Consider the following 71521-nt stretch of genomic DNA (forward strand, 5'->3'; position numbering starts at 1 on the left):
GAATAGACAAGATCGGAGCGCTGGTCAATCTCTTCTTCAGCTCAATGAAACTAGCCTCACACTGTTCGGACCAAACAAACGGTGCATTCTTCTGGGTCAACTGAGTAATCGGCTTTGCAATGGAAGAGAATCCCTCGATAAAATCAAAGTTCAAGAGATCGAAGCAAAACTTACGTCTAAACGGAGCCCTCGTTGCGGTGATCGTGAATCTCAACTCGGAAATAAAATCTAACGGTCGGATCGAGCGAATCGGACGGAAAAAAAATCTTGGAAATCACCTCTCATGGCTTCCGGGGAGAGAGAAATCGAGAGAGAGAGGGTAGGGGAGGAAGGAGAGGTATGGGGGAAGACTTGTCAACCAAGTTGATGATATAAAATATATAAATTCCAACTTTTGCATTTCAGTCCTTTATTTCTCCAATCTTGCAAAGTAACCCCCTGCTAAATATCAAGACAATCCTCAATTACTGAAAACTTTGATTATCTCGATTAAACTCAATTAATATAAAATCGGGGCATTACAGTGGGCCCTAAGGAGTTAGTGTCCTAATAAAATTATAACTTAATTCAGTCTAGAAATTATATATAAATACATGTGTAGGGTTCGAAAATATCACTTTTTCTCATCTTGGATTTTCGAAAACACATTATTTGAAGGGGAATTTTCGAATTCTCCTACTCCTTTTTGAGAAAATTCAGTCTGTGATTTTTCCGAAAAATCACTTTCTGAATTGACAGATCAAATCTGTTTATTCTCTACGATAAACATCTGATTGATTTATAGTGCAATCAATCAGAGGGTTTCTGTTTTCTATTCGTGGACCTGATTCCGGAGATTGATCGAGCAAGTCATCTGTTCCCGGGATTTACAAGAAGAGCAGATTAAATTCTTTTGGAGTCCATAATCAAGCCATTGCTTGAAGAGGTAAAAATATTTAATTGTGATTTTTTATTTTTACTTGCAAGATTTTAATCGTTTGGATTTGATACCCACGATATGGAATCGTTCCATATCAAAAAATAAAATTTTAAACTTTCGCTGCTCCGGGTATCACATCCGTGTGATCAGAGAACGCGTGTTCCAACACCAAGCAGCCAGAAAAAAATAAAACTCTGTTGCTGTCAAATAATGTCCATGCTTCATTAAATCAGCTCAACTCATTGCAAGAAACATTATTCAAGTTCCAAAAAGCATGAAACAAGGTAAGTGAAGTCTTTAGTAAAATCATAACATACAATACAACATCTCAAGGCAATAGCTACACCACTAGTTCAAGTAGCAAACACCCTAGACATAAGTTCATATCTATCAATTATACAACTCCAACTCTAAACATAAGATCAACTTATATAGTGAAGTAGACAAGATTCAAGTCTAATAACTATACAACCATAACTCTTGATCTTATCATAAAAGTGACAGCAACTCGACTTCTATATCGGATCATCACTCTAATCTCTCAAGTCTCGATTTGTCAAGCCCGCCTTTGCCCTGTTCCTGAACCACCTGTTGTCATGCACACATACAAACACGACAACAGCCAGATAACTCCGGTGAGAAACATATTTTTCTAGTAAAAGCAACTAACATGCATAGCAAATTATAATTATCAAACTCATGATAAGAAATAAAATACAATGCATGATTTAAAACAGGCTTTTCTCAAGAAATCTCTCATTTCGTCGGTTGGGATCCCGAGAAGAAGATATCGTAACTAAACCACAGACACTCCCGATCGAGGTGGGGCTACTTATCTTGCTTCTCTAGACTTTGAAGCCACCATACATGTAAATCAGACGCTGGCTATCTCAACCACCCAGGCCATACACATATAGTTCCTCAAATCGTCTATTCGAACGTTTCCGTTCATTTCAAAATCAAAGAACAAGTATCACAAGATGAATGCAACATATAACATCGATATAGCATTCATTCACATCATAGCCTCATTCAAGAATTCATATAAGAGCAAGTAATCAAATAAGTATGTGATTTAGGAAACTCGATACAAACCATCTCGAGTTTTAATCCCATTCAAGTAGTAGTCCACTTTTACCTTTCGATTGTGAGGTTTCAAGGTGTCTTCTAGCTGTCCAATCTGTACAAGAACATAACTAAATCTGTATCAAAATCTGCCCTCAAGTTCAATCCAATTCTATTGGCAAAATAGACTCCAAACCTTGTTCTTTCTTCTAACGGTTTCAAAATCAAGCTTCTCGAGTTGATGTCCCCTATTTATGAACTGAAATCACAGCGTATAAACCAAGTAAATATCAGCTAAAACTCAGCAACATCTTAGTCCAAGATACAATAGCAAAACAGTTCACAATCACAAGTCCAGCGGCGTAACGGCATAAAGTCGGCAATCGAAACTTAACTACAACAATTCTAACAATCATATATATCTCATATCCACCAAAACCAGCAATAATTCCTCAACATATCAGCAGGTATACTATCGAATAATCAGCTGGAATCATAAGAACATAATTGATAGTCATTCTTCAGCCCGACTTCAACATAACAAAGAATACAAGCTCATCAACCTCAATACAAAACAAATCTGATGACTGCCATTTTTGAATTCTCAAACCATGATGAACTAAAATAAAAATTACATCAAATCGAAGGTTTCGTTGCGAGGATTCCAAAACAATTTTCGGAATCGAATTCGGATAATCGGAACTCAAGATACGACAATTGGAAGATGATGAAGAAACTTGAGGTTCTTTGTTCTTCTCTCTCGGTTCTTCTCTGAATTTTCTGATGAGATATAGAAGCATACACGTGAATACATATTTTCATAACAAGTGTCCACCAAATTTCAAGTATTTGCACTTTGGCCCCTCAATTCTTCAAAATTTGCAATTCAGTCCTCAATCAATCATTTAACTCAATTTCAATCCTAAATAATTTAAGAATATTAGAATTTAACTCAAAACTTCAAATATTCCCAAAATTAAATATTCTCGGATTAAAATTAAATAATTCCGGGCGTTACAATTATCAATGTACATGTGTTTGAATCTCGATCCATTGCATTGAGCAGTCTATGCTACCCTACTCGGGCAGTGCCCGAGTGGGGTAGCAATGGTCCGGATCACCCGGGAGATCAAATGATTTGATCTCCCGGGTGATCCGGACCGTTGATGCTGACAGATCAGGCAGTGTCCGTTTGCCAGCATAGGCTGAGCTCCATTGCAGATGTGTTCGCATGAAAATACTTAGATGGTTGCATTTACGGTTTTTGGACTAAAAGAGTCTTGATTTGTTGGTTTTTTTGGCATGAAAATTGAAGAGATTAGTTAAGAATCATAGACTCCTTTTTTTAAAATATATATATATATATATATATATATATATATATTAGAAAGCCCTCTCTTCAAAAACAGCCTAAAATAGGAAGGATAAATATATGCCAATCGTAGAACATCTATAGTTCAACATCCTCGATCTTGGCCTCACCTGCTCCCCTTCCTGATATGATTGGTAATGCTAGATATGTATCGGTTAATAAGATCTTACCCTTTATATAGTATTTAAATCAGAGGGTTTATGTCTCAACATATATGCATAATTAATATTATTAGTAAACAGCACGTGCGATGCACGTGATGACATTTTGTTTATATAATATATATATTTATTATTTTTTATAATTATTGAGATTTTCACGGCTTTATAATAAAAATCATATAAATTTTAATTATTTATAATGAAAATCAACTAAAATAATACAATGATCATTTTTTTTTTATTTTTAGTCATGTTAATGGTGAATTTGTATTTTTAATCATGTAACGTGAATGTTTTCATTTTTAGTCATATTACTATGCATTTTTTATTTTTAATCATGTCACTTTTATATTGTTTTTATTTTGTTCATTTAACTCGCATGTTTTTTTTTGTTCTCTTTTGGTATATAAATTTTTATTTATAGTCATGTAACTTGCATATTATTTTTATTATTTTTCATTTAACTTGTATTATATTCCTATATATTTTTATATGACCTTGTGTAAATAAAATTGCAAATTTCTTATTTCACAATGATAAAACTTTACCCTTTTATTCACACTTTTAGATAGGTAATAGATAATAGATAGATAGATTTCACAATGATAAAATTTTACCTTTTTTATTCACATTTTAAAGTAGGTAATAGATTTAATTTATACTCCTACATTAATTTCGTAAATATATGTTTTAAACTCTAACTTTTAATATTATTACCGTAAATTTTAGTTTTTAGTTTTGTTCTTTTCAAGATTTATATTTTTATATTTTTTTAATTCTAATTTTTTATATTAATACAGTAAGTTTTAATATTTTTCCTTCTGTTCTTTTAAAAATTTATTTATCTATTTGATTAATTGCAACTCAATTAAGCCACAAACTAAAATTTAGCTTATTCTTATATATTTTTATATTGCCTAACATTACATAAGGTGTAAAATAAATAAAAACAAATTGTGAAAAATGAAAAAATACTTCTTTTTAGAAAATAATAATTAAAAAATGAATTATTTAATCGTATTAATGGACGCATTAGTTGCAATTTAATGAAAGTGTATAATATATTTATGGATATTAATATTTACATATAATATAATAAAAATATTTATTTACTTTTATGTTCTAACTAAAATGTTATTTTTATTTTTATATCTCTATATATTTTTATATGACCTTACTTATAGTGTAAATAAAACAGCAAAAATGTTATTTCACAATGGTAAAATTTTATCCTTTCATTCACACTTTTAAATAGGTAAAGTAATAGATTATTACATATACATGAATTTTTTTTAATAATTTTGGTGAAAATATTTTTTATTTTTCAAACAAATATATATATATATAGATATTCAATTTATATATAATTTTTTTATATTTTTAAAGCATTATGTAGAAAATTTTAATACAATTAATCGAAATAATACACAATCTAAGGACAAAATAGAAAATTTAGAGTGGAAATATTTATTATGTTAATTGTTTTAGATTGAAATAATAAACACTTTAATAAAATAAATATTTATTATCTTTAATAATTTTAATAAATAGATATTTTTATTTTCCATCATCTAATAATTTTTATGTTATCGAAATAATACACAATCTAATAAAATAAATATTTATTATCTTTAATAATTTTAATGAATAGATATTTTTTTTCCAACATCTAATCATTTTTATTTTAATTTTTTTAGATTTTTCTAAGAATTATGTACCATAAAATCTTATTTCTCTAATTTATTTTTATTATCAAATTTTTATTCAATTTTGATGTATTGCTGTTTTCAAATTTTCTTAAAAGTATGTTGTAACCAAATTTTATTTTTCTTTTATATATTTGTTTTAAAAAAAACCACTTTGATGTTCACGTGCTTTAAATTTTGTTTTCTTAAATTTATAGAAAATAATTCAAACCAATTCACTTAAGGTGAAGTTTTATAATTAAATAAGATGTGAATTAACATAATGTATTTTTAATAACAAATAAATTATATAAAAATAATTTATTCTTTGATTGCATTTATATTCTAATAGTATATGATTAACTTTATAAATGTAGTATGATATTTAGAAAATCAATTAACACGTGTCTCGTACGTTAGACACGTGAAAATGTATTAGATATAACATAAGACAAATCATAAATTTAAATTTATTCACCTTTTAAAAAAATTAAAATAAGTAATAATTAAAATTTCGAATAATATTAATTTGTTTTATTTTTTTTAAAGATATAGTAAATTTCTAATATTTGATAAAATCTTATGTTTGAGTCTCAAATTTATTTAGATAAATTTTCATCGATTACATTTTGACATTTATTTTTGGAAAAATTGTTTTTTTGATTCTATAAATTTCTTTGTTTGTAATTCTGATACTCTGTGTTATCAGATTTCAAAGTCTATTGTATTTGTTTTGTTTTGTTTTATTTTTTATTTTTTACGATTTTAAAGTCTTTTTTCGATGTGATATTTTTGTAGCGTAGACGTTTATAGTATTGCATCAGCATTTTTCATGAAAAATAACTAAAATTACCAAAAATCAAAATACGCAAGACGAACTGAAACTGAGATTTCGATATCGCTAAAAACCATCTATATCTGTTAAGTTCTTGTGTTTCAAATTTTGGATATAAATGCCTACAAAAACACGTATAGATAAGAGGATGTGCTTAAACTTGAAAACATGGGGATATAAGTGCTCAAGATTTGAAAACACAAAGAGTTAATAGATAATTCATTTTTCATCCATGTCTTTAAGAATCTTGAGAGTTCATAGGGGTAATTATCTGATATAAAAATATAGACCAAAAATCATAATCTGCAAATATTACCGGACCAAAATTACAAATTTTTCTTTATTTTTCCATAATTATATTTGATTTATTAATATTTATGAATGAAATTTATACTATTTATTTTTATTTAAATTCCAAATTATCCATAAATTTTATATTATATTTTTCTTTAATTTTTTACATTCATTTTTCACGAAATGTTCATCCAATTATCTATCGAAAAATTCTCTAATGAAATTTTTTATTTCTATTCATAATTTTAAAGTTAAAATTATTAAATATACATGATTTTTAAAAAATAATTTCAATTAAAATATATTTTATTTTTCAAACATATATTCACTTTATACATCATTTTTTATATTTTTAAAAAACTGTATAGAAAAGCTCATATCAATACAATTAATCGAATTAATATACAATCTAAAGGCAAAATAAAAAATCCACAGTGAAAAACTTAATCATTCTATTTACACTTTTAAAGTCATAATAAAATAAATATATATTGTCTTTAATAATTTTAAATAATTCATGCATGTTTTTATTTTCCAACATCTGAATCATTTTTATGTTAATTGTTTTTAGATTTTTCTAAGAATTATGTTTCAATAAAATTTTATTTCTCTAATTTATTTTTATGATCATATATCTATTGAATCATGACGTAACATTATTTTCAAATATTTTTATAAGTATGTCGTAACTAAATTTTATTTTTTTTATTAAATTGTTTTTAAAAAATGTGTTTTAAATTTTGTATTCTTAAATTGATATAAAATAATTCAAACCACTTCATTGAAGGCGATTTATTTGTAATAACAAAGAAACTATATGAAATAATTTATTTTTTGTTTCACTTATATTGTTATAGTATATGATTAACTTTACAAATGCAATATGATATTTTAAAAACCAATTAAAATGTAGTGTCTAAAGAGTTCAAAAAAATTTATATTATTTTTTATTTTCTTTCTAATATAGCATGCTTTTATTAACAGACTGTCACATTATGAAACTTATTTTTCATAAAATTTATGGTGATGTTATATATCTATATATTATATTAAACACAAATTTTATAGAAGTGTAAATATTGTTTAAATATTTTAAATGATCAGTTATTTTATTGTCATAGTACAAAAAGTATGTGAATTCTTCTATTACTATATTTGTTACAATCTTTATGTAATTCATTATCTATTTCAATATGATTAATTCATCATTTTTATTAGTATCTTACTATTTTAAAACACTGTGTAGAAAATCTAATATCAATAAAATTAATCGAATGAGTATATACAATCTAAAGGCAAAATAAAAAATCCATAATGAAAAACTTAGTCATTCTATTTACACTTTTATAGTCATAATAAAATAAATATATATTATCTTTAATAATTTTAAAGAATTCATGCATATTTTTATTTTCCAACATCTGAATCATTTTTATGTTAATTGTTTTTTTAGATTTTCCTAAGAATTAGGTTTCCATAAAAATAAAATCTCTAATTTATTTTTATGATCATATATCTATTGAATTATGACGTATCATTATTTTCAAATATTTTTATAAGTATGTCGTAACCAAATTTTATTTTTTTTTTTAAAAAAATGTGTTTTAAATTTTGTATTTTTAAATTGATAAAAAATAATTCAAATCAATTCATTGAAGGTGAATTTTTATAATTAAATAAGAGGTGAATAAACACAATTTATTTGTAATAACAAAGAAACTATATGTATTTTTTTATTTCACTTATATTGCTATAGTATATGATTAACTTTACAAATGTAATATGATATTTTAAAAATCAATTAAAATGTTGTGTTTAAAGAGTTCAAAAATAATTTATATTATTTTTTATTTTCTTTCTAATATATCATGCTTTTATTAACAAATTATCACATTATGAAACTTATTCTTCATAAAATTTATGGTGATATTATATGATCTATATATTATATTAAACACAAATTTTGTAAAATTGTAAATATTGCTTAAATATTTTAAATGATCAGTTATTTTATTGTCATAGTACAAAACATATGCATGTGAATTCTTCTATTACTATATTTGTTACAATCCTTATGTAATTCATTATCTATTTCAATATGATTAATTCATCATTTTTATTAGTATCTTACTATTATATTATTATTATTATAATAACAATTTTTTCATCTTAATTTATATCATAATTCTATATTTTTCAATATAAAAAATCATTATTACCCATAAATATTAATATTAAAAATAAAATTAAAAATGATTCACTTAAAACATAATCCACAAGAACTGACCAATTAAAACCCAGAAAAACTCACTAAAAACTCAGATATTAAGAGTCAATTAAAAACCCAATAAAAATAAGACGCAATAAAACAAACAAACTCAATATTTAGACCCAATTAAAAAACCTCAAAAAATTACACTCACTAAAAAAATCAGATATTTAAAGTCAATTAATAACCAATAAAAATAAGATGCAATAAAAACAAACTCAATTATTAACAATAAATACAAACTCAATTATTACCCATTAATCTATGTAGAGAGAGAGAGAAATTATCGTACTTCCTCAAATGTCCTTATAAATTTCATGCAGTTCTCAAAAATACCCCTTGCATTTAACACTTCAATGAACAAAATTTGGGCAATTATGACAATACACAGTAAAAAACTTTGCCCTTCATTCACCATTTTATAGTCATAGTACAAAAAGTATGTGAATTAGGGGTGTGCAAAATATCGGTTTGACCGTAATAACCGATCGAACCGAATTAAATCGGAAATTCGGTTCGGTTTAATCGGTCGATCGGTTTTTTTTTTTTTTTACAAAATTCGGTCAATTCGGTTTAGTCGGTTCGGTTTCGGTTTTGAATTTTAAAACATCGGTTTAACCGATTAAACCGATTTAATATAATATTTTTTATAAAAAAATTATTATTGAGCCTAATTTTACATTTGAATGATAGTTATTTATGCTGGGCTAATGGGCTTTAAACATTATATATTATAAACCAAAAAAAAATAACTCACCCTACAGCCCAACCCCAAACCATGGCGTTTTCTTCTTCTCTCATTATGTCTCGTTCCAGCCTCCAGAATTCTAGCCCCTTTTTCACAAAAACACACAAGATTTGGTCCTGGTCGTCACACATCGTCTTCCCAAGATTCGACCACTTCCAACTCCGCTTCGTTCAAATATAGCAGAATCCTGACCAGCACCCCGGATTTGCAAATTCTGGCTCAACCGAACCGAATCTGAACACTAACTCGGTCATAGTCAGAGTGTTCATCCAACTTTTTCCTCTTTGAAGGTTAGAGGTAGATCGATTTTTGTTTTTCGAAAATAGGTGAGATTTATTTTTCCGAAAAGATGTAAACGTTCTCCATCTTCAAACTGTTTCTTATTGATTTTGTTCATGATATGGCTTACCCAGTGGCATTATTGATATGTGGTGCACTCTTAATTTTTAATTGTGGGGAAGTTGAAGCAATTGCGATGAATGAATTCGAGGATTACTTCGAATTTTCGAAGTGTTCAATTTTTTAAAAAAAACATCGGTTTTTCCGGTAACCGACCGAAATAGCCGATGTTTTATCGATTCGGTTGATTCGGTTTCATGCTAAATATCGGTCGGTTCGATTGTTCGAAAAAGAATTTCGATCGGTTAGGTTTTGTAGATTTCGATTCGGTTGATTCGGTTTTGACCGATTGCACACCCCTAATGTGAATTTTTTGCTATATTTGTTACAATCCTTATATAATTCATTATCTATTTCAATATGATTAATTCATCATTTTTATTAGTATCTTTATATTTTAAAACATTGTGTAGAAAATCTAATATCATACAATTAATCGAATGAGTATACAATCTAAAAGCAAAATAAAAAATCCATAATGAAAAACTTAGTCATTCTATTTACACTTTTATAGTCATAATAAAATAAATATATATTATCTTTAATAATTTTAAAGAATTCATGCATATTTTTATTTTCCAACATCTGAATCATTTTTATGTTAATTGTTTTTTAGATTTTCTTAAGAATTAGGTTTCGATAAAAAAAAAATTCTCTAATTTATTTTTATGATCATATATCTATTGAATTATGATGTATCATTATTTTCAAATATTTTTATAAGTATGTCGTAACCAAATTTTATTTTTTATTAGATTTTTTTTTTAAAAAAAATGTGTTTTAAATTTTGTATTCTTAAATTGATAAAAAATAATTCAAATCAATTCATTGAAGGTGAATTTTTATAATTAAATAAGAGGTGAATAGACACAATTTATTTGTAATAACAAAGAAACTATATGTATTTTTTTATTTCACGTATATTGCTATAGTATATGATTAACTTTACAAATGTAATATGATATTTTAAAAATCAATTAAAATGTTGTGTTTAAAGAGTTCAAAAATAATTTATATTATTTTTTATTTTCTTTCTAATATAGCATGCTTTTATTAACAGATTATCACATTATGAAACTTATTCTTCATGAAATTTATGGTGATGTTATATGATCTATATATTATATTAAACACAAATTTTGTAAAATTGTAAATATTGCTTAAATATTTTAAATGATCAGTTATTTTATTGTCATAGTACAAAAAATATGCATGTGAATTCTTCTATTACTATATTTGTCACAATCCTTATGTAATTCATTATCTATTTTAATATGATTAATTCATCATTTTTATTAGTATCTTACTATTATATTATTATTATAATAGTAATTTTTTCATCTTAATTTATATCATAATTCTATATTTTTCAAGATAAAAAATCATTATTACCCATAAATATTAATATTAAAAATAAAATTAAAAATGATTCATTTAAAACATAATCCACAAGAACTGACCCAATTAAAACCCAAAAAAACTCACTAAAAAAAACTCAGATATTTAATAGTCAATTAAAAACCCAATAAAAATAAGACGCAATAAAACAAACAAACTCAATATTTAGACCCAATTAAAAAACCCCAAAAAATTACACTCACTAAAAAAATCAGATATTTAAAGTCAATTAAAACCCAATAAAAATAAGATGCAATAAAAACAAACTCAATTATTAACAATAAATACAAACTCAATTATTACTCATTAATCTATGTAGGGAGAGAGAGAAATTATCGTGCTTCCTTAAATGTCCTTATAAATTTCATGCAGTTTTAAAAAATACCCCTTTCATTTAACACTCCAATGAACAAAATTTGGGCAATTATGATAATACACAATAAAAAACTTTGCCCTCCATTCACCCTTTTATAGTAGAAATAGATAGTGCTGACATGACTAGGGGTGGTTTGGTACGGTATACTGTGGTATTCAACGAATACCGCATACCGTATCGAAATTTTCGATACCTATACCGTACCGAAAATTTCGGTATACCAAAATGTTGGTATATCGAAATTTCGGTATGACATGAAAACATACCGTTCTTACCGAAAAATTTCGGTATATACCGAAATTCGATACGATATCGGTATGATAGCGTGTATATCTACATTTTAAATATTTTTTTAAACTATTTTTTTCACCGAAATTTTCTGTATATACGGTTTTTTTTCGGTACGGTATAGGCGGTATGACAACATTTCGGTATTTTTTTCCAACTCTAGACATGACAAATCATGGTTTGTTAGATTTTTTATTAGGGTAATACTCTTTAAGGTTGGTTGAACCAAACCGGATGTACATCTTAGTGTACACCTTGGTTTATCTATTTCTTTTAGGGGTGGCGTTCCGATACCCGACCGGATCGGGTTTACCCGATCGGGTCGGTTACTTTTTTAAAAAATGGGGTTCGGGTTCTATATTGCGATTTTCGGGTTGGTGTCGGGTAGTATAATTACTACCCGATCGGGTTCGGGTACCCGACAAAACCCAAATTGTTTTTTGAAAATTTAATATATATTAGTATGTATTATCCAAATACATATCCTCTTTATTTTCATTTTATTGCTCTCAACTAAAATGACCGTTGTTTTTCTTGGATTGGGTATACCGTATACATACATCACTTGAGAAATTATTATTATTATTTCAAAAATTTCGATTATTTAGTTGTTTGATAATGTTGAGAATTTTTTTTTTCAAAACTTGTGAAAAATAAGTAAATATCTGAGGGTAAAAGTAGCTCACAACCACAAATATATGGATTGCTTTTAATTTTTATATTCATCGAATTTGCAAAAAAAAAAAAAAAAAAAAACACACGGGTACCCGCAGTCGTGTACCCAACTTTACCGTACTCGATTTTTTTGGATCGGGTTCGGGTAGTCAATGACTATCCGACCCGACGAAACCCGACCCGAGGCCCACCCCTAATTTTTTTTATTAATTACAAAAATTTATTTGACGAACAAGATATTTATTTCTTATCATGGGTAATTTTATATTTAATGAGGAAAATTGTAATTTGGTGCAAGTCAACGTATACACTACAAGAATAATATCTAGCATTTTTCTTTTATTATAGATCTTTCATTTTAAAAAAATATAACTTATTATGTAAAAAAAAATTATTTTTATGATAACAAATAAAAAAAGAGTTCACACGTGTCACACATATCAGCCGACAAAATTCAAAGTCCCAGTCAAGGGACTTCTCCTATTGATATTTTTTTTTTGACAAAAGATAATAATTTAATTGAAGTTGCGAAGATATATGAAAATTGAAGGGGACGATGTGTGTATAGCCATGTGGGGGGAGTGTGGGGGATGAACACAATATGAATGCGCGAGATAAGCTAAAAAATTCAAAATTCAAAATCTTTTATAATCGTTTCCGTTGGAAATATATGATTCTAAGTTTTGCCAGAAAAGGAAGTGTTTCTGCCAGATCTAATTATTGGCTTTGAATTTTTTTTTCCTTTCTTTTTTAATATATAGCTAATTGCCTAAAATTCTTTCATTTACATTATTGGCATTTGGCAATTTTTTTTACCCCAAGTCCTGTTTCTTTAAAGTTGAAAAAGAATTTGTAAGTTTCAAATTTCTAATCTTAACTCATACAAACAAGTCGCATACATAAATTTTGTAAATCGAATATTTTATTCGACTGAATGAATAAAAAATATTAATTTTTATTTAAAAAACGATCAGATCTATTTGAATCATAACCACTATAAATCAATGAGTCAATCTCATACCCGCTCGGATCCCACAAGTGTATCGAAATGATGGATACTGAGCAAAATCTTCCCAGATGAAATCTGAAATTGTGGTGATTGTATATTGTGAAAAGGTGATTGCTCTGACAGAAGCACTTTCTCATCTGGCATTATCAAAAACAATTCGAGAAAGAGAGAGAGAGGTGGCACATGGCGGGACCCCCGATCTCTCTCGATCTCTCTCCTCCATGATCAACACTATAAAAAAAAAACCTCCACACTAATATCTTCGCACCTCGAATTCACTGATGGCTATGGCATGGTTTCATCTCGGATTCATGGCGATTTTCGCTTTGCTTTCCGGCAATGTCGTTCCGTTTTCTCGAGCGCAGGATTTGGCTCCTGCTCCGACCCCTTCCAGCGACGGTACGCAGCATTCTCTCCCCATTTCTGGCTGCCAAAATTCATTCATAACAGTGTTTTTTGTTTTTTGTTCTGTGATTGAATTTGCAGGCAGTGCGATTGATCAAGGGATAGCATGTGTACTGATGTTGGTGGCACTGGTGCTCACGTATCTCATCCACCTCGTGGATGCATGAGTTAAGAGTTCTTGTACATAAGATTTCTATGCATTTGTTTTGTTTTTGTTCACTGTAACTCTTCTGCTGCTGCTACCCATTTCCTACCACTTTTTTCTCGTATATTTTTCTTCCTTTTATATTTCACTCTGAATTGGGATCTAAACTCGATTTTGGACCCACTTGTAAATTTAGTTTCGATTTTGTTATACAATAAGAAGAGCGACTTGAGAAATTAAAGGAATGCGAGCAGAAAGGAAAGATTGTAACTTTATATTATCCGCCAAATAACAAACATACAACACTGCATTGTATGCAACTGTAAATACACTTCACATCTTCAACAAGATTTGAGATAAAGGTAATGCAACGACAATGATCCAACTGCCAATCCATAAATCAAGCTAACTTCCCATGTGCTCATTTATATTCAGCTAACTCCCAAAAGGAAGCTTAAATTTGGCTTGAAACAAGTACCAACAAATGTTCAGATAAATGAATCAGCTGAGTATGTGCAACCAATAGTATCTTATTCCTTTGTCGATGTCGTAAATTCCTGTTCAGATGTTAGCATTCTCTTTTCCATAACTACTCTGTCATCTGTCTTTGATGCAAGGCATGCTTGACAACTTCATAAAAAGATACCACAATCCCCACTGAAGGACCGGCTCGAGCAACTCGAGCCCCAGCCCCCGTAAAAAATCCCTTTATACCTCCATCCCTACACAACATGCCAAGGGAGAATTCAGAATAGTCGAGGCTTTAAGCAGTAAGACGTGATAACTCTAGCAAAATTCAAACGAGAGACTGTCCTTTGAATCATTGGAATACCAATAAAAGTATTTTTGTTATGTTGTTGCGACTGGTCATTATAATTAAGAAACAGTTGGATGAAATTTTTGCAAGGAATGGTTTCTAGGAACATCTGTTATTCAGTCTGAATCCAGCTTATGAAAATGTGATGCCTCAAAATAGATTTCATTAATGCCCAAGAACTTTCATCGGGTACCAAACTCTATGATCTCATGATGTTATGGAAGAGTATTGAAGTAATAGAAAGTCTGATAAGTACCTCCAGATCTCAACCAAAGTCTGCCTCGTGGTCATCGTCAATGCTCGTGTGGGATCTTTCTGAAAAGCCAGAGCATAAATAATCACAGTCGAGAAATGGAGAAAATCACAAAAGAGATCATATTCAAGTAGATATGGTCTAATGATACGATTAACTTTTGTCTACAGATCTATTCTACTGCCCCTGCATTTTATACTATCCATTAACTTAGATTCATGTCTCAGATTTTCTCATGCAAAAACAATCATGAGGTGGAGAAGAGCAGTACACAGATATCACCCAAAAAAGAAAGAAAAACTTTTAACTTATTGCAAAATCAGGACTATTGATAACCACAGATATCACCCAAAAAAGAAAGAAAAACTTTAACTTATTGCAAAATCAGGACTATTGATAACCACACATTAGCCAAATCTTGCTTTGAGTAAGTACTGAGTGTGTGCTATCTGATTTCAATCATGTACCCACTTTATCAATCAACTATTAAAAATTTATCAACCTCTATTTGTCGTCTCGTGCGAGCAACGTCTAGAGGACATGTGCTAGCAGCTGCTATGCTTCCTGCCAACAAACCAGCGCAGAAGTTTACCCCAAGGACACTGGGTAAACTGGCTTCATTACCTAACCCACTCAGAATTCTCCTTCGGAGCTGCATGAAAATGAGTGAACATGAGATATCATGGCATCATAATTACTCACGGAGCAGAAAAAAAGCTCTTACTGGCTCGAGCAATGACCAGCAAACAGCAGAAAATGGAACATCACGAGCTAGTTGTGCGCCAAGGCCAGTCCATAGGATACGGTAGCTTTGAACTGATTCAATTTAACCACAATCACACCAGTTCAGATGGAAGAAAAATTTGAACTTCTCTTCCAAACACAATCATGAAACATATAATAGATACAAACATTAAAATATAAGTTCCAAATGATATCCTACTAGCTTGAGGATTCTTAGAACTCTTGATGTCAGAGACAGCATCTATCAAAGTTTTCCACACTCCTGGAGGTTTCACACTAGCTTGGTTGTGTTTGAATGCCTGTGACCAAAAAGATCACCATAAATACATTTAAAAGAATGTCCATGCCAAGACAAGTTTCTGATACAACAAATAAATTATTGGGAAATTAGGAGAATATTTAGCATGAAAAGACGTGTTCATTTTTTTCCCTGTGATGAAATATAAAATACCTGCATACGTGTTCTAGCAAGCTCAACGGGGTAACAACTTATGCATGCTACAGAGCGTGCTAAGGAACCAGCAACTAGAGGAACATAGGGAGTCACGGTTGGGGCATTTTGTGACGTAAGCTCTTCCATGTAGTTGCGGAAAATATCATACAGAGGCATATAAATTCCCACCTACAAATAATACACAAAAGGACTTCAACATGAAGTCGTAACTAAATAATTTGCCCACCACAATGATTAAGAAAGAAACTTACAGAAGGGACTGCAAGTGCTAAACTGGCATTAGTTCCTGTCCACAATCGTGAGAATCCTTCCTGGATGATTTCACAAGGTTAGGGTCATTTAACCAAATGAAGATAAAGTTGGAAAAAGCGTGCAAAATGCTTTAAAGCCTCTAGATAAAACCAACATATATTTTAGTGCTTTGATAAGTTATATACGTGATATGGTCATAGTTCTGTATCCGTTTTTCGCTTAAAATGTGGTATTTAAAGAATAAAATTAAGAGAACCTCATAATAGCAAGCTTCAGAATTTATACTGATTTTAACTTGATTAAATTTCCAATTAGTTAAGATAATTACTTATTTCAAACCAAAACAATACTTCTGAGCATGATGTATCGAAGTCAGATGAAGATGAATTAAGTGAAAAAACAATAGCTTCACCAACCTGCCGCACCACTTTGTAGAATACATCCAAAGTTCCTTTGTAACGGGTGCACTCGGGGGAGCATGTTGGTTGGGTGCAAGCAGATGACGGCATATACTTCACGTCTTGCAACATCTGAATCCAAGAATGTGGGCAAAAGCACTATCAAAACATAGCTTGTGATGAAGGGAAGGAAAGAACTAATATAAGTGACCAATGCAGTGGAATAACATAGGAATGCAACTAATAAAGAGCACTGATGAGAAAGCCTAGCGTGCTACAAACATAAGCCAAGACCATGTTTACAAACTCTGGACTAGGAAGCCCTTTGCAACGTGAATGGTTCGATGAATATATACAAAAAATACAGATTCGCTTACCGTGCTTGACTCAAAGCATGCCATTCGATGGAAGCCATCATAGGGCACCCCAGCTGCCTGAGCTTGCAACCTAACCTGGAAAATTAGCAGATATCAACTAAGCCCCAAACAGATCGGGTAACATATGTCTAATGAACAAGAAAGCTTCCTCTGTTAAAGCAAAAGGAATTCCACTACGCAAATGCCACGTTAAAAAATCCGAAAAAAGGGGCAAACTACCACATTGAAGCACACCCAACAAACCCATGAGAATTTGATAATCTGATGTACAGGGGCACTGTTAGGTATCGTAGACTAAGAAGAGGTTAAATGAGTCCAAATAGGCAATCTAAAACAGGGAAGATCAGGGAATATGTCCAAGCACAAGAAAACTCCACATGGAATGTTTTGAACCTCCGGCTAAATGGGGATCTTTATGGCCATTCACTAACATGAAGTATCTATAAAAAAAAAATCAAACAATCAAGCAAAATGTATCAAATCATTTAGCTCGTAAATTAAACCCCATGGCATACTCAGAGCTAATAAAACTGCACACATTCTCCCAAATAAAAAAATTCGAGAAATGCGTCATTTCGACAAACACCTTGGCAACATCAAGAGGGTTGACGATGATAGAAGATATCACGGCGGCGCCAGCAGCAGAGAACGCCCTCTCCCCAAAACTTAATTCCGCATCAGAAATCTTCGGATTCGATGATCTTTTGCATAAAGATTCCTCTTTCACCATATTATTATCTATTTCCATTTTTCTTGTTACTGTCGCCGCTCCAATCCATGAAGGCAGACCTTGTCTTGCTGAACCCACCATTAAAAATCAAAATACCTTCCCCCAGTTTTGCAAGAATTGAAAAAGGGAAATTATGAGCTACTAATATCAAACTAAGTAATCGATTTTCTTTTTATAGATTTGGGAGAGTTGGATTTTTTCCAAAAGAATATTGCATGGAGAGGAAGAAAGAGGTGTGATTCGTGGCGTGGAAACAAGGGCGCCAAACACTATGAGACGTGTCTAAGGTTTCCACTTGTCCAAGCCTATTTATTCAATTCCAAGTGCATTTTGGGTATTTCAGATATCCCCAAATTAATGGAATTCAAGTTTTGGATTAAAAATATGGAGTTTAACTGATCCAAACCAATTGCATTATTATACAAAAATTGTGTAATAATTTTTTTTTTTACTGATTTAATGTTATTTTTCTTGAATTTTGAAATATTTTATTTGACTTTTAGTTGTACGCGAACTTTATAATTACATTTTGAGAATTTATTTATTGCAAATTTAAAACCAACTTTAAACATAACCATGACCCTAAATATTCAGGGTTTTTAATGAGCTGAAATTTTTTGTAAATTGCACAAAATTTTAATATATCGTATTTTACTTATAATCATTTTATCCTACGATAAAATAAAATATACACTCAACGTCAGTTATCATGCACGTATTATCCTAAGTTCCTAACCAAGCCGAATTCATGGTTTGGTTATAAAATAATCATATGGTTTGAAAGTCTATAAAAACCAATAAAATATAGCTTGATCCAAATTTTTATCTAAATTCGAACCAAACAACACCGTTACTCAGAATGATTACAATGTGATCTACCTCAATAACGTGATCTCCTTGGATGAGCTGATGAAACTCCTCCAACAAAAGACGAACTGCTGCTGACCTGAAACCACTAATCAAGAATGTTAAGGGGGGGCCAAAAGGTGTTCCGGCGTATCCCCTCCGACGCTCAAGTCAGATGCTAGGATAGCGAAATATAGAGAGTGGTGTGTGCACACAAGTGAAAAATTAGGATCCAAATAATGAAAGTGAACCTGGTATTTATAGGAAAGAACTCCGGATTTAGCGCCTACCATCCTTATCAAGAATTCGCGAATCCCAGGATCACAATCCCGAATATTTAGGATGAGATCTCGCCCGAATCTTGTCTGACAAAGGAAATAATAATACACTTAATCTGAGCTGAACTGTCATCATGGGGACGCTATACTGCTGCTCTCCCTGGGGTCATATGGAAAAGGGATGAGTGAGTTATTGCTGAACCCCTGAACTCAACCTGAACACTGATCCTAACATCTTAGCTAGCTCATCAAGGTTGTCCAACCCCTCTACTAAGTTAACTCCCTACTGACATCGGGGCTGAGATGAACTCCAGAGCTCCCGACCAGAGCTGAAGGTGACGGTGGAGGAGCTTGGCTGACCTCCCGAGCTCCCGAGCTGAGCTCCCGACCCGAGCTGGAGGTGATGGTGGAGGAACTTGGCTGAGCTCCCGAGCTCCCGAGCTGAGCTCGTGACCCGAGCTGGAGGTGATGGTGGAGGAGCTTGGCTGAGCTCCCAAGCTCCCGAGCTGAGCTCCTGACCCGAACTGGAGGTGATAGTGGAGGAGCCTGGCTGAGCTCCCGAGATGAGCTCCTGAACCAGTTCTGGTTGATTAGGGATGTTCCTTTTATATTAGGGTCATCCATGAGCTGAGGTAGTTTCCTCCTCTGGGTATCACAAGTCCCTCCCATGAAAGTCGAATTGAGGTCAAAGACTCGAAATTCATTTTTGATTATGAGATGACCCTAAGAGAATGCCGACCTGAGGTGCCTGCTGAGCCCTCCTGTCATTCTGACAATCATTAACGGTAACTTTTTGAATTCCAACGAATCTGAGCCATACACCTGTCCAAATTCAACGGCTCGATTTAACCCGATCTTTCTATAAATAGCCCCTTGCTGTCAAAATTTCATTTTCACTTTCTTCACTTCTTACTTCTGTAAATTCTCTCTTGAATTCCCCTCTTCCAAGCTTTTCCGCCTTCTTCCCTTTTTCCCAAGTTTCCGAGCTTCCTAAGTAAGTATTTCCTTTCATGGCTACTTCTTCCTGAGCTCATTCTGGAAGCTCTGACGAAGTATTCCGTTAGGTGGATCGATTTGATTCCCTCGCTCTTACTCCCGCAGGAGAGCCTTCAGGCCAGGACCCTGCTCATGCTTTAACCTCTGCTCAGGAATATGACCTGGGCAATGACCCCAAAATCCCCGTGGTGCCGTGGTTTGAGCAATACCCATCCGAGCTAGATGCTTCGGATGAGAACAGGATAAGAGCTCTCTCTCACGCCCCGGAGAATTATGAGTTCATCATTCCTGACCCTGAGGCCCGAGCTGACCATCCTCCAGAGAGGTATTATACCTTTTATTTAGATCAGCTGGAGGCCGGTCTTAGGTTTCCTCTCCCCCTCCTTTTTCAATAGCTCAGCCGTTACTATGAGCTTCATTTAGGGCAGTTCACTCCTAATTCCTTTCGCACTCTGTGTAGTTTCGTTGTCCTCTTTAGGACTTTAGGCTATGACGTAAATTGTTTTACTATTTGTAATTTTTTACTTCCCAAACGTTCTGAGGAGGGCCCCTTCTACTTTTCTTGCCAACCTAATTGCAAGTTTTTTAAGGGCTTTCCCAGCTCTAACAAAAATTGGAAAAACTCTTTCTTTTTTGTTCATCCCTCCGATGATTGGGATATATGCTCAACTTGGAGGGATGCTCTCCCCCTCTTACCTGTTCCCGCCCCGGGCTTCCGTCAAGGGGAATTGTTTACTGGAGCCCAAAGGGCTATAGGGGGAAGGTGCTTTGATACTTCTGCCCTTCTGGCAGAAGATCTTCTTTGCCACCATGGGCTCAGCTCGGCCGATGTCTCGGTCTGAGGAAATCTAGGTATGGCCCTTCCCCCGCCCTTGCTCCAACATGTTAGCCATATTACTATCACTATTTCCTGAACTGACCTCTCTTCTTTCTTATATATATAGAAAAAAGAGTCATGGACGCTGCCATGAAAAGAATGCTGGAAAAGAAGAAAACGGCTGCCCCCCCTGGGAGCAGGACTGAAGGGAGCTCCGCCAAGCCTAAAGCCCCTTCACCCCGAGCTGCTAGTAAGTCCGAGCCTTCTGCCCCTCACTCTAAGGGCTCAAAAAGGCGGGCCACATCCAGCCCTCGCCCTGAAGTGGTAGAGCTGGACTCTGGGAAGTCCTCTATTCCTGAGGTGGTGCCCCTCCGCCAGTTCAGGGCGGATAAACCTCAGACTCCCGTGGTTCGATGCAGGACCAATTTCTTTGAAATGTACCACGATGCTCTGCGCACCGTGGGGGTTGGCCCTACTCCAACGACCGGATCAGTCCTCCGAGATATGATCTCCCAGGCTGACGCCGATTATGTGAAGAGCCTTGGATGGGCTGAACTGATGCAGCGCTCTAACACTGCCTCTGCTGAGGTAACTTTTATTTCTCCATTATTTCATGTTCCTCTTTTATGTTCTCATTTACTTATTCTTTATCTTTCTTAGACCGCCGTCCTGAACGCTGAGATGTCCCTCCGAGCTTCCATGGCTCGCAAACAATTTTCCAAGGATACCCGAGGTTACGAAGCTCATTTTGCTGAGCTTAATCAGTTAGCGGAGGATGCCAAGCTTGGTCATGAAAAAGAGGTGGCCAATCTCCGAGCCCAAATGGAGGAGATGCGGATGGGCTTCCAGGCTGACCGGCTGAAGCAGCTGAACGACCTCCGAGTCTCTGAGGTGCAGAAGGAAGCCTTGCAGGGTGAACTTAAAGGCTCCCAGGATCAGCTTTCTCAAGCCCTCCAAGAGCTAGAGCTATCCCGAACCAAGCTGACCAAAAGAGCTGAAGGCTTCAAAGAAAGCTTCCTAAAGTCGGACGAGTTTATGGATGAGGTTGCTGTCCAAGCCTATGGCTACCTGTCCAAAGGGTTAGAGGGTTGTACGCAGTAGTTCAGGGCAGCAGGTTATCCTCCTGAAGGGACCCCAGTAGATTTTCTAGACTTGGATGGATTTGCCCTCTCCCTCACCTTAGGGGAGGCAACCAAGGAGGACAAGGCTGAGGCCGAGGGAGGCGAGGGTGAAGGGGAGAATGAAAATTAATTTTTGTTATTGCTGATGTAAACACTTAGATTTTTGTCAGATTATGCAAGCTCAGTTATATTATTATTCTTTTAGGTTATCACAATTTGAGTTGCGATTACTAACACCTTAAAATGAGCTGAGCTCCTTAGAGGGAGGCAAAATTAACACTTAAAAATAAACTAACACTCAAAAGGCGTTGAGCTTAGCTGAGCTCTAGGTGGCCGAGCTAAGCTCCCTAAGGGGAGGCATAATAATCATTTAAAGATAAACCAACACCCGAAAGTGTTGAGCCGAGCTGAGCTCCTTGAGAGGAGCAAGATACATACTTAAAAATAAACTAACATCCAAAGGTGAGCTGAGCAGAGCTCCTGAAGGGAGGCAAGATAAATACTTAAAAATTAAAGGTGAGCTGAACTGACCTCCCTAGCTGAGCTGAGCTCCCGAGCCGAGCTGGTAAATATGCCGAGGAGTCTTGGCCGTGCTCCCGATGTGCCTTGACGTATGTTACCCGAGAGCTTGAATGAACTCCCGACCTGACCTGGCTTATGTTATCCGAAAGCTTGAATGAACTTCCGACATGACCTGACTGATGTTGCCCGAGAGCTTGAATGAACTCCCAACCTGACCTGGCTTATGTTATCCGAAAGCTTGAATAAAATTCCGACCTGACCTGACTGATGTTATCCGAAAGCTTGAATGAACTTCCGACCTGACCTGACTGATGTTGCCCGAGAGCTTGCATGAGCTCCCGACCTGCCCTGACTGATGTTACTCGAGAACTTGAATGAACTCCCGACCTGACCTGGCTTATGTTGCTCGAAAGCTTGAATGAGCTCCCGACCTGTACTGGTTGATGTGCTAAGTACTAGATGTGTTTCAGTTAAAATGTGACTAAGGTAATGAGCTGAGCCAAAGTCAGGGTCGAGGTGACGTAAATAAGGTAAAGATCTGAACCAAAGTCAGGGGCCTAAGAGGCGTGACTAAGGTGATGAGCTGAACCAAAGCCATGGGCCTAAGAGGCGTGGCTAAGGTAATGAGCTGAATCAAAGCCAGGGGCCTAAGAGGCATGACTAAGGTAATGAGCTGAATCAAAGCTAGGGGCCTAAGAGGCGTGACTAAGGTGATGAGCTGAACCAAAGTCAGGGGCCTAAGAGGCGTGACTAAGGTAATGAGCTGAACCAAAGTCAGGGGCCTAAAAGGCGTGACTAAGGTGATGAGCTGAACCAAAGCCAGGGGCCTAAGAGGTGTGACTAAGGTAATGAGCTGAATCAAAGCCAGGGGCCTAAGAGGCGTGACTAAGATGATGAGCTGAACCAAAGTCAGGTGCCTAAAAGGCGTGACTAAGGTAATGAGCTGAATCAAAGCCAGGGTCCTAAGAGGCGTGACTAAGGTGATGAGCTGAACCAAAGTCAGGGGCCTAAGAGGCGTGACTAAGGTGATGAGCTGAACCAAAGTCAGGGGCCTAAGAGGCGTGACTAAGGTAATGAGCTGAATCAAAGCCAGGGGCCTAAGAGGCGTGGCTAAGGTGATGAACTGAGGCATGTCTACATCAATATTTTCAAAAGAGCAACTGCTTATAGATAAAAGTAAAATGTAGCCTGCATGAATTACAACTGAAAGGAAAATTGTTCTTGCAACATTAAAGAATAATATTTGCGTAAATTGTAAGCACTCCAAGGTCTCTTTAACATCTTCCCCTTTGAATTTTCCAAGTAGTAAGCATCCGAACTGAGCCTCATCACCACCTTGTACGGTCCTTCCCATTTAGGGTCGAGCTTCCCTATAGCCCCCTCCTGAACTTTTCTCAGCACCAAATCTCCTACCTGGAAGCCCTTCCTGCGCACCCGACGATTATAGGATCGAGCTACCCTGTTCTTGTATGCCTCCATTCTGATGGCAGCAGCTTCTCTCTTCTCCTCCATAAAGTCTAAGTCTTCCATTCTCTTTTCTCCATTCTTCTCATCGTAGAAAATGATTCGAGCTGACTCTTCTCCAATTTCTGCTGGCAAGACCGCTTTATTTCCATAAACCAGACTAAATAGAGTCTCTTCTGTCCCAATTCTGGGTGTGGTACGATATGACCATAACACACTAGGGAGTTCCTCCACCCAATTTCCTTGGGATTTTCCTAATCGGGTCTTCAAGCTTTGCACCAAAGATCTGTTAGTGACCTCTACGTGACCATTGCTTTGAAGATAATGGGCAGATGCGAAGTGTTCTTGAATTTTTATCTCTTTGCACCAAGCTTGCACCCGGGCTCCCTGAAACTGTCTCCCATTGTCGGAGATAATCTTCCGCGGTACTCCAAACCTACGCACAATATTCTTCCACAGAAATTTCAGAATTTCTCCTTCAGTAATTCGTGCCAAGGCCTCCGCCTCCACCCATTTAGAGAAGTAATCTATAGCGACCAACAAGAATTTCTTCTGAGCTGGGGCTAGAGGGAAAGGACCCACAATATCCATTCCCCACTGATCAAAAGGACATGCTGCCACAATTCCTTTCATTAACGCCGCTGGCTGATGCTGAAGTCTGCTATGTCGCTGACAACTGTCACAAGAAGTCACCAAAGCTATGGCACCTTTCAAAATAGTAGGCCAAAAATATCCTGCTAAAAGAACCTTACGGGCTAGAGAATAAGATCCCAAGTGATTGCCACAACACCCCTCGTGTATCTCCTTCAGGACATAATGAGCTTCCTTAGGACCCAAACACTTGAGAAGAGGTCCAAAAAATGACTTCTTATAAAGAACTCCCTCCACCATCACAAAACGGAGACTCCTCTGTTTCAACCGATATGCCTTCTTTGGATCCTTTGGTAACTCGCCCTTCTCCATGTATTCCAAGAGCTCTTTTCTCCAGTCACTCTCTTCCGGAGGTAATGGTTTGAGCTCAGTAGAAGGTGTTAATTCCACTTGTACGACTACCTCTCTGTTTTTCCAGTTATGAAGTGAGCTAGCCATCTTGGCCAGAACATCCGCCTTTTCGTTGCTCTCTCTAGGGATCTGCTCAAACATTACCTCATCAAAGAGGCCCTGAGCTTCCTCTATTGCCTTCATGTACTCTTTTAACTTCTCACTTTTCACCTCGTAAGACCCATTCACTTGCTGAGCTACCAATTGCGAATCAGAATAGAGATGTATCCGGGCTGCCCCAACTTGCTTAGCTTCCCGAAGGCCAATTAACACGGCCTCATATTCTGCCTCATTATTGGAAGCTCGAAAATCCAACCTGACTGCCAATCGGATCTCATCTCCCTGAGGTGATATCAGAAGCACCCCCACTCCACATCCTTCACTGTTAGAAGAACCATCAACATATACTTTCCATAAGCCCTGCCCTTCCATATGTTTTGTTTCGGCTAAAAAATCAGCCAATGCTTGAGCTTTAATCGCTGCTCTTGGTTCATACTGAATATCATACTCACTGAGTTCAGTAGTCCACTTCACCAATCGTCCCGAAATGTCAGCGTGAGTTAATATCCTTCCCATGGGACTATTGGTTAACACCACAATAGGATGTGATAGAAAATAAGGTCTGAGCTTTCGGGCCGTCATAACAAGTGCAAGTGCCAACTTCTCGACCTCTGAATACCGGAGCTCAGCACCCTTGAGAGCATGTGAGAAAAATTAGATAGGATGTTGAGCCGCTCCCTCCTGCCTAATGAGTACCGAACTGACCGCCCCCTCCAAAGTTGAGGTAGATGTATAACGGTTCACCCAGAACGGCCTTAGCCAATAAAGGAAGTTTGGCTAAATAATTTTTTAAGTCCTCGAACGCCTTCCCACATTCAGCATCCCACTCAAACTTCTTAGCTTTCCGAAGAACCTTAAAGAAAGGTAAACTTCTATGAGCTGATCTGGATATGAACCGAGATAGAGCTGCTATACTTCCTACCAACCTCTGAACTTCCTGCAGATTTCGAGGATGAGACATGGATCGGATAGCTTGCACTTTCTCGGGGTTAGCTTCAATCCCTCTCTCAGTCACCATGTATCCCAAAAACTTGCCTCCTCTTACTCCAAACACACATTTTTCAGGATTGAGCTTTATTCCGTAGGACCTGAGCGTGGCAAAGGTCTCCCTCAAGTCGGTCATCAAACCTGCATCATCCTGGGATTTTACCAGGATATCATCCACATAAACCTCCACATTTCGGCCAGTCTGGGAAGCAAACACCCTATCCATGAGCCTTTGATAAGTAGCCCCTGCATTTTTCAAACCAAAAGGCATCACTCTGTAACAGAAAGTTCCATGAGAGGTAGTGAAACTTACTTTATCCTGTCTTCCTCTGCCAACCGAATTTGATGGTACCCTTGATAGGCATCCATGAAACACAAATACTGATGACCTGCCGTAGAATCAACCAACTGATCAATTCGAGGCAGTGGATAGCAATCTTTTGGGCATGCCTTATTTAAGTCTCGAAAATCAACACACATCCTCCATTTGCCTGAACTCTTAGGGACAAGGACCACATTTGACAACTAAGTAGGGAACTGGACTTCCCTAATATGACCTGCCTTAAGGAGTTCATTCACCTCTTTCTTAATAACCTTATCCTTTTCAGGCCCAAAGTGTCTCTTTTTCTGTTTTACCTGCTTCGCTCCCGCGAAAATGTTGAGCCGATGAACCATAACGTCTGCACTAACCCCTGTGAGCTCTACAACAGAACAAGCAAAAACATCTTTGTTCTCCTTCAAGCAATCAATCAAGCTTTGCCTCATTGAAAAACTGAGATCAGCGGCTAACTTCACCATCTGAGCTCCAGGAATTAGCTCTACTTTCTCATGATCTTCTTCAGACATTAAAAATACTTTTGACCCAACACCCTTGGTGCTCGGCCTATCAAAACCATTCCTACTTCCCTCCTACTTCTCTTTGCATCAACCTTCACTTCATTCACATAACATAAACGTGCTGCCTTTTGATCATCCCTAACAACCCCCACTTCTTTTCCACTTGGAAACTTCAATTTCTGGTGGTAGGTGTAAGCCACAGCTCGGAAATCACTCAGGGCAGGGCGTCCCAATATTCCATTGAAAGAAGATGGGGCATCCACCACTGTAAATCAAGCCATTTTGGTTACTCTCTGCTCTCCACTCCCAAGGGACAAGGGGAGCACTATCTGTCCCAACGGTTGCAGAACATGACCCATGAACCCATACAACTCTGTGGTGATTGGGTCCAACTCAAATCCTTCCAATTTTATTTGGTCCAGAGTTTCTTTAAAGATAATGTTTACTGAACTCCCAGTATCCACAAAGATACGAGCCACGTCATAATTGGCTATGGTCAAGGTGACCAGTAAGGGATCATTATGAGGTAGCACCACATCCTTTAAATCTTCCCTTCCAAAACTGATGTTCGGATCAATGGGACAGCTGAGCTGAGAATTTACCTCAAAATTTTCCAACATACGCCCGTGAGCTTTGCGAGCCCTTCCCGAATCTCCATCCGTACTACCCCCTGAGATCATATGGATAACACCCCGATTGGGATGATTTGCAATTTGCTGCACCCTATCTCCTTGACCGTTTTGAGGAGCTCTTTCTTGATGATCACCTTGATTCTCTCTAACTTCATTCCTTTGATTCCTCCATTGGGGAGCTCGGCCTTGGCGAGGGGGATTTGCCCTTCGAGTCAGCTCAGCTCTGATTCGAGGGTCATCATACATGATCCTTTGAACCTCCTCACCTAGCCTCTGACAATCATTGGTGATATGCTCATACTCCTGATGAAAATTGCAAAACTTGTCAGATGGCGGTAACCGCGGGCCTTTCTCAGCATTACGGGGCCTCACAAGTGCTCGCCTATCCTCACATACTTGCATTGTCTTCTCCAGGCTTACCGAGAATGGTATATAGGGGTAGGGTCCTTTGACCCTGTTCATCTCTTCTGCAACCCTCTTCTTTCCTCCTTCTATCTTCTCCTCTGCCTTTGCTCCCACCTTGGCACTGGGCTTACTCCCAGAAGTTCCTTCTTGTCTCCTCTGCCTCTGTGCATCCTCCAAATTCATGTACTTCTCAGCTCGACTAAGGAGCTCATCATAAGTCAAAGGAGGCTTCTTGACCAAGGATCTGAAAAACTCTCATCCTCTCAACCCTTGAGTGAAAGAGTTGATCAAGGTGTCAGCAGTGGCAACAGGTACTTCCAGAGCTGCTGTATTGAAGCGCTGAACATACTCCCGCAACGGTTCCACCTCAGATTGCTTTATATTGAACAAACTGAGAGAAGTCTTCAAATATCTCTTGCTACTCGCATATTGGTGTAGAAAAGCTGAGCTGAAGTCATTGAAACTCTGAATACTACCAGGCTGTAAAAGGTTGAACCATTGCTGGGCTGACCTTACCAGAGTAGTGAGGAAGACCCGACATTTAATTGCATCTGAATATCTATGCAACAAGGCTGAATTTTCAAATCTCCCCAAATGTTCCTCCGGATCTGAGCTCCCGTCATATTCCCCTAAAGTAGGCTGCTTAAAATTTGCAGGGAGTTCTTCATCTAGAATAGCCCGAGCAAAAGGACTTTCCCTCTGTATAGGCCCAAGCCGACCTCCGACTTGCCGACCTAGTCTCCTGATCTCTTCCCACACCGCATCCATTGGGTTTGGCTGACCTACGGGAGGAGGGGGTGGATTTTGACCCATGGCCACTTGCACCGTTTGAGTGATGAACTGGCTGAGCTGATCTACAGTCATATCCGCCACATTTCCTCTTCCCCTTCCTCTTCCTCTTCCTGCCATATCTACATCTTAGCTTGAATTTCCCACAGACGGCGCCAATTGATCTACCTCAATAACGTGATCTCCTTGGATGAGCTGATGAAACTCCTCCAACAAAAGACGAACTGCTGCTGACCTGAAACCACTAATCAAGAATGTTAAGGGGGGCCGGAAGGTGTTCCGGCGTATCCCCTCCGACGCTCAAGTCAGATGCTAGGATAGCGAAATATAGAGAGTGGTGTGTGAACACGAGTAAAAAATTAGGATCCAAATAATGAAAGTGAACCTGGTATTTATAGGAAAGAACTCCGGATTTAGCGTCTACCTTCCTTATCAAGAATTCGCGAATCCCAGGATCACAATCCCGAATATTTAGGCTTAGATCTCGCCCGAATCTTGTCTGACAAAGGAAATAACAATACACTTAATCTGAGCTGAACTGTCATCATGAGGACGCTATACTGCTGCTCTCCCTGGGTTCATATGGAAAAGGGATGAGTGAGTTATTGCTGAACCCCTGAACTCAACCTGAACACTGATCCTAACATCTTAGCTAGCTCATCAAGGTTGTCCAACCCCTCTACTAAGTTAACTCCCTACTGACATCGGGGCTGAGATGAACTCCAGAGCTCCCGACCCGAGCTGGAGGTGACGGTGGAGGAGCTTGGCTGAGCTCCCGAGCTCCCGAGCTGAGCTCCCGACCCGAGCTGGAGGTGATGGTGGAGGAGCTTGGCTGAGCTCCCGAGCTCCCGAGCTGAGCTCCCGACCCGAGCTGAAGGTGATGGTGGAGGAGATTGGCTGAGCTCCCGAGCTCCCGAGCTGGAGGTGATGGTGGAGGAGCTTGGCTGAGCTCCCGAGCTCCCGAGCTGAGCTCCCGACCCGAACTGGAGGTGATAGTGGAGGAGCCTGGCTGAGCTCCCGAGATGAGCTCCTGAACCAGTTCTGGTTGATTAGGGATGTTTCTTTTATATTAGGGTCATCCATGAGCTGAGGTGGTTTCCTCCTCCGGGTATCACAATGTATTTTGTCGAACAAATTGAGATTGGCCAGTGTGATGATTAAATGAAACGCAAGAAGAATTGAACATTCCAAGAGTCCCCATCTTATGATCAAGAAGTTATGATTGAAATAGATTTAAATAATTAAATGCTAAATTGATTTCCCATCATACAATAAGATGAATAATATGCATGATCCAAGGGTTAGTTTATATTACATGAAAGTGTTTTTCTCCTTATTTCAATACTATTAGATCACATGAAACTCGTTTGTTTTTATGAAAATTGACATGTGTATTGATAATTATAAATACATTTACTCTCCACCAGGCTTCAAAGACCAAAGTGTTGGCTCAACAACTTTACATTAATTCTTAAAACTCAATATCACACAATTCATAATTATTCGTTAGTATAAATAATAATTTACAAGTTTCATATACTAAAATTAAACCAAATTATATGAAATAATTATCGAAACCACAAAAATCATCTTGGTCAGTAAACAAGTCATCCACATCCCATGTTAAAGAACCGAAATGATCATCGCTTGCAAACCCATTATCAAACTTGTGCTCCGTCGATCTAATTTCGTCGTCGTAAATCATTGGCAAAGGAGATCGAAAATCAAAGTAATCTTTCAAGAAATATTGATCCAACGGTAGATAATCGTCCATCGAGATCATATCCATTTCCCCCGGTTCGACCGGTTTTTCACTAGCCTCGGACCGAACCGAGTCACGATTATTGCTAAAACTACTCAAAACATCCAAGGGTGAGCATTGCTTCTCATCATGACACGACTCCTCCTCGCCGGAATCGTAGCAAGAAACGGAGATTATTCCGGCCCTACTCGCCGGCGGCGGTGTCACGAAGTTTGTCGAAGCTTTCGGGCCGTGTATTCGGATGGCCGCTTCGTCGTAAACCAGCGCTGCGTCCTCCGCCGTCTGGTAAGTCCCGAGCCAGACCCTCGTCCGCCGCGTGGGATCACGTATCTCGGCGGCCCATTTACCCCACGGCCGCCGCCGAACTCCCCTGAACTTCTTCCCCCCACCAACCACATGATGATGCTCCTGCATCGGCCTCTGCTTATTCTTCTTCTTCTTCTTGTTCATATCTCCACTACTGCGGTCATCTCCATTATTTATCTCCAATATCCTAACTTCATCCACGAGCTTCCTCACTCGCCAAAAATGGCGGCCGCTTTCGCATTCGTCGCCCGAAGAATCCGTAGCGTCGTAATCAGTAACGGAAATTCGCACCAAACGCGGCGTTTTGGAGCTGAAGCTCCCTTTGCATGTCTCCAGCTCCAATGGCGGCGGAGAAACCACCTTCGTGGTGATGGTTGTATGGACTGAATACTTGATGGGTTTCGTGTCTTTTGGAATCATTTCTCTGGAATACCAAGAAACTCTGAATGAATATCGATCAATCACATGAAGAAGATGAAAAAGCAGCGGAAAATGATGATTGAATGAATTTTATATACAAGTAATAAGGCCATGAAGAAAGAAGTAACCAACGCATTCAGAATCCCATTTATTTAGGCAGTATTTTTGGGGTTCATATATTTTTCTTATTTGATTTAATTTGATTTTTTTTTCAAATTAAAGTGATAAAAATTTCAATTTCTTTTTAATAATTGGTAAAGATATATAATTTGTTGAATTATTTTAATGTTTAGTTATATATAAATTACGTACATAGGTTATGTAAACTTCGAAAGATGATTTGGAGTAAACAATTTGGACAAAAAACTAATTTTCTTGAAATTTAGAATTTGGATTAATTGAGTTGTAGTGAATTCACGAATATCTTTTAAAATGGAATAAAGTTATATTAAGTTTTATGACTACAATGGATTTATTTTTCAATCAAATAAATTAAAAGCCACTTTTATATTATATTTTCCCTCTAATTTTCGTCATGGTTGATGGTATACTTACTATATTCTCCGTGATCGTTTTCTAAAAATATTTAATTGATTGATATTTTTATTTTATTATAAGTAACATATATGTAAATAAATATTGAAGTTAGGTGTGATATAGATATAGATAATCAACTTTCGAGTTTGGAATCGTTCGTACTTGCACCCCAAGCATGCTCCTTGCCATGCAAATTTGCTCAATGAAATACACGACGTGGTATGAAAAATTCTCTTGTCGTGTTAAATGAATTATTAATTAATTGATTAATTAATTATATATATATATATATATATATATTCACCGGTGAATATTAAAATTAATGAACTAATTGCATCCACACCTCCTGTGAAAAATTTAAAAGACATAAAACCCCCTAAGAAATATTAATAGGCTAATGCATCCCTCAGTTTTTAAAAATGTAGCACATTTTACCCCTATGTTATACAAACTCAGGCACATTTATACCCTCTCATAGGGGTTTTTATGCTAATTTTTTTAAAACATAGGGTCTAAACATGCTATTAATTTTACACATGGTGTTTTATGTCTTTTAGACTTTTCACAGGGGTGTGAATGCAATTAGCCCTAAAATTAATAAATGTTTTGTGACACGCTTTCACATATTGCTCCATATATCCATATTTGCAGTTAAAAATAATAACTTGACATAATACAAAATATTTTTTTATGATTTTTGAGTCGAATATCCGTTTCACAAAATTAATTCATGAAACAATTCGTATAAGAATTTTCGTGTTTATAATATAAATCTATGGTTGTACGTACCGATGATTTATTTATTGGATTTGAATTAGTATTACAATAAGCTTGAATTAATATATTGCGATAAGCTTGAGCTTCAAGTAAAAAAAATTCATTCGCCGACTCCCAAGTCCATGCACCACATTTATGTGTCACAAATTCAATGAATTAAATATAAGATGACTTCTGTCATCAAAATATTCATAATAAGATGACTTCTGAATTGATCGGCGCTGTTGAAGTTTATTTTTAAAAACCAAATATTTCTGTTTCTTTTTTTTTTTTGGTTGTCTATTCCAGTTATGTTACCGTGGATATATATATGTTGTATACCAATTATTACATTTAACATTTTGTATTATCATATTACATTAATTGAAAAAGTAATGTAATTTACCAAAGCTATAATAATTAACGAATTCGTACTGAAAATAAGGCCAATTTTGATACATATATTCGACGATTTCTCGATTATGTTAGTGAATATGGCATTTTGACTTCTATTTTGAAAATTCACACAAATGAGATTTTAAACTTCCATTTTTCTTCTTTTTTTAAATAAAAAAAATATCCATTATTCAAGGTTACTATCCAACTGCAAATCCAATTACTATCGTTGACTCGATGCAAAGTTGATACTTAAATCCATTCCAATTCTAAGATAAAAAACCGTGTTATTTCAACATTGAATTATTATTATAAATAAAGTCAGTCGACCTTACAGATTAAACATACTGAATAAATCATATATCCATTCAAATATTACCAACAACCATTTCCTATAAACAATTCAAACCACCATTTGCATAATTTTCAAGCACAAGATAAAGCCACACAAACCAGCAGCCACCAATGAGTCTAACCCATGGCATACTTTTGGGTCCAGCTCCTAGCGGTTTGCTCGTACTTGGATCTATCTGTCTTGTACATATGAGCAATTTCTGGGACCAAGGGGTCGTCCGGGTTTGGATCCGTCAAAAGGGAACAGATTGAGAGCAAAACCTGGAAATGAAGCGATGGAAAACCATGATCAATACCACAAGAGAGAGAGATGAACTGAATTTCAAGAAACAGAGATAATGATTTGAAAGCAAGCTCGATAACCACGAATTCTGAACATATGTAATAGAATTTTGATCCGCTTTCCCACTGATAATTCATCGTTATTAAATGGCAAAATCGATGTATCGTTTGAATAAATTGCTACCAATTGTATCCTATATGCAGCGATTCTTCCACTTTCAGTTCATCTGGCTGTCCGAAATCTTAAGTTGTTCTTCTTGCTTTGTTTCATTCCTTGCAGGAATTCTAACATAACTAATACCAAACCAATTCACATATATTTTATCCCATTGGCTAGAAGATGTTGAAATTTTGTTTTTAACTATCTATACCAACTTAGTCTTCTTGTCTAGCCCAGCTCAAGGAGCCAACTGTAAGTTCCGTCAAACATAAGAAGCATCATCGTCTTATTTATGTATGTCTATGAACTTCCATAGTTCTATCACCAATGATTTTCTTAAGTTCCGGTTCCAGTTTCGGCTATATCTTTCCTTTCAACACTGGGTTTTTTAACTTCACATATAGCTAATATTTGTAAAATAACAAACAAGTCTACATATTTGGGACGGAGAGAGTATTTAATCATTGACTTGTAATTATAAGATTTGGGGAAATTTGAGTCTCACATATCCACATAGTACCTACATATGTGCTTGCATATATGCGTGTGGCACGAAGTGTCTGAATATTGTGAGAACAAATGCATTTCATGATTCAGAGAACCAATACGTGCAGATGCTTATTCAAAGTGTCCTAATACTTGGAGGCAATCTATGGCAAATATAAACTTGTCAGAGACAATATAACAGAAAGAATTCGAGAAATTTAAAAACCTTGGAAATTGTTAAGGCAGGACTCCACTGCTCCTTCAAGATGTCGAGGCAAATGCTACCATTGCTGTTGATATTTGGGTGAAAAACTTTTGTCCGGAATGCAACCTGCAAAGTCCAACCACGAACAAATGGAGAGGCGTGTTCGTTACTATTTCAACAAAACTATCACAAAAAACTCGAGTATGTAAGACGAAATATATTGTTATACATGCATGGCATGTGTGTGTGTGTGACCGATGCAACACCTCCACCACCATCTAAACAGTTCCATCGAACACAACAGGAAAACAGAACATTCTTACAGAAATTTACAATATCATATAATTGAGAATTCTTTCCCTTTCGCTAATAGCAAGTCTACAAATCAAAAGCTCAAAATACTTCTCATTAATGTCATACCTTCGGAGGTTTAAATGGGTAGTCAGGAGGAAAATGAATAGTAACTAAGAATACTCCTCCTGCATAAGGGCTATCTTGTGGTCCCATTATCGTAGCTTGCCAGTGAAACATGTCCTCACCGACAGGTCCTGTTACAACAGAAAGAAATATCATACTTTGATCCGGAAATAAAAAAGATCGGAGGAAAAACTTGAAGGAGATTGCAGGTGCTGAAAGCTTGTTCTGCCATGAACATTGCAAGGATAACCGTGGATGGTTACACGAGGGAGATTGCAATCCAGCAATCGGTTTAAAAAATAACGAGGATTCGTAAGCGTGATAGGGATGTAAAATGCATATACTCCAAGCAAATTATAATTTTTGCAAGATCCATATCAAAGTTACCAAGTCCTGTTGGTTTTTCTATGATCAAATATATGCGAATATAGTTCAATTGAATCTATTTTTTCACAATTTCTACTGCGAAGTTTCGTTGGGACAAACAAGACTTAATATCAACACAACCACAAACAAAATTTCAATAAATCAACCATTAGTGCCCCCTCCCACAGAATGTTTGCCTGCACAGAAGCAAGCACATACTATTGCTATTTTTTCTCACTTTTTTTTACCAACAAGGGCAACAAGAATTTCACAGCCAAGGAAACATATACAAACACAATAATTACAACTTGATCTCAACCTTAATAAACACGACTGAACATCGCCAAGCCCACTAGCAAAATTTGAGGGCCAAGATAACTTTTTTACTCGCAAAAAATGGTCAAAACAACAAAATAATTTAAACCCACAGGGCAAAAATTAATATACACGCGGATTAACATCAGAATGTCTTGGATCAAAGCATAAAAAGTCAAACAGCGCAACCAACAACAGAACATAAATGAGCCCAAAAATGAAAAAAGAAATTACAAAAATCAAGAAGTGTCCAAGATTTACCAGCGCTGCAGGAGGTAGGAGGATCCTTCTGCAAATCCTTGAGCTCCTTCAAGATCCGTTTCGAAGCCATCAAGCAACAAAAAAATTCGATCTGTTGGATACTTTCAACAAAAGGGGGAAAAAGAGAGAAGCAGCAAATAGAAAAGAAAAGATAACAAGAGGATTGCAAATGTATGAAGGGAATTTAACGTGCGTGTCTCCAAAAAAGAGAAAGAAGACGAATGCTTGGCAAAGTTTTCTTTTTCTTTTCTCCTGGCCGCTGCAGCTGCTGATTCTTGACGCTAACAGACGACTTTAAGCTGAATAAATACTTATTTTAGATTCTTTATTTGTTTTAAACTTCAATGAGCATTTTCATTCCAAATTAATTACACATGATTGTAAATGGTATTGTAATAAAGAATTGATTATTTCCTCATTAAACAGCATATAATAATAATAATATATTACAAAGAATGCGAGCATTCATGAATATCACCTCAACGAATATATTTACAAGACATGGGAATTACTTTGATCAACGGATAATAATATTGTAATAAATACTTATACTGATATTCTTTTTGAAAAAAAAATTAAAATTTTTATGATTTATATATATATATATATATACATACATACATATATTTATTTATTTATTTTCTACATAGAAATTTTGAAGAAAGAATGCCGAAATTTAATTTATTCTCTTTGTCATCATTAGTTGTCTAATGATTTTCTTGATATATAATAACTTCAATGAGTAAATAGGCTTTTATTTTTCAATCAAATTCATATTTAGCCATGCACCTATCCCATAAAGTAATAACTATGAGGTAGAGTCGAATTTTCCATTTCGGCAATTTGTTATACACCTTCTCCGTATATGTTGATGCAATGTATGTGTAAGACCTGAGTCATAGCATTTATTAGTTTAAGAATCACAATAATTATCCACAATAATTATCCATAAAAATTAATTGGGACGTTACAATTTTCAACTATTCGTGTTATTTAGAAAATCCCTCATACTATGTACTACATCACTTTTATTCCTTTACTTTTTTTTTTGTTCGGCATGATTTATTTTGTATAAATTTAGATAAAGAATAAATAACTTAAAAATATTTAAATAATGTTCAAAAATACTTTAAAAAAGTAAATTAAATTTTTAAAAAAAGTAAATTAAATCGACAACTCGTCTCATAGTACATGTATTTTTTTTTCTTTTAAGTTTCCTTATTCGGGATGTAACTCATAAGTAGTATCAAGACCTTAACTACACGTAAAATTCAAGAATTATTGAATATAATTTGCAGTTTGCTAGCATACTGATATGAATTTAGGAGGTGCTCAAAGATTCATATTGTTCCAAGATTTGCTCATTTGCATTCGAGAGTTGAAGGGTTTGGAATTCATGACAATCAAGTTGGAGTACTTGAAGATCAATTTGGAGGATGTTATAATGCTATTGAAGGCCAAAAAGATCAAGAAAACGAGGATTTTCACGACAGGACAGCGCTCCAGTGCTTCAAATCCGGCGCTCCAGCGCCAAACCTTCGTATTTTGAAGCGCCCCAGCGCTAGTCCATCGGAGCTCCAGCTCTGTACGGAGCGCTCCAGCGCTACCGCACTTACACACAGTACGGCGTGTAGTGTGTGTTTTCGGATTTATGAGTATTTATGATATTATTTTCTATATTTTGAGTCTTTTAATTATACTAGGAAACTTTTTAGATGATATCTTTGATATCTTTAGGCTATATTTTGCGTTATCTTTTATTTTTTATTGTAAACTATAAATACTTTTGTTTTATTTCATTAATAATAATTCAGATTCAGTTTATACAAAAGTTATTGAAAATTCTCTCAAGAATTTTATTCAAAGCTTTGCTTTGTTATTCAAATCAAACTTTCTCAGCTAATTACTTTGAAACGTTTGTCGATTGTTTCTCACTGAAGATTGTCATATACAAGTTTATCTGAAGGTTTTCTTTGGTTTCAATTGTTGTGGCTTCTGTTATTAATCATACCGTCGATTAAAGGTAAAAATCCAAAACCCTATCAATTTTACTTGTTTCAAAGATTGGGCAAAACTTTGAGTCTTTTGTTTATTGGTTAGAGGGTGCGATTCAAATTGTAATCGTGTTTGCTAATCTTACACAACAAGATTCATATCACATACACAAAACGATATATAGATCAACTCACCTTACGGATAATATCCTAATTATCAATCTAATGGTCCGATGATTTGTCACGCCAACTCTCCAACATTAATTATGCTTATATTTTAAAATATAAATCATTAGATTCATTATTTAAACAATATATACCCTAAAGATAAGATTTCATTAACCTGTATAGAGATTATTGATCAAACAAGGCAACAAACTTGAAAGTTGAAACTGGAAGAGTGAGTGAAAAATCAATAACTGCAGAATGAGGCCTGGAAATTGCTGGTATTTCTAGATAAAACACACAACCGTATAGTAAGCAAAGCACCAAAAGAGGACACGAAATTATCGAAAGCACAAACCAAAAAGTTTGGCTAAAAAATCAAAGAAAAGAAAAGAACTCGAAAGCCCTTTTGACGATTCATGATTTTTCCAAGATTCTCAAATAGAAGCCATCTCGGAACACCAGTAACTTCCATTCTATAGGCGAATGTGCTAACTAGGCCTAAGCATTGACACTATAATGTACTAAATTTTTTTATTGTTTTGAATCTACACGGCCATCAGAAAAAACCGAGACCGGGATCAAGGTTATCACTGCAAAAGCTTGACGGTACAGCTGCAAGCTCAACACGCCCAGTCCATTCTTGTCCTGGCTTCAAAGTGATGTTCTTTTCAACTGATGCTCCATTCATGCAAATCATCTGCCTGTATTCTTCGTCACCAAAATCTGGCATTGCTTTCGATTTCTTTTCCCATGGATTCCATACGGCTACACGAAAATATGACAGGTTTGGGGAGAGGTCACGTTTTAAGGATCGTTGGATAATTGCCATATACGAAAATTATTTTCTTTATCCATTTGATGTTTGAAAACAAATCGGCCAAACAAATTTATCCAAGTCTGGACATATTGTTTCTTACCAACATCTGGTAGCCCTTCCTTTCTCATAACATACGTTCTTTTCCTCTCATGATCAAGGACAGCGACACATTGTTGAGAGCTGAGATAAACCCGATCTACCTGAAAGCCAAGAAAAAATATATATTCCCAGAGATATCATTGTGTAATGTGTGTCAATGATAGAGGTGTGTCTTAACCCATGAAGGTGTGGAAGAAACCGTACCTCTGATTCAAATGTAATGGCGTCCCCTTGTTCTGTAAATCGTTCTCTTTGACAAAGATTGTCAAAGTAGTCCAGAGTTTCCAAACCTTCTACCCTCACTTCACTGTGTATGGATCATAGAAGAATATTATATAAATAGTACCTCAGGTCCTCAGCGCACGCATTGCGTGCTTGTACAATCTTGTATTATATGATCAATTTTTTTATTATTAATAATATATTAAAATAAGAGTAATGTCTTAAGTGAAATAATTGACAACGGTCGTACTACAATTTGGTGAGGGGACAGCCATATCCTACCATTTTGGCGGCCTTAATAATAGTAATAGATCGATATCGCCGAACCGAATTTTTACAGAATTATTATTATTTTCAACAACCCATCATTCACTGTTCGCAAACGAGATGATGAATTGAACAGATATCAGTATATCACACTGTGCATCTTCATGGATTATGTATACAAATGGGACATTTCAAGGACTGTTTTACCTTATGTCTGAAACAGATAAATAGGTATGATAAGCAAAAGAGTAGCTGAAAGGTTTCCCGTTCATGTTCCTGACGCGAGATATCAGTATCAAGTTTCCATTTGATGCCAGAGATACTCGAAGACGAAACTCGAAACTGGTAAAAAAGATGATATCTTAGGACAGGAAATATCCCTCTGCAACTGTAATCACATATCAAACATGAACTCACAAGGCAAAATATTTTAAGGTGCTATATATGATAAAGTATTGCCCACTTCCTTACTTTTCAATCAATCGCAGCCCAGATCAATCGATCAAGGTTTCAAATATGCCACAACAGACGATTAGACGAATAGTAAAATACCAAGCTCATAAACTTGTAAAGTTTACCTGTGAGGCCAGCATTTCAGATCTTCTTCAGCTGGTATTAGCAGTAAATCAACGAAGGATTTACCGAGGGAGTCATTTGGGGGCAAAGGAGGAGGATCATCTTCGATTGTCCAAATTCTGTTCTTCACAAATCCATGCTGCTCTAGAGAACCGCAGTTTCCAAACTAAATCATTTCCATGATACATATATCAACTTGTAGCACATAGTCTTTAAATTACACTAGATAAATCCATTTAATTCAAGTTGTACCTGGGGAAAGCAAACAGATATTCCTCCTCGCATTGCTTTGGGAGACTTAAAGATGGCCTACATGATTTTTCGAAAGCCAACAAGAGGGATGTCGTTATTGACAACCCTAAGATGCAACTAAAGCAAACCATTAATACATATATATAACATCTATTTTGCCTTTCTCCTCTTTAAACTCATTTGTTAACAGGCTTCCTGGAAAAGGTTTTCCCCAAAAATAACTTTGATACTAGAAAAATCTTCATTCTTTACATAACATCGATATCAGAAAATATAATTTTCGCATTAAAAAAGTTGGCCAGACATCATGAAAGAACCTCACCTTACTAGTGGTGAATAGAAGTTCTTCACCTCGATTGTTCCTCCACGATAGCACTTGTCCTCCATGCAGACTGACCTGAATTGTTCACACGATTACATAGATAACTACAACTTCAAGAAAATAGATTATGCAAACGGAAGTTAAATCAATCGAATCAACTAAAGGTTAAGCAAGAAGCACGAAAACTTACTCGTGCAGATGCTCCTTGAGGATTCCGAAGCACAACTTGGTCAATCCCATTCCAGTCCTTAGTCAATTCAAATGCAGCTCTGTGGTCCCAAACTGCTGCAGGATGCCCCATTCTTCAAATTGCAGAAGCCAAGAAAATGTGTTTTTTGTATTCAAGTAACCGAATTAATACCAATTACCCAAACTTATACTTAACCTCTGGAAGGGTAATAACACCGAAGGGCACAAGCTATCTCCAACACCTTTCTTGTTAGAATTTTCCCACCTGATAAAGCAAACCTATTGCCTTCCACTCTGGCTTTCAGCAAACTACCTCAGTTTCTCTGAAACCCCTGCACCACCTTAAACTTCCCAAATATGCTACAAATTAACAGATACGCCTTCAGCAGTTACCACTAAGGAATTCCCACTACAATATAACATTTAGCATTCTCCCACAGAACTTTTTAATCGTACCAAGATCTCTAAGAAAAACCCATATATCTCTAAGAAAAACCCAAATAAATATAAACCATCAAATGAATCGCAAAACTTACCCAAACAATGCACCCTTTCGAAATCTTACAAAATGCCCAGAAAAACAGTTGAAACCGAGAACAAAACCCCTCAGCCCAAAAGTCGCATCCAAATCCCACAACACCGATACCGCTCAAGAAGAAGCAAAACCTCCGCGGGGCCCACAAAATTTCACTGCGACTCCTCGGACTTCAAACGGAACCACACTTGGGTTCCCAGCTAGCGAGCTATGCATAAAGCTTTAAACTTTCACATTAAGCGTACAGATTCAAGAAAGCCCGTCTCAACAAAAACGAATAAATAATCAACCGCCAGAGAAAAAGAACCACAAAATGCGGGTTTATGCAATGCACACGGAAATACTGAAGGGTGTTGTAAACATTGAGTTCATTGACAATTATTTAAGGAAATAATCAAGATTCAGGAAGAGAAATTGCAGAGTGATGTCACCTTTGGCCAAGAACATGAATGTGGAAACATGGGATGGCTTGAATTAATTAATTAAAGAATGAAATATTCATGTGCTCAATACTTAAATTAAATGGGCGATCCTTATAATAGTGAAAGATGCATTAAAAGACATTAAATATTTGAATGACTGAATTTATTCTCTGCGAGGAAATAGTAGGAGGTGGAGATACGTGTAAGTACATGTAATTGTACAAATGGTGGAGGCGAATTCGATAAATTTGATTTTCTTTATCCAAAAAAAAAATATCAAGCATGATTGATTCAAAAAAACAAAAAAAATCGAACCATGATTGATAAATTAATCATGTATATCTTCATTGAATTCAAGTTATTTCCTTCAAGTAATGTATAAATTTAATAATACTTCGTACAAGAGAAATTTTATTATTATTTTTTTAAAAAAACATGATTTTAACGTTAGAAAATCTTACCAGGTCCAAAATATAGGATTTTTATTTTCTTCCATGTCGAGTGATGTAGTATTTGCCCGTTATGGTATTATATTTTCCTTCCATTTGTGATGGTGAAAATTTTGACTGGTGGAATGATATATACATCTTATAATCTCTAGAAAATTAGCTTGAAATTTTTGGATTTCATTTATTATTTCCGAATTTGAACATAAACCATGATATTTGTATTTATGTGACTTTGACATTTGTAATTAGTACATGCCGTCCGCAGGGCACTACCCTGCGGTGACGTGTAACCCCATAATTAGTCAAAATTAGTGGATCACACGTAGGGCTCACTAATTTTAACCAATCATAAATCGTCACGTTTCAACCGTAATTTGCATTGAAAGTGTGTGTAGCGATTACTCTATAAGGAAAAATTATATAAATGTATATTTTGAAAGTGGTATGTTTCGAAAAAATCTTAAAAATTGTCAGCTTCTGAAAACAATTTTGAAATAATAGCAAGAATAGTGAAATGATTGGAGGGAAAACATATTTATTGACAAGAAATGGACGTTTCGAAATTTGAAATATTTATTATTTGACCCTACCAATCAATTCATCCACGGATAGTGTTATGACAGTATTCATGCAATTAAAAAAAAAAAGATTAAAGGATAGGTACGGAAAAAAGAAACAAGAAAACCATGAAAGTAAGTTATTGCTTATTTGCCTAGGGAAACCAAACAAAGAAACAAGATATCAGTTTATTTCGAAGATAAAAAAAATATTTGACGAATATATTTTTTTTTTCAAATTAAATCTTATGCATAAGAAGAACAAATACCAACAATAGTTGGAAGAGGAATAATTGGATGCGAGATGCATGTATTACGTAGAAAAATATAAAAAAAAATAATAGTTTTTAAATTTAAAATGAAAGTTATTAATCTGTGAAATTGAAATGATTGGAGAGAAAATCAAATTGAGAGGGAAAAACATGATAAATATAATTTGATGGTTAGAAAGTGTTTTAGGAATTTATACCGTTATGACAAAATTAGTCGGTAAATGAGATATAATTTTAATAAATAATATAAATGAATACGTGATAAATTTTGCGCTAAAAGAAGACGACATTAGATTCGAGTATTGTGTGGTTTTAATAAAACGAAGGGGTAATGGGCTTTGCAGATCGTGTTAGGCCTTTTTAAAGACACATTGCTACTTCTAGTGCAGACAAGTACTCCAACGGGTCCCCAAAATGAAATAAGTAAATAAAAAAGATTATGTTTGTCTGAAGCAGAGGTAGATATATATGCCTCTTATTTTCAAATATGTCTTTGCCCACGACGACTATCAATAGTTTGAACAAATTTTACGTCAAACGATGTCACGAATTTATATCGATTACACAAATTAATTCGACGTATATTCTCAATGAAAAGTAATGTTTTTTTAGTGAATCGGGTTAAATAAAAAAATCTCTCTCATATAAGTTTTTATGTTTAAGTGTGAGAAAATACACAATTTCAAGGGCTTTTTTAAAAAAATTATATAAAATTTTAAAAAAATTATAAAAATATATCATTTTATAAAACTTTACAAAACTATAACAATCCGGGACTCTAAGTCCCGGATTTGGCAGGGATTCTGTCACGGTGGCAGAACCATGGCAGGCTCCTGCCTTTGTCCCGTCCCAGATTCCTTTTTCCTTTTTTTTTTTTTAAATTTGAAATTATTAAAATAATAAATAAAATCTAGTCAACAATATTTAATTAATAAATCAAAAATTTTAAAGACTTCTCTATTAAAATAATTACCATAAAATGAAAATCATTTTTAATTGTTCTTTCATAAATTAACTAATTGACTAAATTTCTAAATTAGAATTATTTTTATTAATTACACTATTAACATAAATATTAAGTACTTAAGGTAGAAACAAATTCTTTGTATTACGTTAGTACAACTTTTTGGATTTTATAAAAAGATAATATAAAATATTTTTTTAGTAAAATAGATCATTTTTAAAATATTCATTAAACTAGTAAAATCCGGCATAATTTGTCTCGGATTCAACATGTGTTCTGCCATGAGTTCTGTCATAATAACACAACACCTATTGAATCTCGGACAGTGTATCCCGAATTCAAAAAAGTTTCATTATATTTTTTTGCTGATAAATGGTTTCGGATAGAATAAGAAAACAAAAGAATATAAAATAATATTTAATTAAAGGGTATTATAATTAAATGTTAATATTAATATTAAAGTGACTTTGTTAATATGTCATAATATTTTATTATTTTTAAATGTATCATTTTTTAAATGATAAATACAATTAATATTTAATACTAATGTTAATATTAAACTTAAAGTAATTTTATAGTTTTTAATTATTATTTTTTTTATCATAATACCTTTTAAATATGATTAGATTTATAATCTTTGTTGAATTTGTTTCTGATTTCATTCGAGTGATTGTTAAAAAGTAACATGTTTAATTAATTACTATCAAGAAATATACAATTAATAAAATAATTAATTAAACATATTACCCTATAACAAATCATACGAATAAAATTAGAAACAAATTCAACAAACATGATTATAATCTAAACATATTTAAAAAGTATTATGATAAAAAATAATTAAAAAACATAAAATTATTTTAAGATTAATATTAACATTAGTGTTAAATATTAACAGTATTTATCATTTAACAAAATTATACATTTAAAAATAATAAAATATTATATATTAATAAAACCACTTCAATATTAATATTAACATTTAAATATTATTTTTATAACATGCCCACAATATTTAATTTTTTTTATTATAATTTCATTTAATTAAATATTTTTTTATTTAGTGAATTAACGAAAGAACAAATTTTCTTTCGTTTTCTTATTCTATTCGAAACCATTTATCGACAAAAAAATAATAATGAAACCTTTTGGATCCGAGAGAATGTATCCCGGATTCAATAGGTGTTGTGTCATTATGACAGAACTCATAACAGAATATCTGTTGAATTCAGAACAAATTGTTTTGAATTGTACTAGTTTAATGAAGTTTTTAAAATTAATATATTTTTTAAAAAAAATTAATTTTTACATAAATTTTTTAAAAAAGGTCGGAAAGTTGTGTGCTGTCGTGACAAAAAATTTGTTTCTGACTTAATTACTTAATATTTATATTAATAATGTAGTTAATAAAACTAATTTTAATTTAGAAATTTAGTCAATTAGTTAATTTATTAAAGAACAATTAATTAAATGGAATGACTTTCATTTTATGATAATTATTTTAATGGATAAATCTTTAAATCTTTGATTTATTAATTAAATATTGTTGACTGGATTTTATTTATTATTTTTAATAATTTCAAATTTAAAAAAAAGCAGAAAGAAAAAAAAAAAGGAATTCGGGATGCTTTGTCCCGATTTGGCAGTAGCCTGCCATGGTTCTGCCACCATGGCAGAATTCCTGCCAAATCCGGGACTTTAAAGTCCCGGATTATAATAGTTTTATAAATTTTTATTAAATGGTATATTTTTATAATTTATATTTAATTTTATATTAATTTTTTTTAAAAGCCCAATTTCAAGTATGTCACGTGAGAAGTAGAGCATAACAACGTGGGCAGCTAGAGGAGAGTCACGTGATCAACCCCATAATGGGTGAAAGTCTGACCAAATCCAATTTGAAAATTGAAATGAAGTTTCTCTCCTTGGTTGACCAAACTCTTTTGGTTATCCACGTCCGAGGTTGGGTTGAGGAGCCATCAAACTTACAATCTTTATCTTTTCACTATTTTTACTTCCTTTTGTCGATCGGATAAAGTTTCTGAAAATTACATATATAGAACAATAATCTTTTTTGAGTTAGTGTTCGCTCATTGATAAATTTCCTGAAAGTTCTTTATATAGATAAAAACAACTCTCTCATTTGAATTAGTTTTTGCTCATTAGATAAAGTTTCTTAGAATTCTTTATATGGACAAAAACAAATATCTCTTTTAAGCTAGTTTTGAAGTGAACTCGGTCACGTCGATTTCTGAACACTCCCTTTCTTTCTTTCTTTTTTTTTTGGGATGCCCAACCAAATGGTCATTCATTAATTAAACAAGACAGGAAAATTAATTTGTAATTAATATCTATTTTTCATGTTTAGTCTGGAGAATATTTTTTTTTGAAAAGTAGTCTCGAGAAATTAAAGAGCGTGTCGCATCTGAAAGAAATTGACCCCAACATGATTTTTTGTGTACAAATTTATTATACGTATATTTTAATACACGTATATGTACGCATACCAACTGAATCCTGTATTTTTATATGGTGTCGGGTGCTGTAGCCCATAGGACATCTATTTCAGAGGTAATTCAAAGATACGGTAAAGAAATAAGAGGCATTTCATTTCATTTCATTGCTAGCCTTGGTAGGCGATAAATATACCCAAGGTTACATAAAAAGAACACCAAATTAGCGCAAGCCAAGAAAATCAACCCCATTGTTTGATAAGAGCTCTCACATAAGTACATGATATCAGATGTCATGTCTTCTCTTCTTACATATAAATCAACTAATCCTTGCATCCGACCTTAAAAATGCATGCCGGGATTGCCGAGATAAATGCTGGTTGCAGTGAATCAATTAGAGTTTCGAGTTCTTGTACCACTTTGCATTCCATTGCTACTTGTTAAAAATGATTTAGAGAGCTGAGCTCTTGGAACTCAACTAGCAGCTACTGCGTCGGTCCTAGGGCAAGTATCAAGAAGCACATGAAGCTTAGCTCCAGGACTTGTGTCATCGTACTGAGTCACCATCCTCGTTGCTTCTGTCGGTAGTATTAGAGTTGTTGTTAACTCTTGCGAGTAGGTTCACCGTGCTAACGGGTTTCAGCCTAAAATCAGTCGTCTTTTGAGTATCTTTAAGCTTTTCCTGCAGATTAGAACCCACGTCTTATATTTTGGGTTGAATATATACGTGCGCGTGTGTGTGGAACTGATTGATCAATGATCATTAATAATAAATACTAAATAGAGACCAAATGCAACAAAAAGCAGTACCATTAATGTAGCGTTTTCAAGCTTCAGTTTCTCGGAGTTCTTCATTACTTTGTTGAACTCGGATTTGAGTGTTGTATTCTCGGAAGTCAGTGCTCGAACTTTAATTGCTAGTTCCTCCGCCTCCGCCTGTACAAAGAGAAGGAAACACTTAGTGGGCAGATCATATAGACCTTGTTAAAGTAGCTAAACTGGTGGTTCACCCCAACCTGTTTCCTCAGTCTTGATCTTCGAGCAGATTCTCGGTTAGATTGTTTCCTCCTCTCCCGTTTAAGTTCTCGCTCATTCTGCGTTCCAAGATTCCAGTTTTTTACAACAAAACTAAAAAATATATATTGACAGAAGAGAACGGCAATGGGAAGCTATAAAACATTCAACACACACCTGCGACCAGGTTTCACTTGGGATCAACGGCTGCTGAACTTTGGTTGGAGTTGTGGGACCAGATAAATTGAAGTCAGAAGGATTCTTGAGTTCCAATGCAGTGTTCATATCTACATTTGATTCTGGCTGCACCTTAGTTGAAAGAATCACATCTTTCACTTTCTCAGAGCCTTGACCACTCGCCACACCAGGAACTTTACTTCTGCTCTGTTTCTGATTTTTGCCATTCCCAGCTGCTGTCAGGTTAAAGTTTCGGTTAAGAGTGAATTCTATGAAATTTAATTTACATAGCCACCCCACCTAACTAAAAATCTCACAAGAAACATGTGTAGGGATTATCATATCATGGCAAACCTATATATTTAGAGCCTGATTCAGTAGTGTTTGAGAGATCTTTTAGAAAGCACTTCATAGCTTTTCCTTAACAAAAATTTGAAATTTTGTCAATGAAAAGCTGAGAAGTGCTTCCTATAAGCTCTCCCAAACACCACCTAAATATAAGATCTTATTAAGACTAGTGGCTGGAGTGTTTCAATGGGCTTATCCTCTCCATTTTACATGATACGTGTGGGATTAGTTAAATTTGATGGGATGGATTATGCTGAGACATGTGCTTTGAAATAAGAAAGCTTACCACTGTTGGGAGATCCTTGTCGACTTCTTTTCTTGCCGCTTAGACCATCCTATTAGATTAAAAAGAGAAATCTCAAGAGATCAAACGCTTTGCAAACAATGCAAATAATAATAAATGCATAAAGCTATGTAACAGGTGGAATTCAACACTGAAGGTGGTCCTCACCCATGTAGCTTTACTGTTACTCCCGTTGCTTCCGTCACTAGAACCTGAAATCTCCTCACTGCAACCAAATTTGGCACATCAGTCCATTTTTAACAGGTAAATTGTGAAAGATCATTGGATGAGAAGCAGAAGATATCTGTGACATCTATGGAAAATGCTAAACTACTGGTGAAACATTATCCTAAATTTCAATGTCTTAAACTCGGTCGTCCATAAACCTTTTCGTGACTCTATGGCCAGCTGCAGTGTCAGCATTGTTACTATTTCCATTGCCTATTGACATTGCAAGACCATCAAATTCTTTCAACTTCTTCACAAAGTCTCCATCCGTATTCCCGAACGTTTTGGCAGGCTTGTCCATACTCAAAGCAGTACCGCCCTACAAACCACACGGTATCATCAGATATATTCTGAGATACTCGTTTTAACCTATTATCTCACCACAACCAAATAACTGTGGAGCTTAGTGAGATAATAAAATAATCCCATAACACTCCAGAGACGAGTGGGTGGAATACCCTTTCATTATTTAAAAGAGTACTATAAAATGCACATATGAATGATGACCTAAGCCAAAATTCTGAGTACAATTATATGTCGAACTTACAATATGAACTCCAGGATGTGCATAAACTCCTCCGTGAGCGTAAAATGCAGCATATGGAGCTCCATAAGGAGGGATCATAGACTGAAAGAGTTCGAGCATGAATCATAAAAAACCATAAATGGGTAGACCACTCAACTAAAAATTGATTAAAATATAGATTGTCCTCTGCATCATATACGTCTGCGTGATACCTGAGGAGGTGCCCACATGTAAGGGGGAGGAGCATGAGAAGTAGCGAGTGAGTTCATATATGGAGGTACAGCGAGTCGATGACCATAATATGCCTGTATATTAATTGAGAGTGTTGCCAGAAATCCTCTTAACATTTATAAAAAGAAACTTTTGCATCATTAACCACAATTTAAAGATAAAAGAATGCAAGGCTAAAGCAGATACCTGCATTGCAGCCCAATCAGGATACACATGAATCCCATTCTGGTCCTGAAACGTGGTCACATCGAAAAACTAATTAGATATCATCGTTAGACGATTAAATAGAACATGTAAAACAACCACAGAGCAAAAAATTTCAAAAGCGTTAAGTCTTTCTGTGAATACTTCAGATTTGTTCAAATTCCTAAAGCAATATATTTAGGAAATCCAACAGGAAATACAGATTTCAACAAGAAAGTCCTGTATGACCTGCTTCAGCTACTAAGATTTAATATGCTCACCATTGCAGGAGCAGCTATCGTCACCGGGTTGGCAGGCTTCCGATCTTCACTATCTTCCATGATACCTGATACTTAGAGCCTGCAAACCAAATCCAGTAGCAAAAAAGGAAAAATCCGAATGAGATGACAAGCACCGATTTCTGCAAATATGGGATGCTTCCATGATTTAAAAAAATCAAATCCTAGTACAATCAGATGCACAAAACTCCAGATATACTATAGCCATTTGAGCCAAGTTACTAACTTTCAACTGACCAAAATATTACTTCAAAGTTACGCACTCAGCATACCTACCTACGGATGTTGGATGTCAAGTCCCTGATTAAATCCTTCATCACTTTTCCATCCAAATCATACATAAAATCCACTGGTTTGAAGTCATTCATTCCATGCTCATTAGTCAAATTCATGAACCAAAATCACGCAATCTACGATGGTTGAAATGGTAACATACTATAACAATCACGAACAACGGTCAAACCGTCTTCATTCATTTGTGCGGGTAGAAATGTTCACATTCCAAAGCCTAGAACTTGTCAAAAGTCCACTACCACAGGTCATGAATTGCAACACAATACTATGTTGACTACTTCATGCTCCATTACAGTCAAAGATTAGTCCTTAAAAGCGAAAAGCTAAGTAAAATTAAGGAATTCTAATTTCCATTACTATGAACAACGTGCGTACAATTTTGAGTATTGATTCGAGTCATCGTGTCACAAATTCACCGAACCGGACGGTCGAATTGCCCCCGATAACGGTACCTCAGAGACAAAGAACCAAGAGGGGCACTCTCGTCTTTCCACCACGTCCATCCAACTATCTACTGATTTTAGACCTTCACTACAAGACGACCCAAGATGTAATGACAAATCTACCCTCATCGACCACCAAAATTCCAAAAACCAAGCATCGGAAATTTTCTCACCGGATACTGTCACAAAAAAGTGACTCCGATTCTTCTAAATGTTCACACATGAATTTCTAAGGAACATATTCCTTCTTGATCAGACAAATCAAAATCAAAGCCCACAGAATTATATATGACGAGACACTCGAATTTCACATAAAATGAACTGAACCCGGAAAGAACGCACTGTGATCAGACAGCATTAACAAAAGAAAACCAGTGATTACACCATGATCTTCCTCGATAATTGAACAGAATAAATATATGTCTATAGAATAAACCCAGAAAATTAAATTACCTCGAAGCCAAAAAAAAACAAAAAACAAATTCCAAGCGAGCAGTAGAGAAAGCTGCTAAAATGCAAACATGTTTTCTCTCTCTAAGCAGGAGTATTTTCAGACAGAAGTGAGAGAGAGGGAGACGAGAAGGAAGACGAGAAGAAAGTGAACGCCAAGCCACAAAACCACGTCACACAGTACGTGTCACCTTTGCAATAACTTGTCCATATTACATCCATGTGGCTGAATATTTGCAGTAATCATAATTATAACTAGCTACACACGCGATTTGTACGAAATATAATGTATAGAAAAAAAAAATAGTAGGAAAAGTGGAAAAAAGATGGGTTTGAGATGAGAAGTTGGATTTAAAATGAATTATATAAATTATTATATTGTCATTCAATTATTTTTATTAATAAATAAAATTGAAGAATATTTTAATCTACACATATAAAATTATCAAATCAATTATTATAAGACGTTGATGCTTTATTAAATGGTAAGATAATAATAAATTATTAAATATACTAATATTAATTTCTCTTGATAATAAAAACGCATTTATTGCCCAAAATGGCAAAATTGGTGGTGTTTTCAGCATATTATCGAAGGGAATATTGTTATTTTAATCTTCTAGTTTTGCTTTTTTTCCCCACACTTTTGGTTTATTTTTAAATCTCTTATATATTTTTCACATATTATATATTTTATTATATATATGATATGATTAAGTTCTATTTATGTTGTTTATCGTTAGGGTGTGATGTTTTATTTAAAATATAATTTTTTATGTTGATTTTTTTTTTTGAGAAAATTTTTTATGTTGAAATTTAAAATGATTTGTTTGATATTATTTGTTTATTGTTTGATATTATTTATTATCGGGTAACAAACGTTAATATTTTTTTTGTTTGGAATCTCAAATATGAGATTTAAAAAAAATGGCATTGTGCCGTGGTTTGATTGTGGGCCGTGACGAGAGGGAGAGACAACTCATTTGAGAGCTTTTAATTTTAGTCATGTTTCAGTAATAATAATAATAATAATAATAATATATCCATCTCAATTATTTGTTGCACGATAGAAAAATTGTTAAAAAAACAAAAAATAATTTTAACAACATAATGAAGAAAAAATACAAGAGATAAATATGCAAAATAAAAAATACAATTTTATTTATTCTAAATTAGATTGGATTGCCTTGATTTAAATGTTATCGTGTTCCATTGAAAAATATTAAATTTCAAATATATAATGGAATCATATTGCTTCGAAATTTCATTATAGTCAACGAAATATTTTGTTGTCAGACTTATAAATGATAAATGCTACATGTACACATTGATTTACACATTAAATTACACACTACACATGAAATTACAAAATTATTCCTTCACTTGATTTGAAAAAAAATCTTTTCAAAATACATTAAAGATATTTATTTAATTTTAAGTGCAATGTATAACTCAACGTGTAACCCTTCATGTACACACGTAGCAACTAGCAATACCCTTTATAAATATGATATTATAAATTATCTGGTCTAGTCATTATTAATTACGTTTTAATAATAGTAATAGTATTATAAATAGTTTGGAAAGATGAGACGAACGTGTTTGCTGGCCAAAATGAAAAACTAATTTTTTATTTTTTGTTTATTTTTTTAAAAAAGGCGTCAACCGAGTTGTCAAAAGCAGCGTACTGTAGAAACTACGTAGAAGTGGGTGAGCTGGCACCAAGTAATTCGAGCTGGCTCAATTATATTTATTCCAACTCATCTGTACCGAACACGTGTCCATAGCCGGCTCAATCTACGCGGCCAGCTACCAAATTAACTATCCGAGGTGAAATTTAATTATCTTCTATAAAATGAAATACGACGCCGTGTTTTTGAACCTGTCAAATTAATTAATTGGATTTGATGGAGCCTTTCGGATCCGCACTGGGCCCCCATAGGTTCTTCTAGTCTGCTTCCAATGGTCTCCAAATTCTTCTTCTTCTCAGAAAAAAATAATTCTTTAATTTATTATTATTTTTAAATGAGATTGATGAATTAAGAAACATCACAAAAATTCAACTTCGAGTATTTTAATATTTTCACATTCACATAATTCGTAGTCATTGATTGCTCGAGATGAAAACCTGATCCAACGGCTGGAGTGAATCCACATTCCATCAGATGAAATGTCTATCGTAGACGGTAGAACACATGGTACGTGGATAAGCGGGGGGCCAAGGTAATAAAGCAGCAGTACTTGAGTTGAGCTTACGTGTGACATCTTTGGGACCCACTAATACGCGTGTGTCAGCTCATATGTCGCGACCTTCTGGATGGATGGATTAATGGGTGCCCACGTGTCGTCCACATGTGCTCCAAACACATGCGTATCTTTTTCCCTCTGTGCTGGCTAATCATTTTATTATCCTGCTTAATTAATATTTTAATTATTTTTAGGTTTTCAAAATCATTAAAATAAATAAATAAAAAGAAATGAACTTATCAGACTTGGGAAGTAGCAACTGTACGAGGAAGGAAGGATGCGTATATGTTGGGATAAATAACATCACTTTGTGATTTGGTTTTCAAAAATATATATTTATGTCTTAATAAAAGAATAATAAATTTTTTGTGTGACGGAAAATAAAAATATTATTTTTAACATAAAAATTTATTTTTCATGATGAGTCCGATCGAATAAGAGATCGATCTCACGTATTTGACTCAAGAAACCATTTCAAGTTAGTTTTTGTGACGAGCAAGTCTCTTGTGAGATGGTATCACAGATATTTATTTTTGAAATGAGTCAACTTTATCCATATTTAAAATAAAATAATAATTTTAACATAAAAAATAATATCTTTTCGTGGACTCGAACATTCATCTCTCAAAATTGACTTGTCTCACGCAAGTGTGTGTGATTTTATTTTATTTTTTTGTAACGTGAGAATTTGCAGTCGTTACCTTCGGTGCGCACTGGGTAAACCCCTAGGACTAACGCAATAGCATGCAAACTACGTTAGCCAGATAAATCACACTAGACAAACCCTATGTCACAGGCTAGTCCAAGAAGGTGTTGGTAGGGGAAATCGAACTCCTAATCTGTGGCCAAGAATTCACATACTCCACTAACTTGAACAACTCTTAAGGGCGTGTGTGTGATTTTATTGTTTACATGTAGCTGGATTAGTGCAGAGCAATGGCAGAACCCGTTGAATTATTATTTTGCTTGCGTAGTAAAAATACTCAATCGCGAAAAAATATCTCTTTATTACTTTGAGAAGAGAATCGTTGGTTTGACCGACGAACTACGTGGGAAAATGGACCTTATTTCTTTCATTTTCAGCAATATTTTTGGAAAGTTTCCATTCAGTTCGCTTTCGGAAAACTTGCTGGTCGCGGATTAGTTCGTTCTGCGCCGCCAGCGGCCTAAAATAAAGCAGGTTGATATCTTTTGCATTCATTTATTCAACTTGACACGTGGGAAGGACTTACTCTCCTAGTGGCTCGGCTTGGTCTCGCTCCCTTCCCGCACCATTCCTCCCCACTCAAAAGAGCTCACTTCCGCAAGGTTTCAATTCAATTAAAAAACAAGGCAAACGTGGGTTTGTCAAACAATCAAGGCTCAATCAAGCTTGCCTAACCAAACAGGTCCTTAAATCTATAGCTCCTATTAGTGTAAATTCCCCCATTATTTTCTTTGAATCATATACAAACATAAACGTCTATCATTAATTTAACATGTCAATGTCAATTGTAATAATTAAAATTGTGTTTTGATAGAATTGATTCAAATATATTAAAATATAATTTATTGTTTAGATAAATAATATTATAAACTTTAAATCCATTTTTTATTTTTTTTTAATATTTCGGGTTAATTATGCTTTATTTCAAGTTAACCCAATGATCATGTAATTTGAAATTCATTCAATTTTATATAACCAATGTGTACATAAATATATAAAATTTGATTTATTATTTCATTGTTAACATAACATACAATCAAAATTTATATATTTAAAATCCTTCCGGAAAACAATGTGTATTGTTATTTAAATCTTTGTGAACGACCAACATTTCCTACAATTGTCATATGTATTAATGGGGCTCCCATCCTTTTTCATTGGGTCCCTTCAAGGGTATAAGCCCAACTAATTATCAGCCGGAAGAAGAAGTGGGTAGACGATATGGGAATTATTAATTGGATCGAAGATTTGTAAAAAAACTAACAAATTTATAATGCAAACCTAATTAATTTTTCAGGAAGGTTATAAACACGAAAATTTAAAATTTTATTTGATAAGATGCGGTGAATCTTAATAAGAAATAATTATTGGGGTGATTAAATATTAAACGAAAATGAAACCAAATTGAATATACCTATTTTCATATCGAATAGGTCTTTTGTGTTTTGTGTCTCTTGTGACTTGTCAGATGATCTCGGGTCAATCTAATTCATATTTATAACGAAAAATAATATTTTTAACATAAATTTAAAAATTTTAATTTGACAAATCAATCGGAGATTCATCTTTTTTTTAAATACTCAAGTATAAGCCAGAACTAAAATGGCTATAAAAGTCACTCATTTTAAAATTTATATTTTCTCCAATTAGGACAAGAGTATTACCACTAGTCCGCCACCCTCGTTCAGAACGCAAAGTCATTGTCGTGATATTATCCTCGATCCGCCAACACTATGACTCTAAATATGAATTCTACATGTTCAACAGGTGGTTCTTGTTCTACCTACCCACGTAGGATAACAATTATTTTCTCATTATTGTTGTTAGTGACTTACTCTCACATATATTTAGAGCCGTCAATTTGGATTAGGTCCGCTGGGTCAACTCGACCCGTCACACAATTTAAGTGGGTTGAGTTGAAATTTTTTCAACCCAATAAAAGGTGGGCCTAGATGGGCCAACCCGCCTAGGCCCGTGACCCGCGCGGGTTGGTACAGGCCCGCGGGCCTAGAATTTATTGTTGTATAAGTATTTTTTAATAAAAGTTGTGATTTTTTTTGTATTAATTACTTTATATAAAATTTACGCACATGAAATCAATAATTAAAAAAATATTAATATGTTTCTATTACTATTTATTTATGAAATGATTTTTATAATTAATTATAATATTTTTATTTATTTTTATTTGTTGTGATTCAATCCGCGGGCCGGCCTGCCTAACACGTAACCCACATTGGGTTGGGTTGAGTTGAGGATTTTGAGCCCGCCAGGATGGTGGGTCGGCCCGCCATCAACCCGCTAAAATACAGATTTTTAGTGGGCCGGCTCGCCCGCCATTGATTGGCCTGTTTGACCGCTCTACATATATCGTTCTGTCACGGCCTAGAATATGCATACAAACATGATTGCATAATAAACTTATGTGGGCTGTGGCAACGAATATGTAATCATCCCATTTTTTACAAATGAATGAATGACTAAATTGCTATAAAAATCAATTATATATAATTCTGAAACATCTGTTATTCCATTTCAATGTACGAGGAGGGTATTATAAAATGGACAAACTCGCAGGTTTGTGATTTGTGTTCAAATTTTATTTGTTTAGGTTTCGATTATTCTTACAAAAAACAGCGAAATTGAGTAAAACCATGCTTCAATTTTTTATTTTCACATTTATTAGAATTTTTAAAACCATGCTTCAATTTTTTATTTTCACATTTATTAGAATTTTCTCTTATATATTTTTTTAAAAAAATTCCCCCTAAAATTTGGTTAAGTTGGTCACAAACTAAAACAACAGGTTTTAATTTGGTTCGATTTGTTTGGTTTAAAATTTGAACTACATCAATTTTGTCCATCATTTTGGTTTAAATAAAATTCAGTTCACCTCTAATTTTGATTTTAACCTTATTATAACAATTTATTTCATACTTTTTATTAGTAATAATGATTAATGATATGAATCTTTTGACGTTTTTTTAATAAAAAATTAAGCACGGAGAATTAATGAAATGATAATATGAATGAAAAAAAAGGAAATTGTTGAAAATATATTATTTTATTATTGTTGAATATTGAATGTTGAATATTGAGTTGTAAAATGTGGAAAATTAGTGTGTGATGATGTAGATGATGATGTTTTAATTTTTGGACTAATATCAACTGTGGATCTATAAATAGGTCTTCATTTGTGATGAAAAATACAATTGAGTTGAGAGAAAAATATTATAAAGTGTAGAGTTTGATAAATTTTGAGTTTTGGAGTATTCACTTTTTACCGTAAATTTTTATTTTTTCACAACACGTTATCAGCACGATCGCTCGAAGGTTCTCTATATTTTCCGACGCTCCAAAATACAAGAAGAAGTCAAAAATATTCAACAAGTAAGAATTTTTATTTTACTGTTTATATATTTTTATTGTGTATATATTAATATATAATATCATGTTATGAAAAAAATAGTTTTTTTTCAAAACTTGTTATAAATCCTGGGAGGATGTTAAGACGACATCCCACACTCCCGGTAAGGGATACGACATGTATAAAAGCCTCTAAGGTTTTTAAACAATAACGTGATATATATTTATTATGTATATATATTAACTGTATCAATATATAATTTCATGTTATTATATAAAAGGTTGTCTATGACACTGATCTTATAATAACGTGATATGATATAAATTATTGTGTATTTATATACTAACCATATTCGTATAATCTCATGTTATTATATAAAAAGTTGTCTACGACACCGATCTTATAATAATGTGATATGATATACTATACCTGACTTTATACTAACTATATTGGTATAATTTCATAATATTATATAAAAGGTTGTCTACGACACCAATCTTATAATAATGTGATATGATATACATAATTATTTAATTATGATTATCATTATATGCATTGCATCATTATCACAAATTTTATTCAACACATACTCAATTTTTTCCTTACCCCCAACGGTCACAAAACGGCTAGTTTTTTGCCTATAAATATGTTCACTCAAACTCATTTTCAATCACACCAAAATTCATTCTTTCTCTCAAAATATTTACTCGATTTTTCGAAGATGAAGATGAAGGCATTTATAAGGCTATTTTTCATAACGGCTGTGATCATCATGCTCACGAGTCTTGTACTCACCAGCGATTTTCCACCGCACACATTTTATCTATATTTAAACATACTTGTACTCTTCGTTTATCCATTATTTTGTATTATCATATTAATGGAAATTAACTAATAAAATGCATTGTTGTTTTTCTAGTACCATCATGTCAAATTTGGCAAAAACTTAAATTCGTTGCTCTCGATATCACTAGAAAAGAACAACGAATTGTTAATAAGAAATAATCAATCCCGACCCACTGGATCCACGACATTTCCTGAAGCAAATGTCGTAATGAAAAATGAAAACCAAAATCAAAGGCATAAACAAGATTTTGGTCGTGGTCGTGGTCGTGGTCGTGGTCGAGGAAGTGGATGTGGTCATGAACGTGGATGTAAAAATGATCACGGTCGTGGTTACGGCCGTAGATATGAAAATAATCGAGATAGTTACTTCAATAACTAATCTCAAAAGAACGTCACGAACCACCCAAAAGGACAGCATGAAAATATGAGTGAAAATAAAAATCATTCAAAAAGATATGAGAGTGCTTATTATAAATGTGGCACTCCAATAAATTGGTCATGTACCCCTGAGCACTTATGTAAGCTCTTTAAAGTATCGATAAAGGAAAAAGAAAAAGAGACCAATTTTGTTGAAATCAGTAACCATTTAAGTGGTTCAACTTATTTCAATGCTGCAGATTTTTTCAAATGATTTCGAGAACATTGATTAATATATTGGTGGGACTAGAATGTAACATGCTATATTTTTCATGCATTCTTATGAAACATGATATATTTTGCATATATATATTATCCTTGATTTTTTTTATTATATTTTTGTGAAGTTTGATACGAAAATGTTATGAGCAAACATGGAAATAATATCATGGAAATTTGCATACCAGATAGTGGTACAACGCACACTATTCTGCGAGATAAAATATATTTCTTGGAAATAAAACCAACAAAAGCAATGGTGAATACCATATCAGGTCCTGTAGACTTGATTGAAGGTTGTGGTAAAGCACAATTTTTGTTACCAAATGGTACAAAATTTCTGATAAATGATGTTTTATATTCACCACAATCGAAAAGAAATTTGTTGAGTTTTAATGACATATATTCTCATGGATATGATACTGAGACGATAACTGATGGAAATCAGAAATATATGTGTCTTACCACATATAAATCAGGAAAGAAATATGTGGTTGAAAAATTATCAATGCTCCCTACTGGATTGCATTATACACATATAAGGCCAATCGAATCAAATATGGTGGTTAATAGTTTTTCAATATTAACCAATTGACATGATCGATTGGGACATCCTGGTTCAATAATGATGCGAAGAATTATTGAAAATACGCATGGTCATCCATTGAAAGACCAGAAGATCTTTCAGAATAATAAGTTTCAGTGTAAAGCATGTTCTCTTGAAAAACTTATTATAAGACCATCACCAACTAAAATCCAAACAGAATCACCCATATTTATTGAACGTATTCAGGGTGATATTTATGGGCCAATTCATCCACCATGTGGACCATTTCGATATTTTATGGTATTGATCGATGCCTCCAGCAGATGGTCACATGTATGCTTATTATCAACTTGGAATGTGGCATTTGCAAGACTAATGGCTCAAATAATAAAATTGCGGAATCAATTTCCCGATTATACAATCAAGAAAATAAAACTTGATAATGCTGGAGAATTTACTTCCCAAACTTTCAATGACTATTGTATGTCAATGGGAATTACTGTTGAACATCCTGTTGCTCATGTTCATACACATAATGGATTAGCTGAATCATTGATTAAATGTCTACAACTGATTTCTAGACCAATGATTATGAAAACAAAACTCCCTATTTCTATATGGGGACATGCAATTTTACATGTTGCGGCATTAATTCGCATCAGACCAAGTACATATCATAAATTCTCCCCATTGCAACTTGCATTTGGTAAAAAACCAAATATCTATCATCTGAGAATTTTTGGATGTATGGTGTATGTGCCTATTGCACCACCTCAACGATAAAAAATGGGCCCACAAAAAAAATCGGTATTTATATCGGTTATGATAGTCCATCAATCATTCGATATCTTGAGCCTCAGACTGGCGATGTGTTTACAGCACGCTTTGCTGATTGTCATTTTAATGAAGAAATCTTCCCAATGTTAGGGGGAGAAAAGAAACACATCGAAAAAGAAATCACATGGTATGTACCATCATTGTTACATTTGGATCCAATGAGCAAACAATGTGAGAAAGATGTACAACAAATTGTACACTTTGCAGACACAAAAGGGGTAAAAATCATATATACACGCTGTAAATGCTCCTGCTCGAATTGAAATTCCAAAGAAACAAATTGAAGACACTCATGATGTCATAAAACGCTTGAAGCGTGGAAGGCCAGTCGGTTCCAAGGATAAAAATCTTCCGAAAAGAAAAGTCATAGAGAAACACGATAATCATAAAATAGAAAATGGTGTTCCAGAAGAAACACCAGATGATGAAAATGTTCTGTCAGAACCACAAACTGACGAGAATCGTGAAATCTCTATCAATTATATTAATACTGGAAAAACATGGAACCGAAAAGATATAGAAGATATTGATGAGATATTTTCTTATAATGTGGCATGTGACACCATAAATAAAAACGAGGATCATGAACCAAAATCCTTTGGTGAATGTAAAACTCGTCATGATTGGGCAAAATGGAAAGATGTCATCCAGGTTGAATTGGATTCGCTAAATAAACGCAATGTTTTTGGACCTATAGTCCTCACACCTGAAGGTGTAAAACCTATTGGATACAAATGGATTTTTATTCGAAAGCGAAATAAGAAAAATGAAATAGTCAGATATAAAGCCAGACTTGTTGCACAAGGTTTTTTTCAAAGGCCTGGAATTGATTATGAAGAAACTTATTCTCCTGTTATGGATGCAATTACGTTTCGATATTTGATTAGTTTGGCAGTGTCTGAAAATTTGGAAATGTGTCTTATGGATGTTGTTACAGCTTACTTATACGGATCACTTGATAGTGATGTATACATGAAAATTCCTGAAGGATTTAAGATGCCTGAAGCACAAAGTTCAAAACCCAAAGAATTTTATTATGTAAAATTGCAAAGATCATTATATGGGTTAAAGCAATCTGGCCGAATGTGGTATAATCGGCTAAGTGAGCACTTGATGAAAAAGGGATATGTAAATGATCCAATATGCCCTTGTGTTTTCATCAAGAAAACAACATCCGGATGTGTAATTATTACTGTATATGTTGATGATTTAAACATCATTGGAACGAATAAAGAAATTCAAGAAGTTATGATGTACTTGAAGGAAGAATTCGAAATGAAGGATCTTGGAAAAACCAAGTATTGTCTGGGTTTGCAAATCGAACAAAAAAAATGTGGAATTTTTGTTCAACAGGCAAATTATACAGAAAAGATCCTTAAACGTTTTAATATGGATAAATCAAATCCATTAAGTACTCCAATGGTTGTAAGATCATTAAACATAAAAAAGGATCCATTCTGTCCATGTGGAGATGATAAAGTTATTCTTGGTCCAGAAGTACCATATCTAAGTGTCATTGGTGCCCTTATGTATCTTGCAAATTGCACTAGGTTATATCAAGATGACAGTAAAAGAATGTCGGAAGAATTCTATTCTATGTACTGAAGTAGTATAGAACTAACCTAGAATTGACATATGTGTTAGTGGTTAGATTATACAGCAATTATTCAGATGAAAGAGTCCGACCTTTATACGAAATTAAAGGAGTTTTCGATAGAGTGGTGTTTAGTACTAAGGTATTATGACAACTCGTATAGAAAAGCACTATTTGAACTGAAGAACTCCAGAAATAGCTAGCGGAGTGAAGAATGAAGAATTATCCTAGTACCGAATTGATTAATAATTCTGCGATAATAAGTGAGTTGAAAAGATGATATTCTACTATTGTCAAAAGGGAATTAATAGCTAAACTCATGCCAATAAGACCTGATATATCTTTTGCTGTAAATTTATTGACAAGATTCAGTTCATATCCAATAAAGAGGCACTGGAACGGAATTAAACATATATTTCGTTATCTACGAGGAACAACAGATTTGGGACTTTTGTACTCAAAAGACACCAATCAAAGTATCATTGGTTATGCTGATGCTGGATATTTATCCGATCCACATAAGACACGTTCTCAAACCGAATATGTATTTACTCGTGGAGGCACCGCAATTTCTTGGCGTTCACAGAAACAAACACTCGTAACAACTTCATCAAATCACGCTGAAATTATTGCGCTACATGAAGCAAGCCGTGAATGTGTTTGGCTAAAATCAATGACACAACATATCCAAACTTTTTGTGGATTATCAGTAGACAAGAAGCCTGTGACGTTGTATGAAGACAATGCTGCATGTATTGCTTAAATGAAAGAAGGATACATCAAAAGTGACAGAACAAAACATATACCCCCAAAGTTCTTTGCCTACACTCAAGAACTTGAGAAGAATAAAGATATTGATATCTGTTATATTCAATCAAGTGAGAACTCATCAGATCTCTTCACAAAGGCACTTCCCACGACGATATTCAGAAAGCATATATACAACATTGAGATTCGCAATCTGCGGAATATGTGAAGAATCACTCATGTTAACATGAGGGGGAGTTTACGTGGCTGCACTCTTTTTTCCTTGCTATGGTTTTTATCCCACTGTGTTTTTCCTAGTAAGGTTTTTAACGAGGCAGAATAAAAACACATAATAAAGACAATCATCATATGCCGATCATTATCACAAGGGGGAGTGTTGAAAATATATTATTTTATTATTGTTGAATATTGAGTTGTAAAATGTGAAAATAGTGTGTGATGATGTAGATGATGATGTTTTAATTTTTGGACTAATCTCAAATGTGGATCTATAAATAGGTCTTCATTTGTGATGAAAAATACAATTGAGTTGAGAGAAAAATATTATAAAATATAGAGTTTGATAAATTTTGAGTTTTGAAATATTCACTTTTTACCGTAAATTTTTACTTTTTCAAAACTGAAATTTTTTTTTATAATAAATCGAAGTAGCCGTGTTGTGAAACATCGACCCCTTAGATTTTCTAGATATAGAATGAACCAATCAGGAAATCCCATTTCTCCACGTGTCATCCGCTGAAGCAATTTCAAATTGACCCCAAAAGATTATATATTGTGGTAGATAACAAAAAATTCGTTCAAAATATCTTTGCAACAGAAGAGTCTTTTCCCACCTGAAATGTCTGCTGCAGTTTCCGCTTCCGTGGCGGCCACCGCCGTATTAGTCCGTCTCCCCGCCACCAATCACGCCGCCGTATTTTCTCCATTGCCCCATCGTTCGTTTATTTCCGCCACTGCATTCAAACAACTCAAAGGCACTGCTATCTCTCTCTTTCTCAAAAATTCCATTTTCTTTCTTGTTCCCTCTTATAATATATGTGGTTGTTGAACTTATCCGAAGTTTTATCTTGTTTCCATTCAGATAATTTAGGGTTTTACTGGTGATAAATAGTGGGTTTTGCTTCGCATTCTGGGATACAGTCGGTTTTTTGTATTGTCGGCTTAATTTTGAATTTCATGTGGGTCCATGAGTTATCGATTCCATTAGTTGAAATGTGCTTGCTTACGTATTGTAACATACGGTGGCCCCAATAAAATCAGGGATTATGCGTTATATTGCGGTTTGAGCTTGAGTTTGAATTTGAAATTTGCCTTCTTGTGAGTTTGTATGAGAGGACTTGAATGCGAGAAATGGATGTGAGTAATGAAGTTTAAAGAACTCCAGTTTTAGGGGGTGGGGGTGTTTACATTTCATCAGGTTAATAATAATAGGCACGACGCTTCAAATGGATGAAGTGGAGTTGGGAATTTGTATGAATGAAAAGGTGTACAGACAATTGCAATGCATTTAGATAATAGATTTAAAATTCCTTAATTTAAAATCATTGAGGTGCTAGGCTTCCCGATGTGACATGTTCCCAATCGTTCAACTTCTAAATTCTGGCTAAGACATTGAGCTATGACAAGTCTTTGAATGGGCTCAATTTCGTAGGGTTAAGGGAAACTTGAAACCCAACTAGCTTTTGGGGGATGTGGCAATTAATGTTTTATACTGTACATTGAGCAGGTTAGTTGCTTTGATAAGGTTTTGTTTGCAGTATCCTTTAATGTAATTTTCTTACAATGTGTGTCAGAGTGCCAATTTTTTGTCTAGAGCCACTTAGGTGACACTTGACAGTTGATTCAGGATTGGATGATGGAAAGTTCTACTACTGCAGATGAAGTCTTGAACTGAATGATCTTCAATGATTGAGAAAACAGAATGTTCTTGATCAATGCTAGTCTTCACGAGGACTATGGACTATCTCCTTAATGGAATGAAATAATGGACACAATGTTTAATGTTCCATTTATTTGGGGACTAACACGGTGTGGTGATGGAGGCAGCTAAAAATTTTACGATTTTAGTACTGCAACTGACGTAATCATAAGTGTGAATGACTTTAAGGAGAGATATATAGTCGTCAAAATCATTTAATGTAATGTCAAAGTGCCATTCTTAGCTCCTGGGTGGTGTGAGCATATCATAATTAATTTTTTCTTGTAATTGTATGAGTTATTTGTAGCGTGCAACTTGATATACATAGCAGAATAAAGCACACTTTGTATGCTTCATCCACTGATGTTATTTCTATCTAATATCTCTACGAGGTGGATAAAATTGTGTTAATTAGGTTATTTTTCACTGAAACAGTGTTCAGGAGACCATCTCGGTTCATGGTGAAGGCCTCTTCTTCTGAGGAGAGCACAGTTGATGCCGGTGAATTGTTCACCGATTTAAAAGAAAAGGTAACATAACAATGAACATTCACAACACACACACGCACACAAAATATACATATACATATATATTTATTTATGTGGTACTTAAAGGACTCTTAGACATTATCTTTCATGCTTTACAGTGGGATGCTCTTGATAACAAGTCTACTGTACTTCTTTATGGAGGTGGCGCGATTGTAGGAGTTTGGCTAGCTTCCATCGTGGTCAGTGCAGTCAACTCGGTCCCTTTGGTAAGTTTTTTTTTACAACATTAAGACTTGTTTGTGTGGTAAAGTCAAATTTCTGTGTAGGCACGTCTGGTAACATTCAGATTTCTTCACTTAAAAAAAAAATAAAAAATTCAGATTTCTTGTATTATTGTCTCTTTAACGTATATAAACGGTATTTTCCTCTGTGTTTTAGCTTCCTAAGATCATGGAGCTTGTTGGCCTGGGATACACTGGATGGTTTGTGTACCGATACCTTCTTTTCAAGGTTTGCATCAAGATTTTCACTATATATATGATAATTGATATGAACGATAGTTACTGTTTGTGGTATTTGGTCGGAGTGTAAACAAGCCGAGCAATTGGCAGTAGTTCACGAGGGGCCACATCAAAGTTTGGTTAATTATACAACACCAAAAACAATTGTGCCACATCAAAGTTTGGTTAATTTATACAGCACAAAAAACAATTGTGTTTTTCAATTTTGTATCATATTTTGAGGTTTTTATCGAGTTTGAGCAACCCGACTGCACATGCCACTCGAATACTAATATACCGTTTGACGACTCCATAGAGCTATCCTAATATGACATATTTTGCTGTTGCAGTCAAGTAGGAAAGAACTGGTTACAGACATTGAGGCGTTAAAGAAGAAGGTTACTGGAACTGAATAAGCATGCATCAGTTCGACTTACATGAATTTCTTTATGAGAGGCATGTTTTACTGCGTTCAACTGTAAAATAGCCAATATGTATGTATATCGTGTTATACCTTTCATTTTGTCACATTTGAACTTGTCTTTCCTCAATTTTACTCTCATTTTCTCACATTTGAAGTTATATATTTTTCCTCAGTATTCAACATAGGGTTCTATTTGGTTCATCTCTTAAACCGTTGGTTTTTGTGACACGGGTTTCACATTTTTATCCGTGGAGTCGAGTCGGATCAATCATGTTCATATTTTTAATAAAAAATAATAGTTTTAACATGAAAAAAAAGACGGTATGAGGAGAGTTTTAGTGCCCCTAAAGCATGCATCAGTAGACAATGTTTCCTCATTCTGTGTGTGTATTCATATTTAAACGAAATATCCACCTTTTAGGTTGCATTCAGATTCAAATTACTTGAGGTTTAACAAAGTTCGATTTCATAATTCAACTCTATATGACAGATTTCGCAATTCTTTGAGATAATTGAAGTGGTATGAAACATAGTAATCTTTAATCCATTACAACGATCAGTCCTTGATATTTGCCTTTTATATCACTATATCAAAGTTCAATTTATCTCTCCATCAAACATATGACAAGAAATGATTTGTGTAATAGATAAGGTTACACCAATTTTGCATAGTTGATTTTTTCTTTACTTATCGAAGGAAACAACATTGTATATAATTATGAATTTGAAATCTTTATGTCCAAATGATGCATTAACAAGTGCCATTTTATACATATTAATATTTCATTGCATCTGTTTCGTACTCGCATAGTCTTTTTTTTAAACGAAAATAAAGTAAATGGTAAAATTTTAAAATACAAAAAATAATTATATTCTTCTAAACAAATAGTCACAAAAACACATATATATCAATTTTATAAAAGCGAGTAGAATTTTCGTAAATAAAAAGTTATCAATTGACATAAAATGAATGTTATTTTGATAAATAATAAAAGACAAAAATTCATATGAGACGGTCTCAAGGATCATTTTCTTGAGACTGAGTTTCTTATATGAGTTATCCATTAAAAAATATTATATTTTATGCCAAAAATATTACTTATTATAATAAATATAAATATGATTGACCCGTCTCATTTGTGAGATGAGACCGTATCACAAAAGTATTACTCATAATAAAATATCTAATTGTTTGTTTTGTTTTTTAAATAATAATTAATATGGGCTATGCAAAATTAAACTAATATGGGCCATAGCTGATAAGTGATACACTCAGCCCATCGGCCCATCCTCTTTCTTTCAACAGGCGACAATCATAGCGGCTAGGATTTTGACGCTTCACTCCACCACCTTGGTCGGAGACATTGCTGGACCTACTACACTCTCGTCTTCAGTTCTAAATCTTCTTCACAAGCATTAAAATCGGAGGTTTTCGTAGGGGTTTCGGGCTGCCATTGGACATCTCAGATTCGCCGGTAATCTTTCAATCCGTTTGTTTATTTCTTCTTTTGATTCTTAGTTTTCTGTTGTGGTAACTTATCATTTCTGCTCGAAATCGCGCCATGTGTGTTTTCCGAATGATTGGCAAGAAATTGATTTTTTTTGGTGATACTGAAAAAATTCCATCTTGTACCCTTCTTTATTCCTTTTGAGTTTCTATTAATTTCTGTGTTCAAAGTCTATGTATTCTTCTTTTTGAAGATAAGGTTCGATTGATTGCCTTTTTTATTTGCCCTATTTTACACCTCTTGTCTCAATTAGGTCACTCCTTTGTATGTGGCCGTGATATGATTCTTGAATTTGATAAATTTACTGAATTTGCTTGTATTTGGTGGATTTGATTTGATTTGAAGGTCTTGTCTTATTTGCTCAGAAAGGTAGAAAAAGAGGTGTTTTGGATAACTACTGTGTTGTTGACGCTCAACACTATGAGCTCAACCTTGGTCAGGAAATTGAAGCCCGTGAGTTCGTCATTGGACTCTTTAAGCTACCAATTCTTTCAGAGATGTTCAGTCAGTGGGACGGCGAAGGGGAAAGGTAAGCTCAAAGCTGCGCAGCCTTTGAAAAGATCGAAAGTTACTACAAAAAAGGGGGCAGCTCCAGATACCTCTCAGAAAGATGGACCCAGAAAGAGGAGTGAAATGGACGAAATGGTCGAGAAATGCTTGGCCGCCACTCCACCACTCAGATTCTTGAAACCGAAAGAAAAAGCTAGGGAAGCTGAACGAGAGAAAATGGGGCTAGTTAGCAAGGGTAACGAGCAGGCAAAAGAGAAGCTAAAAAAACTGGGAAAGGATTTCGAGTCGCCCTTCATCATGGGAACTCCTGGAATGGATTTGATCAGTTTAGGTTTAGTTGATGTCAATGAAATTCCAAAGTATGAGCTTACTGTTGAGGATGGACGAAGGCTTGCCAAGGAGTATAGTCGGGTTTTGATGAGGAAGCATAGGGTGAGGCAGAGTTCGGAGTCTACACTGCTGCGGTTGAAAAAAGAAGCAATTGAGGCGCTACCTGAGCATTTGAAGGTCGCTGCTTTGGTTCCAGATTTGACTCCATTTCCCATTAACCGGTTTATGGCGACACTGACACCACCAATTGAAGGTTATATTGAGAAGATCAACGAGGCGGCGAGGAAGAGTTCTGGCAAAGAGAAGCTCAGATAACTCTGAGGTTAGGAGTTCTTTTTTCATGTTTCAGGTGTTTTATATTTTTAGGAACCACTTGACTCACGAGTTAGATAACGAAAGATGCATAAGTAGATGTAGAACTTGAGCTAAGTATATGACAAAGCCAGAATGACTAATCTATCAATGACTTTATATACCACATCAAGCGGTGACTTTATGGTATATTTTGTTAGTGTAGCTATAAATAAAATTACTTCTGTACTGTCCTATTTCAGCAGCAGGCACCCAAGAGTAAACTGAATCTGATGGGTCCAACAATATTATTCTAGTTACATCAAAATTTAAAAGCAGCGAAATGTGGGTACCCTTGAGTATCTTAACTTGTAGTTGGACCACTGAAGTTTGATATCTAACTTGGAAACACGAGTCATCTTGGATTTTTACCCTTGCTCCTTACTTTGATGTTTCCCGCTCACTTGCTCTGTATCCGTAATAACATTCACAGTTGAAGTGGTGATGAAAGTGTTGAAAAAGAACAAATCTATGTAGTGTCGAAACCCCCCGAATTCCTGATGCTTAATAATATTGACAATGCTGATGAATTTCTCACTTCTGGCAGAGCAACGGTTGGGCAACGAAGAATTTCCATTGGACAAGTCCCCAGTTGAATAATATTGGAACTTTCATAAACTGATGCTTATTTCTCATATACTTTTGGGTTAGGCTTGAAGAAGAGTTTTCACGATGAATGTTGGTCATGACAAGTTTGTGCAACATTGCCATCTCCATCAATTACTTAATTCCATGCATTTTCCTGGACACTGTATGTTGTGTTTTCTGATTTTCGTTGCAGTGAACTATGGAGGCAACCTCGTCATGCATTTATTTATTTATATTTATTTATTGTTGTGAAGCAAATCTTTACATTTTACTAGTAAAAGAGTCCAGATGCAGACGGAAAAACAAATAATGGGAAGCAGTGTTCTAAAAAACTTAACTAAGCCTCAAACAAGCCTGAAGCGTCCCTAAATCGCCTTGCTTTGGTTTTTTTTTTTTTTTTTTTTTTTTAAAAAAACCGTGTAAAAAACTAAGCCTCAAACAAGCCTAAAGCTTCCCTAAATCGCCTAACTTTGGTAAAAAAAAAAAAACCGGGTAAAAGGCGATTAAACATAAGTTGGTCGCATTAAGCGCACACCTAGTTATGTTTTAATATGACTTTTTTAAAGCAAGATCGATCGATAAGTAGAAGAGATGAGATAAATTGGAGATTTTACTAATAAATGATGCTAAAATTATATAATAGTGCTTAAGTAATTAGTGCTTAGCAATGCTCAAGTAAAACTATTTTTTTTTTCTTTTTTGAAAAATTAAAAATCGATGTACAAGAAGAAGAGAAACATAAATTTGAGAATTTGCTGGAAAATGAATCTATAAATGTACTATATTGGTTAATTAAATGTAGTGACGTAATTAAATTTACAATCCGTTAATTTAATCTATGATCTTGTTATTTTGTTTTTTTCTTGTGGATTACAGGATTAGCGAACCATATGGTTTATAGTTGAGTTAAAGCTGCTTTTTTATGATTGGTCGGGAAGGCTGAGTTTTTTGGCCTCTCTAATCTCTGTTGCAATTGCTTCTGATCTCTAATCATGCATTTTTTTGCTTAAAAAAAAAAAAATTGTAGTGACGTGAATACGGATTTTTAAAACCTATATAGATATTAATTCTAATAATTTAAACTAGTCCAATAAAAGTGAGTTTGCATATGATGATATGAGTTAAAATGAATAATAGAATACCTCGAATTAGAATATGAGAAAATATTAATATATTTGATTTAAATTTATTAAATTTATGCACTATTTAATTAATTTATTTTTTTGAGATTATCAATCAAAATTACATTAAAAATGAAAACGTTTTATTTACGTTTAAACTTGTATTGATTCTAGAGTATTGATTCTAGAGCTGTTAAATGGGCCAATCCATGGCGGAGCGGGTCGGCCTACCAAAAGATGATGGCGGGCTATAAATTCTCAACCCAACCCAACCCAAGGTGGGTTGCGGGTTAGGCGGGCCGGCCCAAAGATTGGATCACGACAAAAAAATAAATAAAAAATATTATAATTAATTGTAAATATCATTTCATAAATAAATATTAATAGAAACACATTAATAAAAATTTTAATTATTGATTTCATGTGTGTAAATTTTATATAAAGTAATTAAAAAAAATCACAAATTTTATTTAAAAAAACATATATAACAATAAAAATAAAAATAAATTATTAGTTTTCTAGGCCCGCGTGCCAACCCGCGCGGGTCGCGGGCCTAGGCGGGTTGGTCCATTTAGGCCCACCTTTTGTTGCGTTGAAAAAATTTCAACCTAATCCACTTAAATTGTGTGGCGGATCGGATCAATCCGACGGGGCTAACCCAAATTGACTGCTCTAATTGATTCTGCTTAAGCTTAAAACTTCACATTTTGTACCCTTTTCTACTTAAGCTTAAAAAGCTTACAGCTTCACATTTTGTACCCTTTTACGATTTTTAAAACTCTGCTGAAGCTCAAAAAGCTTAAAGCTTCACTCATACTCTTCACATTTAGAACTTTGCTGCTTAAAAATCTTAAAGCTTCACCAGTAAGCTTCACATTTTGTTACTTAACAATTTTTAGAACATTGACGTAAAATGACTTGATCAATAAACCTAGTCGAGCACTGCAGAAAGCCACGGGCAACTTGAGATGATGTGAGCTGGCGAACCTTCTTGGCATGATTATGTTTGCAAAATCAAGGTTTTCAAACCAAATAAAATAAAGTATTCAAGAAATATGCGGAACATGTAGCTTGCCAGTAAAAACAGAAATCCAAATGACTCAAAAATATTATTGCATCCGCCATCAAAGTTCATACATGAAAATAGAAACCCAAACACGAAACTCTAAGAGGACACATGTATAAATTTGTATTAAAATTAAACGAGGGTACAGCTCAAGACATTAGAAGCTCCGTTCAATACCAACACACTAGAGTTTGTCAATATCCTCATCCTCGAACTCGATGTAGTCGTCACCAGGACCATCATCTTCTT

At 34.5% G+C, this 71521-nt stretch overlaps 7 protein-coding genes and 1 pseudogene across 10 annotated transcripts in view; 2 read left to right on the forward strand and 6 right to left on the reverse strand.

Moving 5' to 3' along the window:
* Positions 1-14321: 14321 nt before the first annotated feature.
* Positions 14322-18330, reverse strand: LOC140881328 (mitochondrial carrier protein MTM1-like). Of its 2 annotated transcripts, none has more exons than XM_073286536.1 (10): positions 17925-18067; positions 17339-17408; positions 16980-17093; positions 16563-16622; positions 16309-16479; positions 16057-16156; positions 15838-15929; positions 15616-15765; positions 15117-15175; positions 14322-14765 (listed from the first exon to the last, which is right to left on the reverse strand). In XM_073286536.1, the coding sequence occupies exons 1-10, from the start codon at positions 17933-17935 to the stop codon at positions 14633-14635; spliced, it is 960 nt and encodes a 319-aa protein (XP_073142637.1). In that variant the 5' UTR covers positions 17936-18067; the 3' UTR covers positions 14322-14632. The 2 variants fall into 2 exon arrangements, with proteins under 2 accessions (XP_073142637.1, XP_073142636.1); XM_073286535.1 differs by having other exon boundaries at positions 14324-14765; positions 17339-17413; positions 17925-18330.
* Positions 18331-30418: 12088 nt separating this feature from the next.
* Positions 30419-31351, reverse strand: LOC140878390 (ethylene-responsive transcription factor CRF1-like). The gene has a single exon (XM_073281992.1). The coding sequence runs from the start codon at positions 31349-31351 to the stop codon at positions 30419-30421; it is 933 nt and encodes a 310-aa protein (XP_073138093.1).
* A 1976-nt stretch (positions 31352-33327) lies between these two features.
* On the reverse strand, positions 33328-36187 carry LOC140879940 (ubiquitin-conjugating enzyme E2 28-like). The gene is made up of 4 exons (XM_073283932.1): positions 35887-36187; positions 34948-35075; positions 34549-34653; positions 33328-33655 (listed from the first exon to the last, which is right to left on the reverse strand). The coding sequence occupies exons 1-4, from the start codon at positions 35954-35956 to the stop codon at positions 33512-33514; spliced, it is 447 nt and encodes a 148-aa protein (XP_073140033.1). The 5' UTR covers positions 35957-36187; the 3' UTR covers positions 33328-33511.
* Positions 36188-38438: 2251 nt separating this feature from the next.
* LOC140881025 (putative glucose-6-phosphate 1-epimerase) lies at positions 38439-41884 on the reverse strand. Of its 2 annotated transcripts, XM_073285977.1 has the most exons (9): positions 41329-41884; positions 40794-41152; positions 40604-40678; positions 40282-40338; positions 40032-40195; positions 39661-39795; positions 39169-39271; positions 38966-39065; positions 38439-38813 (listed from the first exon to the last, which is right to left on the reverse strand). In XM_073285977.1, the coding sequence occupies exons 2-9, from the start codon at positions 40902-40904 to the stop codon at positions 38605-38607; spliced, it is 954 nt and encodes a 317-aa protein (XP_073142078.1). In that variant the 5' UTR covers positions 40905-41152; positions 41329-41884; the 3' UTR covers positions 38439-38604. The 2 variants fall into 2 exon arrangements, with proteins under 2 accessions (XP_073142078.1, XP_073142077.1); XM_073285976.1 differs by having other exon boundaries at positions 40794-41884.
* Positions 41885-46582: 4698 nt separating this feature from the next.
* Positions 46583-51123, reverse strand: LOC140880381 (common plant regulatory factor 1-like; annotated as a pseudogene).
* A 12154-nt stretch (positions 51124-63277) lies between these two features.
* Positions 63278-65946, forward strand: LOC140883186 (protein CURVATURE THYLAKOID 1A, chloroplastic-like). The gene is made up of 5 exons (XM_073289552.1): positions 63278-63442; positions 64822-64916; positions 65033-65140; positions 65313-65384; positions 65725-65946. Exons 1-5 carry the CDS (start codon positions 63307-63309, stop codon positions 65788-65790), a joined length of 477 nt encoding a protein of 158 aa, XP_073145653.1. The 5' UTR covers positions 63278-63306; the 3' UTR covers positions 65791-65946.
* Positions 65947-67097: 1151 nt separating this feature from the next.
* On the forward strand, positions 67098-69317 carry LOC140884112 (uncharacterized). 2 transcript variants are annotated; one of them, XM_073290786.1, is made up of 3 exons: positions 67098-67273; positions 67652-68468; positions 69045-69317. In XM_073290786.1, the coding sequence occupies exon 2, from the start codon at positions 67727-67729 to the stop codon at positions 68459-68461; it is 735 nt and encodes a 244-aa protein (XP_073146887.1). In that variant the 5' UTR covers positions 67098-67273; positions 67652-67726; the 3' UTR covers positions 68462-68468; positions 69045-69317. The 2 variants fall into 2 exon arrangements, with proteins under 2 accessions (XP_073146887.1, XP_073146888.1); XM_073290787.1 differs by having other exon boundaries at positions 67672-68468.
* A 1967-nt stretch (positions 69318-71284) lies between these two features.
* The window catches only part of LOC140883266 (eukaryotic translation initiation factor 1A), a 1860-nt gene continuing 1623 nt past the window's right edge, over positions 71285-71521 (reverse strand). The window contains exon 2 of the mRNA XM_073289667.1: positions 71285-71521. This exon is cut by the window's right edge and continues 118 nt beyond it. Coding sequence (XP_073145768.1) covers positions 71457-71521 — 65 coding nt within the window. The 3' untranslated portion in view covers positions 71285-71456.

The sequence above is a fragment of the Henckelia pumila genome, chromosome 2, assembly GCF_033568475.1.
Source record: "Henckelia pumila isolate YLH828 chromosome 2, ASM3356847v2, whole genome shotgun sequence".
NCBI lineage: Eukaryota > Viridiplantae > Streptophyta > Magnoliopsida > Lamiales > Gesneriaceae > Henckelia > Henckelia pumila.

What these genes read in the sequence shown, in the direction of transcription:
- LOC140881328 (XM_073286535.1), bottom strand. Translation starts at nt 18,149, where the DNA reads ATGGTGGGTTCAGCAAGACAAGGTCTGCCTTCATGGATTGGAGCGGCG. An exon ending in TAGCACTTGCAGTCCCTTCT is followed by an intron (nt 16,480 to 16,562) that starts GTAAGTTTCTTT and finishes TATTATTTGTAG; the next exon opens with GTGGGAATTTATATGCCTCT. An exon ending in GCTGGTCATTGCTCGAGCCA is followed by an intron (nt 15,766 to 15,837) that starts GTAAGAGCTTTT and finishes ATTTTCATGCAG; the next exon opens with CTCCGAAGGAGAATTCTGAG.
- LOC140878390 (XM_073281992.1), bottom strand. Translation starts at nt 31,351, where the DNA reads ATGATTCCAAAAGACACGAAACCCATCAAGTATTCAGTCCATACAACC.
- LOC140879940 (XM_073283932.1), bottom strand. Translation starts at nt 35,956, where the DNA reads ATGGCTTCGAAACGGATCTTGAAGGAGCTCAAGGATTTGCAGAAGGAT. An exon ending in ACCCATTTAAACCTCCGAAG is followed by an intron (nt 34,654 to 34,947) that starts GTATGACATTAA and finishes TGGACTTTGCAG; the next exon opens with GTTGCATTCCGGACAAAAGT. An exon ending in CTGCCTTAACAATTTCCAAG is followed by an intron (nt 33,656 to 34,548) that starts GTTTTTAAATTT and finishes CTTCATTTCCAG; the next exon opens with GTTTTGCTCTCAATCTGTTC.
- LOC140881025 (XM_073285977.1), bottom strand. Translation starts at nt 40,904, where the DNA reads ATGGGGCATCCTGCAGCAGTTTGGGACCACAGAGCTGCATTTGAATTG. An exon ending in TTCTATTCACCACTAGTAAG is followed by an intron (nt 40,339 to 40,603) that starts GTGAGGTTCTTT and finishes AAAATCATGTAG; the next exon opens with GCCATCTTTAAGTCTCCCAA. An exon ending in CCATTACATTTGAATCAGAG is followed by an intron (nt 39,066 to 39,168) that starts GTACGGTTTCTT and finishes CTTGGCTTTCAG; the next exon opens with GTAGATCGGGTTTATCTCAG.
- LOC140883186 (XM_073289552.1), top strand. Translation starts at nt 63,307, where the DNA reads ATGTCTGCTGCAGTTTCCGCTTCCGTGGCGGCCACCGCCGTATTAGTC. An exon ending in TGCATTCAAACAACTCAAAG is followed by an intron (nt 63,443 to 64,821) that starts GCACTGCTATCT and finishes TCACTGAAACAG; the next exon opens with TGTTCAGGAGACCATCTCGG. An exon ending in CAGTCAACTCGGTCCCTTTG is followed by an intron (nt 65,141 to 65,312) that starts GTAAGTTTTTTT and finishes TCTGTGTTTTAG; the next exon opens with CTTCCTAAGATCATGGAGCT.
- LOC140884112 (XM_073290786.1), top strand. Translation starts at nt 67,727, where the DNA reads ATGAGCTCAACCTTGGTCAGGAAATTGAAGCCCGTGAGTTCGTCATTG.